The sequence below is a fragment of the Panthera tigris genome, chromosome A1 (assembly GCF_018350195.1).
Source record: "Panthera tigris isolate Pti1 chromosome A1, P.tigris_Pti1_mat1.1, whole genome shotgun sequence".
NCBI lineage: Eukaryota > Metazoa > Chordata > Mammalia > Carnivora > Felidae > Panthera > Panthera tigris.
Window position 1 is genome coordinate 183,857,070 of NC_056660.1, and position 72,089 is coordinate 183,929,158.

At 37.7% G+C, this 72,089-nt stretch overlaps 1 non-coding gene across 1 annotated transcript; it reads left to right on the forward strand.

Annotated features, from left to right (window-relative positions):
• Positions 1–23,771: 23,771 nt before the first annotated feature.
• Positions 23,772–23,873, forward strand: LOC122232317. Its single transcript, XR_006209650.1, has one exon. It is a non-coding gene; the product is annotated as a U6 spliceosomal RNA (small nuclear RNA).
• Positions 23,874–72,089: the final 48,216 nt, after the last annotated feature.

Here is a 72,089-nt window from a genome sequence, read left to right on the forward strand (position 1 = left end):
CTGAAAATTTTTTTACTTTCTCTACACAAAATAATCTTTTCTCCTCCTTTTATGTAACTATTTTATATTCATCCTTCAGATATCAGCTTATGCATTACATCCTTGGGGAAGCCCTCTCCAACCCCTTGCAATGGATGCCCATCTGTATAGTCCCATAGCTTGTTTCACATCAAAATACTGCACACATAATTTTCTGCCTCCCCTACTAGACCAAATGCTCCTTTAGGTCAGGGACCATTTTTATTGTGATTGTTGTTGAAAGACTAACGCCTAGCAAGATGCCTGGAAAACAATTCATCACTTAATATTTACTGAATGGATCTTAGTAATACTGCAGACTGAAACGTTATTGTCAAGTACTGCTAACCCTTCTCCTTGTCTCATACACAACAGATTTCAGGCCTTGTCACCTTAAGTTATACTATAAAATTCTTTGATAGGTTGAGAGTTCTGCTTTAAATTTACTAAAACCCACATAACCTTCCTACAGCACTAATCATAATTCACTCAATGTCTGATCAATTATGTGGATTCTTATTTATTCCCAAAACCCAAATTCTTACCAAATTCCCAAGGTGACATAAAAGACCTTATCAAGAAAATATGTAGCATGTTTTGAACATTCTTCCTAACACATATGTTGGGTTTTTTAGCCTATTTTCAAATATATTCCCTCCTCACTTACCCCTAGTTCACTCTGTTTCCTTCCTTCCCTCTCCCCACCCATGGCCTCTGCTTACTCTGTTGCCTCTATCTTGAATATCATCATCTCTTGCACTTCATTTCTCTTAGTGTCTTCAAAGGATCACTTCAGTTCTTAGCTTTTCCCTGTCTTCTGTTCTTTGCTTTAAGAACATTTTTCAACTCTCTCTGTTCAATGAATAGCAGTAGGTGGTGAAAAAAATTAAGTGATAGACTCTACTATGCAGAGCTTACATGCTGGGAGATGGGAGTGGCTGACATTTAAATACAGTTTTCATGTAAGGTACTAAAGGTACTATAGAAGGCACTGAGGCAGCTTCAAGAAAGGAACACTTTCTGACTGAGCATGGCATGGGAAACAACAGGATAAATCATTTAAAAAATTGTATCTCTTTCTCTAGATTCCCAAAATAAAATACCATGTCACATACATTCCAGAATTTTCTGTGGCTAACATCTTTTAAGCATAATCATTATTTCATTTAATTCTCATTAAAACTCTAGGAGTTACTATTATGGTCAGCACTTTATAGCTGAGAAAACAGACTTAGAGATGCTAGGTCAAGACCCATGCTCTTAACCATTATGTGGCAAATCTTCAATCTTTGATGGGTGATATAAAACACACTGGGAGGCAAGGGGATGGGTTACATGTGTCACATGAATCCTAGGACAGTACCAGGCACACAGTAAATTGCTAGCAAGGATTTTTTTTATTGTATATATACTGGACCAAGGACAATCTTTTTATCAAGTTCAGGGACAGAAATGAAATCCATAGCTGCTAACCCTCCACTCCAATATGGTGGACACATCAGAGCTAGAATTTCTTTTGAATTGGGGCTGGACATATGTTTATTTAATGGGAAAAAAGTCTCTCAGGAAGAAGCAAAAAGAAATACCACAATACCTGCTCCTAGGAAATAAGCCCAGGTATGAGAATTTGCCATCATTTTCCCCATTTTTTAATTAGAAAAGGGGTCTCTCTCTTAACAATTCCCAGTGTAGACACTGAGGGAGTCAGGCCAACCCACAGATTCCCATCCTCTGTGCACACGACCAGGTAAGGCTAGTGTCCAACTGTCCTTCTGATACTTCTCTCGCTGTTTGCATGAAAGAAAAGCTTGAAATAAAATTTACTCTTTGCTCTCGGCAAGAACTAATACTTATCAAATGCCCTGGTCAAACACAATAAAATCATACTGTGTAAGGAAATTGCTTTTGTAATTGATTTACTAGTTTTCATAGAGGAAAAAACATTTCAGTAGCATTTTCATTAAATTGCTTGTCTACAACAACCAAAAAATATCTAGTTTTCAGTTTTTAAAGACTCAGTATCGCTGTCATTTAGATTTTTTCAAAAAAGTAATAGAATGAGGAAAAATACTAAAACTAATGGTGCACTGTATAGTAAATAAAAGATCCAGACATGTCCTTCATTGCAGAAAAGTATAGAAGTACAGGTTATATATAGGGAAGACAGTGCTTTTGTTTTTGCTATCTTGGGTTGGGAGACAGAAAAATAAAGGGAGAAAGGAGTAGTTTGGCTTTGCTTATATTCAAAAATGCCTTATCCCACTCCCCTGAGCCTCAAAGGGGGGGTCCAGCAGGCAAAGAACAAATCCAACTGCTCAGATTCTGCTCCCTGGGATTCTATATGTCATTCCAGGCCTCATAATGAGCCCATAAGCGCCAACAAAAAGCTTTTATCTCTTAAAATACACTTGGTCAAAAGAGATCAAGGTAATAAACTGCACTGGTGAAATTACTTGACATAAAACCAAAACACTGAGCCTTTGGCTAAAAATCTGTATTTTGTTATTGCCATATTAAATTGTAAGCACCATAAGGACAAGGTCTGTGTATGTCTGCAGCTGTGTCCCAAGGGCCAAGCACAGAATGTAGCTCACAAGTAATATATGCCTTTGGAATAAATAAACGAATTTTAATTTCCCACTGAATCAAAAAGTATCTCTGAATGGATGTCAAAACAATATCTTTCACCATTAACTTTTCAGGGCAGAAATCTTCCCAAGCTCCCACTTGATCTCCCATATGTAGAGTGTATCAAAGGAAGAGGAACAGATTTGGGAGCAGGGCAGAAAAATGGGAGTAGTAGAAAGAGAAGCTATAATAAATTTAAAAATCTCACTTGGCTTAATCTAATCAAAAGCTTGAGCTCCAAATTCCAAATGGCAATCTTTGCTTCCCTATCAACATAAATATTGGTGATTAAGTTGTGGCTACTTTTTGTGGGCACTGTAAAAAACTAAGCAAAGTAAAAAAAAAAAAAAATTCCCTTAGACAAACTAGAGTATTCCAGGAAACTTACCTGACACAGACACAACTTGAGATCATTCATTTATCCAACAAATATTTAGAGACCTGCTAATTGCTAAAGCACTATGAAAGTTGCTATGGATTCAACAGTGAACCTGCTATGCACATCTGAGAATTTTTTTGAAGGTCCCAGATAAATTTAAGAATCTGATATATAAACCCTCCCCCAGAGGGATGGCTGGGGGGAAGCACATTCAAACCATGTACATGTTTTGCATATAATCTCAGGAAAGTTGGAGACATAGGGTAGATGTATGCAGCAATCCTACAGATTCCATTCCCCTCCGCCCACGCAGTAATCTAACATGCTGCTGTATTTTGTCTTCTTGATTTAAATTAAAGTCAGGTTATGTTCTAGACAGAATTGAGTTCTTGATTAGAACTCTACAAAGGAAGCTCCCAAAGGTAGGGCAACATGTCAAGTCATCTCAGCCCCCTCCCAACCTTAGAGAGCTTCCTGAATTAACTCATAGAAATTAGGTAAGTCATTTTCATTCAGTTTTTAGAAACCTTCCCTAACTAGATTAATCAACTCAGAGCACTTTCTATTTAAAAGGTTTTACTCATTTAAAATACTTTTGCATTTTCAATATGTAGACAGCAATTTAGACATGATGCAGAATCTTTAGAGAAAAAATCAAGCCAAGATACCCAATTCCACACAGAAAGAGAATGTCAAGTTGATATTTAAAATACTTGTTTTGTTTTAAATAATTGGACATTTTGTTTTGTTTTAAATAATTATCCTGCTCTCGCTTGCTTTATGTATTATATAATTCATGGATTACTGGAATTCATAATTGAATAATACGTAGATGTCACCTAGAGGTGCAAAACCTATTCACCTACTTGGAATTGCCTGTCTCAATAAGAATGACACTAACTTTAGCATTTTCTCTCTGATTAGAGACACTATAGATTTGCAGTCGCCTCCATGTAATATAAATCAATAAAGAATAATTTTCCAGGCAGTAAATCAATTGTCAGTTCACAGACCCTAATACCCCTGTGCAGGATTTATTGAAAAAATGAATGGCAGTCTTGTTAGGAGATGTACAGCATGCTTTATAGGGACATAATAGTGTAAACCCCAGACTATTACATTCACCACAGCGAGGAATCCAAAAGAAATAACCCTTTCTTCTCCATAGAACACATACTTAACTGGATTTTCTAATGACAAATGGAAAAACTTAAAAGACAACATAATAATAACATATCTCTGGAGTAGGAGGGTATGTCAGTCTTGGGGCACCATAACTCCTTTGCTGCGACTTTCTGCACTTTGAGTGTGGTGGACTAAAAGTTAATATTCTAACTCTTTGCCATCCAAGGGGCTATCCATTAGTCATGTAGGTTTTCTTTTTTAATTTTTGTGACATGGCTAGTCTAAATTGAGATGTGATGTTAAGTATAAATAAACACTGAACTTCTTTTTAAGTTTATTTATTTTGAGAGAGAGAGAGAGAGAGAGAGAGAGAGAGAGAGAGAACGAGCAGGGAAGAGACAGAGAGAGAGAGAGAGAGAGAGAGAGAGAGAGAGATTCCCCAGGAGGCTCCACACTGTCAGCACAGAGCCCAACATGGGGATCAATCCCAAGAATGGTAATATCAAGATGTGAGACAAAATCAAGACTTGGACAATTAACAAACTGAGCCACCCAGCCATCCCAATAAACACTGGATTTCAAAGACTGTACAAAATAAAAAACATAAAATATCTCAATAATCTTTATATTAATTATGTGTCAAAATGGTAATAACTTAGAATAATTTAGTTAGAATATATTAGAATATTTAGTTAGAATAATTAAGTAGAATATATTATTAAAATTAATTTCAATTGTTTATCTTTTCTATGTGGCTTCTAGAAAATTTAAAAGCACTAATGTAGTTCACATAACTGTTTCTCTTGTACAGCACTGTTCTACACAGTAAAGTAGCTCAGGTGACAGATTGAAAAATTTTATCATGGACAGCCAACAATGCACTCACAAATCCCTTGACGGAACTAGACAGTTAAAAGTTTGGGAATAACAAAATGAGTCTCCACCTTTTCTTTTTAGAATTTTTAATGTTTATTTATTTTTGAGAGAGAAAGAGAAATAGAGAAACAGAGGCAGAGCATGACTGGGGAGAGGCAGAGAGAGAGACATGGAGACACAGAATTTGAAGCAGGCTCCAGGCTCTGAGCTGTCAGCACAGAGCCCGACACAGCGCTCAAACTCACCAACCCCAAGATCATGACCTGAGCCGAAGTTGGACACTTAACCAACTGAGCCTCCCAGGCACCCAGAGACTCCATTTTTTAAAAGACAACAGTATGTGGTTCCTCTAAAGAAGTGGGAGAAGACAATAATTGGATGTTCATGGGTGGGAAGGTAGGTCCCCACAGGTCATACAATAAGTATTATTTACAGTGCTTGGCAAAGGAAACTAGAGAACCTGAAAGAAGAGAATTACGAGACCTGCTAATGATGACATTACCAGATTTCAGCTAATGAGGGGTACAGGAAAGGGTAAGCCAAGAAAAGTTTGATTAATGCCCTGCAAAGATATTTTAAGTTTGTGTCAAAAGTTATCTTTGGTTCAAGAGCTACAAGCAATCTCCTTCACTACTAGATGCCCAGAATCTGGCATGGGGCCTGACTCTAGAAAATACTTAATAAATACCTGCTAAATGAAAGAATGGATGAAATGATTATATACAAAAATAGACCTAATGTACCTACATTATGATGCAAATGCAAAAAAAAAAAGTATATAAATTTTTCTACTGCACTAAACTAGAAATATCCATGAAGCAGAGTGGAGAGACTGGAACTCTAGATAAAGAAGAAGGAACTGCTGAGAAAAGGTAACAAAGACACAGAGACTGTTAGACATAAAAGGGCAAGGAAAAATGAAAATACATAGTAGCATTAGTGAATCCTAAATCGGGGGGGGGGGGGGGGGGGGGATGTAAACAAGGAGTATAAAATATAAACAGTGACAAAGCCTAGACCAATTTCCACCATTCTGTGGTTGAATAAGGAAAGTCATAGTTTTTTGAATCTCAAATTTTGAATTTGTGTAACGAAGCTTTGGAATTAATTCTAAACTTCCAGTAGTCTGTAATATCAATGATATGAGGAAAATCAAAGGGTGCAATCAACCATTCCCAAATCCTCAGTAAGTCCTTCAAGAGATTTAACATCAAGGAGAAAATATGTATGTAAACTTGAGTGCTTCTCAAGCAGGAGTGATATTGCTCCCTCAAGGGATGGTTGGCAAAGTCTGGAGTGGTTCCGGGTTGTCGCTACTGGGGAGCGCTACTAGCATCTAGTGGGTGAAACCAGAAATGCTGCTAAACCTCCTACAATGCGCAAGGCCGCACGGCAAAACAAAGAATTACCTAGCGTAAAATGTCAATAGTGCAATGTTAAGAAATCCTGATCTGGAGTAATATATAAATAATATTTACAGAAACCAATGAGGTAGAACAAGAAAATACCAGAAATTTCAAAGCACTTCACTGATAGTACAAACGAGCAGATATAAATTATAGGCTTAAAAAAAAAAGAAATAGCACCTAAATTCATCATTCCATTCACCCCTGGTTCTCCTCTCTCAATATCACTCCAGAAGTTTTGCTAGAATTCTTCTTAAGAAATCACCATCTCTTAGAAAATGAGAAAAATAATTCAAATTTATATGGGAGATGTATGCACATTTTATGCAGAGGAAGTAAAAATTATGCTTTATTCTATTATGAATAAAAAGACTTGTCATAAATTTAGACTGGGTTCATTTCTTTATGCTTAATAAAGCCTGAACACAAGCACCTGAAGAGAAAGTAGACAGAAAATGTACCCATTAAAATATTTACCCTTCCAAGTAACCTAAAGTGGTAAGAAATATAGGCTTAATTATCTTCTTAGATTTTCAGCTAGCACATGAATTTGCAGTCCTACTATACTTGAAAAATAGAGAACACATTCAATAATGCCAAATTTAAATCTACTGCTTTTAAAATACCTTCCTTTGGGCTGCAAAGTATAATCAAGTATTCTATATCACCATGAGTTTCAGTACATTAATATGTTATAAAATATGCTTTAAAGATATATCCATGATTTATAATAATTGCAACTCTCAGAAACTAATAGCCAGAAGCATTTGACTTTTACCTTCAAATATCCTCACTCAAATCCAGTTAAAGTACTATCTGAATCAGCATAAGAGCTTCTATACCAAGATATTAAAAGTAATCATCTTTTCTTTTTAGAGAATTCTGCTATTATGTTAATATTTGATGTGTTACTCTTCCCAGGTAACATTTTTTTTTTATTTTGGTAGGAATCTACTAAGAATATACTTCAATAGAATTCCAGTGGTGACATTTTTTAAGGACTCAAAGCTATAAAGCATATAGCTTTATATGCTTTATAATATGTTATATATATATGAAGAGAAGGGGAGGGAAAAGTAGACTTTTTAGAGTATCTCACCATTTTGTTTCCTGAGGCTGCTATAAGCAAGTACCACAAACTGTGTGGCTTAAAACAATAGAAATGTATTCTTTCACATTTATGAAGGCTAGAAGTCTAAAATCAAGGAATCAGCAGGGTTGGTTCTTTCCAGAGGCCCTCAAGAACAATCTGTCCCTTACTAGCTTCTAGTGGCTGTTGGCAATCCTTGGCATCCCTTGGCTTGTACCAGCAGTTAACCCTAGTATCTGCCTCCATCTTTATATGACCTTCTCTGCCTCTACCTCCTTTCTCTCTGTGTGTCCTCTGCTCTTACAAGGGAAACAGTGTTACATTTAGAGCCCACCCTAATTTCAGGAAGATTTCATTCTTATATGCTTAAATTCATTATATCTGTATTTCTAGATCCTTAACTAATTATAGCTGCAAAGTCCCTATTTCCAAATAAGGTCACATTCTGAGGTCCTACACAGGCACAAATTTTGGAGGAGACACTAGCTAACCCACTACACTCACCATACTTTATTTGTGGTCAACTACTTTGTTTAAATAAACTTCTGACTCATTTGTGTCTCCCTCTCTCATTTTCCTTATGGCACCAAGCCTGAAATTATATATAACTAACTACCTCCAAGGACCCACTGTCTCATCTATAAAATGGCATTGGTATCAACAGATGTCAATGAAAGAATCCAAACTGACTTGGAATAAATAAGTGGTCCATGCACCAGTTTGGCATTTTTCAAAAACTACCTGGAACCGTTTGGTAAGTGATGTAACTTCTTAATGTCTGTGTTATCAGAAAGATAAAATGAGTTGGTCATGATCTGATATACTTGGGAGTTTGATCTTAAACTCTTCCACTGAATAACAGTACCTATCAAAAAGATGAATTACCCAACTTCCCTTAATCTCAGGTCTTTTATTTATAAAATCAGAATAAAGTACTGATTTTATTGATAAAATAAAAATCCTGTATACAAATGTGCCTACTACAGTAGATCCAGTGGTTAGCCAAATGACAAGTTTTGTTTGGCCAGCACAATGGACTTCATTTTTATTTGTATCTAAATGACTTTAAGCAGAGAAGGCATTTTCCAGTTTGCCACTGACAACACTCTCCACTGGCTTAAGCTTAGTTTATCTGTCTTGGGAAGTCTTTGAGTCTGTTACTACAATGTAGATACACAGCAAATAATAAATGAGAATGATATCAGAGGCTACCCGTCCCCATACTGACCATCCAATTTAGCAACAGGGAATTCACTACCTAGAAGGAGAACTAATTTCATTTTTTTTTTAAACAATTGCATTTCTGGTAAATTCTTCCTTCCGTTTCTGTAAGTTTTATTCACTGACCTTAGTTTTTACTCCGAAGACCATATTAAATAAATCTAATTGTGCATCTAGTCAACTGTCTTTCATTTACATGAACACATCTATTGTGACTCCTCAATACATGAGATAATTTCTATGAGAGCATTCAAAGGCATAATTGTAAATTACAATTAGTATACATCATTATACCATTCATCTTACTGCTGTCAAAAAACAGCCCAAGGAAATTTTCATGCCATGAGATGATTATATTCCAAGCTTATAAATAATCAGCTCTCCTTTAGTTTTTTGACTTTGTGAGATATGATGTGAAAACCCCAATTAGTCACTCCCAATGTTTACTGGAAAAAGGAGAGAACTATATTCTTTTGCAAATTTAACAAGGGTTCTCCTTTATCCACTTCTGTTGGGCCCAAAGATCACAGAATCAGATGAATGAACAATTTTGCTTCTTACAAAAATAATTTTTAAGCCAGTCTTAAACTCTCAGATTTATCAACAGAATGTAGTATGCTCTCTCACCACCCTCTTGCCTCCAGGCCACCTTTTCAGCTCTAGGAGCCCTACAGAAAAACTTGAAAATGCTAACTTGAAACTATTGACCAATGGTCATATGTCAAGAGTCTAGAGAATTTGACAGGAGCTCTGAGCCAGACCTGGTATTCCTGGTATTTAGAATGCATGAGAAAGAAATACCAATCACCTTGGACAGCAGCCTCTCATGCAAAGGCTATAATTGCCAAGTGACCAGATGTCAATATAGTCAGCTCCCTGTAATGACTATAGGAATTCTATGGGGTCTGGAATGCTGAGATACTTACTTATCTTGCTGATAGAAAAATAAACTACTGTCACCAAGCCTTTGATATTTGGGCCCTCTAGAAGTTAATTCTCTTTAAAGATAAGGCAATCCAAAGTACCACGGTTAATGCACATTAACTGCTAGTGATGGAAAAGACAAAGATGCCATTGCCAATAATTTCTAAAGTATATCATATTTATATTTCTTTGCTATTTCCCCATTCAAACCAATAATAAATTTACCCAAATAATCCTTTGACTAATGAAATTATGCTATTCAAAATCTTCTAAAGCAAAATCTGTAAGTTAGTTGGATTACATTAATATATCAGTTACAAATTTAGAAAACAGATTCTGAAGTCAGAGTTTTTAAATTATTTTTTTAATCTACAGAAAAACTCCATCTGCATTATACACAAATACAGCAGAGCAGAGGGGGAAAAATCATTAATAATCTTAGTCATTAGAGATAATAAGTGGTGAAATTTTGGATTTCTCAAAGTACCTTTCAGACAACCAAAGACTTATAAATATGAAAACGGAGACAATTATCCACCTCATATGGCATGATTACCATAGTTCAAGGCAGCATTTTCCACAGTCATTCTATCCAGCTGAACATTCCGCCATCAGGACAGCCTTAAGAATTTTTCCTATACTGCCAAATTGAAAATACTCTCAAAACTTCCTGACCCTTGTTACCATGTAATTTCTCATATATTTAGAATGGCTAGTGAAATTAGCCCACATGATAACTACATTTTATTATATGTAATAGCCAAATCCATATAACTCAGCCTTAAAATTCCTCATGTTTAAGATATCCAGTTCAATAAAAACGAGCTTGCTGCAACTTGATGTTTCATACTTGATATATTTATAGTTTTTTTTAGAATAAGAGATCCTTATTAAGCAAATATAGGCAAAGTAGCAAATATAATCAAATACATTTTAAGAGATTTTAAGAATTAAAAAAATAACTGAATAGTCATAGTATTATTGCTTAAAGATAAAAAAAGAAAAAATATACTTAATCAAAATGATTCCTCACTTCTATTGTGCTGATGAGCTGTGAGAATCCCAAAGTGTGAAATTAAAGAATAAAACAAATGGCTAAAAAACACTTAATAATTATTGTTAAGAAATTATATGCTTTTAGAAAGCTATATATCTTATAGTTTAAAACTTTCAATCCATAATTCAAGAAGAAGATGAAACAACCCTAAAACACTATTAAACAGTATTTAATAAATGTCAGCAATGGATAAGAAATAGAATAATCAAGAAATTAGGCCTCAGCAGCAAGGTAGCAGGAGGCTAGGACCGGAAAAGGTGAATTAAGGTATAAGTTGCAGCATTTTCTATATTGGGCATGGCCTCTGAATATGAAGGACAATCACACCTAAAGAAGGTAAAATATTACACCTATATAAAAACTTGCACACGTGGGGTGCCTGGGTGGCTCAGTCAGTTAAGCGCCCAACTCTTGATCTAAGTTCAGGTCATGATCTCACCATTCCTGGGTTCAAGCCCCACGTTGGGCTCCTCGCTGACAATGCAGAGCCTTCCTGGGATTCTGTCTCTCCCTCTCTCTGCCCCTCCCCTGCACACATGCTCACTCTCTCTCACTCTCTCTCAAAATAAAGTTAAAAAAATTACAAACATATATTTATAAGAGTTTGATTCAAAACCTGAAAGCAAACATCATGTCCTTCAGTAGATAAAAGGATAAATAAACTCTGGTATGTCCAGACAATGGAGTATCATTTAGTGCTATGAAGAAATGAGCTATGAAGCAATGAAAATGCATGCAGGGTCTGAAATGCATTTTACTACATGAAAGGAGCCAATCTGAAAAGCCTACATACTGTACGATTCCAACAATATGACATTTTGGAAAAGGTAAAACTATGGAGACAGCAAAACGATCGGTAGTTACCAGGGGTTGCAGAAGAGTGGGGTAAATAGGCAGGACACACAGAGAATTTCTAAGGCAGTGAATCTACTCTGTGTGATACTGCAAATGGTGGATACATGTCGTTACACATTTGCCTAAACCGACAGAACGTGCAACATCAATAGTGAACACTAATGTAAACTAAGGACTCTGGATGATAAGGATGTGGCAATACAGGTTCAGTAGTTGTAGGACATGTACGACTCTAGTGGGGAATATTAATAATGGGGAAGAAGTTTGCATGTTTGGGGCAGGAGGTATATGAGAAATACGGTACCTTCCTCTCAACTTTCCTGTGAACCTAAAACTGTTCTAAAAAGTAAAACCTACTTAATTTCAAAAAAAAAAAAAGCAAATAAAGACTTTTTCAGACATACAACAGCTGAAAGAATGTATCACCAACAAAACTGTACCAGAAGAAATGTTAAAGAAAACCCTTCAGGCAGAAACACTGGTAAATGATACCAGATGGAAATAGCAATCTATACAAATGAATGAAAAATAACAGAGAAACAATAGCCATATATATATGTATATATATATATATATATATATATATATATACACACATACACATATATGTATATATATATATATATACACACACACACACACACATATATAGCCATATAGATAGATAGATAGATAGATAGATAGATAGATAGATAGATAGATATATGCAATCTTATTTATCTATATGGAGAATAACTGACTGCCTAAATAAAAACAATAATTACCAATGTAGCACAGGATTCATAACATACTTAAAAGTAAAAGGTATGACCAAAAAATATCACAAAGGCTGGGAGTCAAAAATGAAAATATACTATTGTAAGGTTCCTACATTATACATGAAGTAGTATGATATCACTTGAAGGTAGACTGCGATTAAATATGTATGTCATAAATCCTAAAGCAACCATTAAAATAACAAAGCAAAGAATCTCAGCTAATATGTCAATAAAGGACATATTATACATACAGAATCATACAGATCTGTATGAATCATACAGTTTATCTATTACAAAAGAAAACAGAAAAAAGGAGGAAAAAAAGAAGAAATAGGTGAGACAAGAAGATGGCAGATTTAAATTTTATCATCAATAACAAAACATTTAAATGTTCTAAACACTCCAATTAAAAGGCAAATTTTGTCAGACTGCATACCAAAACAAACCCAAATTATGCACTTCTTACAGGAAATGCACTTCAAATATAAAGACACTAATAGTTAAAAGCAATGATGAAAGAAACCCTACTATACTAACAAATAATCAATAGAAAGCTGGAGTGATTCTATAATATTGGGCAAAATTGAGACCAGAGAAAAGAATACACCTAGGAGTAAGAAGTTTCCTTCAAAAACATAAAGAGGTAAATTCATTAGGAAAACTTTATGTGCCAAATAATTTTACGCTTCACAAAGCACTTCAAGAGAAACTTCCAGGGAAGACAGAAGAGTACGAAGACCCTAAAGCTCACCTCATCCTGCAAATACTAACAGATAACATGTACATCAGTTCAAATAACCCACAAAATGACCTGAAGACTGGGAGAACAGACTCTCCACAGCCAAATATACAAAAGAGGCCACATCAAAGAGGGTAGGAAGGGCATAGATGTGGTGAGGAACTAAATGGACCCTTGGGACTATCTCCTGGAGGGAGGGACACCACAAGTGTGAAAAGAGAAGACCAGAGCTCCACACCAAGCACCCCAGGCACAGGAAATCTGCATGAAAACAAGAAAGGCATAATTTCATGAGTTCCTGCAAGCAGCAAAGGCTTAAAACCTGGACCTTTAAAAATCAGCAGCTCAGCTCTGGCAAGCCAGAGGGCAAGCGGAAAGGGAATCCCCACATGCAAAGAGACAGAACAACAAACAGCCCTGTGGAGATACAGCACAGAAGCAGCAGTTTGAAAATGCCTGTGGTATACAGGAGGGAGATTTGTTTACTAATGTCATAGCATGTACTAGAGGGGAAAGGATTATTAGGAGACTTCCCACAAAGAAGCTGGCAGGTGCTATCTCCCTGCCCTGCCCCCCAGCCTAGACATGCAGATCTCTAGAGGAACTAGCACAGTGCCAATACTCACTACTTAACTTGTGACCAGTATACCCCGCCCCTACATTCTCCTATGGACCTGCCCCCTCTAATAGGCCATTGGCCGGAGCCCATCCAAAGCAGTTTCACAAGCATGATAAGGTGATAACAGCCCTGACAGGGACCAGCACCACTACAAAGTGACCCCTGCCCAGGGAAGAGGGAAAGATAACCACACATACCAGTCACAATGCAGCCTTCCAGTGTGCTGGAAGCAAACAACTGGTTGACTGCAGGCCCCACACACCAACAGAAGCTCCTCAGGGGACAACACAGGTAGAGTACACTTTAGTTCCATGTGACTGCATTCCTGGTAAACAGCTGGTCTGACCCAAGTCAAGCCCAAGGTGGCCCCAGACTGGTAATTTACAGCACAGGGACCAAACCATGCCCACAACAGGTATAGAGAGGCATCATAAATGATTGAAATGAAGGCAAAAATGACTTGGCCAAAATACTAGGGCATACACAACACACATAGGAGGCACCCCTGAAGCACGAGGTTCTAGTGAACAGGGGTCATTGCACTTCCGGGCACTACAGGATCTCTTCTTCATGAGGCCACTATTTGCAAGTGCAGGAACATAGTTTTTCCTAATATATAGAAAGAGTCACAAAGAGTTAAACAAAATGTGGAGACAGAGGTACATATCCCAAATGAAGGAAGGAACAGGACATAATTACAGCAAGAGAGCTAAACAAAACGAATAGGACATGCCTGATAAAGAATCTAAAGTAAAAGTTATAAAGATACAGATGGGACTAGAGAAAAAAAGGGGAGGAGCTCAGTGAGACTCTTCAAGAGATCAAAAACAAAAAAAAAGAACCAATCAGAGATGAAGATTTTAACAACTGAAATTAAAAACACACTAGACGGAATAAATATCAGACTAGAGGAAGCAGAAGAATGGATAAATAACCTGGAGGATAGAGTAATGGAAAGCAATCAAGCTAAGCAAGTGAGAGAAAAACAAATAAAAACAAATAAAAATAGATTAAGGGAAATCAGTGACACCATCAAACCTAATAATATTCACATTATGGGGATCCCAAAAGGAGAAGACAGAGAAAAAGGAGTAGACAATTTACATGAAGAAATAATACTTAAAACTTCCCAAATGTGGGCAAGGAAACAGAAATCCAGATCCAGGAGGCACAAAGAGCCCTCAATAAAATCAACCTAAGGAGGTCCAAACAAGACACATAGTAATTAAAATGACAAAAGAGAAGTGATAAAGAAAGAGTTTTAAAAGCAGCAAGAGAGAAGAAAACAGTTACATTCAAGGGACTCCATAAGGCTGTCAGAAGGTTTTTCAACACAAACTTTGCAGACAAGAAGAGAGTGGCATGATTGATATATTCAAAGTGCTTGGGAAAAAAAAATCCTGCAGTAAAGAATAGTCTATCCAGCAAGACTATCATTCAGAAAAGAGGAGAGATAGTTTCCCAGACAATCAACGTGACATATCACATCAATAAGAGAAAGGATAAATTATGATCATGTCAATAGAGCTGAAAAAGCAATAGATGCTTTTGCTCTCACCACTTCTATTTGGTACAGTACTGGAAGTTTTAGCCACAGCACACAGACAAAAAAAGAAATAAAAGGCATCCAAATAGGTAAAGAAGAAGTAAAACTGTCACTATTTACAGACGGCATGATACTATATATAGAAAACCATGAATACTCTACCAAAAATGACTAGAACTGATAAAATCCAGTAAGTTCACAAGATATAAAATCAATATACAAAATCCATTGCATTTCTATATACTAATAATGAAGTAGCAGAAAGAAAAATTAAGAAAACAATCCCATTTGCAATTACACCAAAAATAATAAAACATCTATAAACTAAACCAAAGAGGTGAAAGATCTGTATTCTGCAAACTATAAAACACTGATGAAAGACACTGAAGACAATGCAAACAAATGGACGTATATTCCATGCTCATGGATTGGAAAAACAAATACTGTTAAAATGTCCCTACTGCCCAATCTACAGATTTAAAGCAATCCCTATCAAAATACCAACAGCATTTTTCACAGAACTAGAATAAACAATACTAGCATTTGTATGAAACCATAAAAGACCCCAGATAGCCAAAACAATCTTGTAAAAGAAAAGCTGGAGGCATCACAATTCTCAACATCAAGTTATATTACAAAGCTGTAGTAATCAAAGCAGTATTGTACTGGCACAAAAATAGACACAGAGATCAATAGAACAAAACAAAGATCCCAGAAATAAAGCCACAATTATATGTTCAATTAGTCTTTGACAAAGAAGGCAAGAATATTTAATGGGTAAAAGTCTCTTCAACAGTGTTAGGAAAACTGGACAGCTGCATGCAAAAGAATGAAACTGGATGATTTTCTTATGCCATACACAAAAATGAACTCAAAATGGATTAAGGATCGCAATGTGAGACCTGAAATCATAAAAATCCTAGAAGAAAGCAGAGGCAGTAATCTCTCTGACATCAGCCATAGCAACATTTTTCTAGATAGGTTTCCTGAGGCAAAAGAAACAAAAGCAAAAATAAACTATTGGGACTAGATCAAAATAAAAAGTTTCTGCACAGCAAAGGAAACAACAGTACTAAGACAACCAAATGAATGGGAGAAGATATTCGCAAATTACATGTTCAATGAAGGGTTAAAACCAAAATATGTAAATAAATTATACAATTCAACACTCAAAAAACAAATAATCCAATTTAAAAATGAGGAGAGATGAACAGACATTTCTCCAAAGAAGACATCCAGATGGCTAACAGACACATGAAAAGATGCTTAACATCACTCATCAGGAAAATGAAAATCAAAACTACGAGATATTGTCTCACACGTGTCAGAATGGCTAATATCAAAAACAGAAGAAACAACAAGTGTTGGCAAGGACGTGGAAAAAAAAAGAATCCTTGTGCACTCTTGGTGTGAGTGAGAACTGGTGCAGCCAATGAAGAAGATAGTGTGGAGTTTCCCGAAAAAATTAAAAACAGAACTACCCCATGATCCAGTCATCACACTACTGAGTATTTACACAAAGAATATGAAAACACTAATTTGTAAGAACATATACACCTCTACATTAATTGCAGCATTGTTTACAATAGCCAAATTATAGAAGCAGCCCAAGTGTCCATTGCTGGATGAACGGATAAAGAAAATGTGATGTGTGTGTATACACATGCACAGACACACAGACACACACAAACACACACACACACACACAGGAATATTATTCAGCTATTAAAAAAGAATGAAATCTTGCCATTTGCAACAACATGGATGGAGCTAGAGAGTATAATGCTAAGTGAAATATGTTAGTCAGAGAAAAACAAATATGATATGATTTCACTCATGTATAGTACTTAAGAAACAAATGAACAAAGAAAAAAAGAGACAAACCATAAAACACACTTGTAACTATATTGAACAAACTGGTGGTTACCAGAGGGGAAGTGGGTGGAGGAATGGGTTAAATAGGTAAAGGAGATTACAAGTATGCTTATCATGATGAGCACTGAATAATGTATAGAATTGTTGAATCTCTATATTGTACTCTTGAAACTAATATAACACAGTATGTTAACTACAGTGGAATTACAATTTTTTAAACTATATGCAAAAGAAGAGTAATAAAACTCAACATAAGAAAACTAAAGCAAATAGTGCAATAACAAAAAATAAAAAATAGAAACAATTCAATGAAAGTAAAACTTGACTTTTTGGATCAATAGTATCAGGATCTGAACAGTATCAGAATTGAGAGAATATTACTACAGACTCTAATGACATCAAAAGAATATCAAGGGAAGTTACAAAAAAAATGTTTAAGTTGGATTACATCAAATTCAAAAATTTTCACTGCAAATAATACCATCAAAAAGTGAAAGAAGACAACCCAGAGAATAAGAAAAAACACTTGAAAATAATGTATCTGATAAAGAATTTACATTTAGCATATGTAAAGAACCCTTAGAACTCAACAATGAAAAAATAAAAACTTGATTTAAAACTGGGGCAATAATTTGAAGAGTCATTTCCCTAAAGAAGATATACAATTGGCCAATATGCACATAAAAAGATGTTCAACACTAGTCACTAAGGAAATACAACTAAAACTACAGTGAGATACCATGTCACACCCACTAACAACAGACAATAACACATATTGGTGAGCATGTAGAAAAATTACAACTATCACATATTTCTCATGGTAATGTAAAATGCTATGGTTACTCTGGAAAAAAAAAACAGTTTGACAGTTCTGCTAAAAGTTAAACGTAAGAGTTAACGTATGATCTGGTAACTCCACTCCTAGGTACTCAAAAGAAATGAAAACGTCTGTCCACATAAAAATATATAAATAAATGTTCATAGCAGCATTATTCATAATAGTCAAAAAGTGGAAATAATCCAAATGTCCATTAAATGACAAACTAACAGGAGATCGAGGAAGATGGCGGCATAGGAGAACGCTGGGCTCACCACATCCTGCCGATCACTTAGATTCCACCTACACCTGCCTAACTAACCCAGAAAACCACCAGAAGACTAGCAGAACTGATTCTCTGGAGCCAAGTGCAGACGAGAGGCCCATGTAAGAGGGTAGGAAGGGCGGAGAGGCGGTGTGCGCTACACGGTCTGGCGGGAGGGAGCCGGGGCGGAGGGGCGGCCTGCCGGCCAAGCAGAGCCCCCGAGTCTGGCTTGCAAAAGCAGAGGGGCCAGACGGAGTGTGCTCTGACAGCAAGCGGGACTTAACATCTGGGAGGTTATAAGTTAACAGCTCTGCTCAGAGAGCGGGAAGGCTGGAGGACAGCAGGAGGGAGAGTTGTTGAGCTCAGCTTGGTGGGGAACTAAGGCGCTCACCAGCGCCATCTCCCTGGCCCATCCCCCAGCCAAAATCCCGAAGGGAACCAGTTTCTGTCAGGGAACTTGTTTGCACCACGCAAACACCCAACACTGTGCTTCTGCAAATCCATCCCTCCGGCAGCAGGTCTGACTCCCTCCCAGTGCCGCAGGGCCCCTCCCAAAGTGGATCACGGGAGGATAAACGAGCTGAGCCTGCCCCTCCAGCGCCCCCCCTCTCCGTGCACCTTGCCAATCCACCCCAGCTAATACACCAGATCCCCAGCACCACAAGCCTGGCAGTGTGCAAGTAGCCCAGATGGGCCACGCCACCCCACAGTGAATCCCGCCCCTAGGAGAGGGGAAGAGAAGGTACACACCAGTCTGACTGTGGCCCCAGCAGTGGGCTGGGGGCAGACATCAGGTTGGACTGCGGCCCCGCCCACCAAAGCAGTTATTCAAGACAGCACAGGGGAAGTGTCCCGAAGTCCCACACCACTCCAGGGACTATCCAAAATGACAAAACAGAAGAATTCCCCTCAAAAGAATCTCCAGGAAATAACAACAGCTAATGAACTGATCAAAAAGGATTTAAACAATATAACAGAAAGTGAATTTAGAATAATAGTCATAAAATTAATCACTGGGCTTGAAAACAGTATACAGGACAGCAGAGAATCTATTGCTACAGAAATCAAGGGACTAAGGAACAGACAGGAGGAGCTAAAAAATGATATCAATGAGTTGCAAAATAAAATGGAGACAACCACAGCTTGGAATGAAGAGGCAGAGGAGAGAATAGGGGAACTAGAAGATAAAATTATGGAAAAAGATGAAGCTGAGAAAAAGAGAGATAAAAAAATCCAGGAGTATGAGGGGAAAATTAGAGAACTAAGTCATGCACTAAAGAGAAATAATATACGCATAATTGGTATCCCAGAGGAGGAAGAGACAGGGAAAGGTGCTGAAGGGGTACTTGAAGAAATAATAGCTGAGAACTTCCCTGATCTGGGAAAGGAAAAAGGCATTGAAATCCAAGAGGCACAGAGAACTCCCTTCAGACGTAACTTGAATCGATCTTCTGCATGACATATCACAGTGAAACTGGCAAAATACAAGGATAAAGAGAAAATTCTGAAAGCAGCTAGGGAGAAACATGCTCTAACGTATAAAGGGAGACCTATAAGACTCGTGACGGATCTCTCTACTGAAACTTGGCAAGCCAGAAAAGAATGGCAGGAAATCTTCAATGTAATGAACAGAAAAAATATGCAGCTGAGAATCCTTTATCCAGCAAGTCTGTCATTTAGAAAAGAAGGAGAGATAAAGGTCTTCCCAAATAAATGACAAACTAACATATATCCATACAATGGAATATTATTTGGTCACAAAAAGGAGTAAGCACTTACACATATTATAACATGAAAACAGTATTCTAAGTGAAATAAATCAGTCTCAAAATATCACATATTTATTATTCCACTTAGATGAAATGTCCAGAATAGGCAACTCTGTAGAGATAGAAAGTAGATACAGTAGACAGAAAATGGTTGCCTAGGGCTATCAGGGAGAGGAGAATAAGGAATAACAGCTAATAGGTATGAAGTTTCTTTTAGGGCAAAGAAACTATTCTAAGAATAGAGAGCGGTAATAGTTTTAAAACCCCATGGAAATACTAAAAATCACTGAATATTACCTTTCAAGTGAACTGTATGGTATATGAATTATATTTCAATGAAGTTGTTAAAACTAACAAAGGAATATAATGAACCACCTTATGGTCATAAATGTGACAAGTCAGACAAAATGAGCAAATTCCTTGACAAAACTAATAAAGCTCATTGAAGAACAAATAGATGACTTCAATAGTCCATTATCTATTAACAAAATTTAATCTACAGTTAAAAATCCACCCAGAAAGTAAACACTAGTCACAGATAGCTTCTTTTGTGAATTGGGCCAAGCAATTAAGAGAAAAACAATAAAAATTCTACATAAAACCTTCAAAAAGTTAAACAAGAAGGAATACTTTCAAGTTCACATTTGAGATCAGTATTCCCTTGATACCAAAACCTGGAAGACATTACAAGAAAAGGAAAATATAGAATAATGTTTCTCATGATCATAGATACAAAACCTCAACATAGTCTTTGCATATCAATTCCCACAATAAATAAAAAGAATAATTGACATGACCAAATGCAACACTGTTTTAATGTTCACAAATCAATCAACGTAATCTACCATATTAACATTATAAAAAAATAAGAAAACATGATCTTATCAATTGATGCAGAAAAATCATTTGTCAAAATTCAACTTCCATTCCTAATAAAAACTCTCAGAACTAAGAATACAGAGAACTTCCCCCACATATTCAAGACCAACTACAAATAACCTACAGCTAACATTACACTTAATGTTGAAAGACCAAATGTTCTCTTCCTTAGATAAGGAATAAAACAAGGATGTATATTCTCATTATTTCTCTTCAACATTGTACTAGAGGTTTTAGGCAGTGCAATCAGGGAAAGGAAAGAAATAAAAGCATCAAGGATAGGAAAAATAAAAACATGTAAAACACTCTTTATTCACAGTCAACATGATCATCTGTATAAAAAAATTCAAATGAAATCTACAAAAAGCCACTGGAACTAATAAATGAGTTTACTGAAGTGCAGGATAAAAGATCACTACACAAAAACCAATTGTGGGGCGCCTGGGTGGCTCAGTCAGTTAAGCGTCCAACTTCAGCTTAGGTCATGATCTCGTGGTTCATGGGTTTGAGCCCTGTGTCAGGCTCTGTGCTGAAAGCTTGGAGCCTGGAGCCTACTTTAGATTCTGGTTCTCTCTCTCTCTCTCTCCCCCCAAAAATAAATAAACATTAAAAATATTAAAAACCAATTGTATTTTTATATGCTCTCAACAAATGAGAATTTGAAATTTAAAAAATACCATTTACAATAACATAAAAAGTATGGAACATTTTATAATAAATCTGACCAAAGATGTAAAAAGAGCTATACATTAAACACTAAGTAATTCAACACAGTACTGGAAGTCCTAGCCCAAGAAATTAGGCAAGGAAAAGAAATAAAAGGAATCCAAATTGGAAAGAAAGAAGTAAAACTGTCTCTATTTACAGATATATTATATATACCATGTATATATATAACACCATAGAGACTCCACACCAAAACAGCTGTTAAGATTAATCAACAAATTATGTAAAGTTGCAGAATACACAACTGATATATAAAAATCAGATGTGTTTTTACTCGACAATAAAAAGTAGTGAAGAACTGTTAAATGTAACATGGATAAATCTTAAATATACTAAGGAAAGAAAATAGACCAGAAAGCACATATACTATATGAATTCATTTACATAAAATTCTACAAAAGGCAAATCTATACTCACAGAAAACAGATTCATGTTTGCCTTTGGTGGAGGAGATGGAGAGGGGTTAGAGGAATTACACAAATGAAGAAATTTTTTTAAATGTTTATTTATTTTTTAGAGAGAAAAGGAAGGTAAGAGAAAGTTGGGGAGGGGCAGAGAGAGGAAGACAGAGAATCTGAAGCAGGCTCCGTGCTGCTAGTGCAAGCCCAATGTGGGGCTCAAACTCACAAACCATTAGATCATGACCTGAACCAAAGTCAGATGCTTAACTGACAGAGCCACTCAGGTGCCCGTAGGAAATTTTTAAGAGTGATGCACATTTTCATTATCTCAATTTTGATGATGGCTTCACTGGCATATACATATATCCCAACGTATCCATTTTTATACCTTAAATATGTGGTTTGTTTTATGACAATTATGCTTTAATAAAGTTGTTTAAATTAACAAAAAGCAGAGAGAAAAACATTTGTATGGAAAGTTAATTTACCAGGAAGTATTATACTCAACAACTGGGAATAAGCCAGAGTTAGATTAAAATCTAATAATTTTTTAATTGATGAAAATGTTGAAAGGCTATAGTTTATTTATATTTACCTTTAAAGATTATTCTATTAGAAAAATCGGCTTCATCCAAATAGGGCTTCATAAGTCCAACTATATTAATAAAAAACTAATTTTTTTTTGCAAAATCAACATCTGTTTTTAAACTTTAATAATTGTAATCTTTTACTCTTGGCTTCTGAGTATCAACATATATTTCATAATAGTTTGGAAATACAATTCTAATTTCTATATTTCACTTTTATTAAGTATTTTGTATCGGGGGAAATCTGAAGTATAAGCACCTAACATTGTGTAATACAGATTTTGTTTTAAATAGCATAAGTAATTCAATTTACATGTTTAACACCATCATCCAATATAAACTGAGTACCAAAAAACCCTCACCTTCTCTCACCACATTTCTGAATTTTATGTAGACAGAAAAATGCTTATGCAGTGTGAAGATTCTTAAAGGTAAAATATGGCTCTCTCATAAATTTCCAGACACTTAATATTTACTTTTTATATGAAATATTATGGGCTTGAGGCTATAGGATATATTCAGCAGTATAAAATGTATTCTCTACCCTCAAGGAGCTTAAAATCTAATAGAGGAAATAAGAGTAACACATAATAGTAAAATCGATAGGTGATAGTATAAAAATTAGTAATGTAATTAGGTGGTCAATGAGTAATCTCTGTGAGTTTAGAGAAGGCAATAGTTTGGGATGGTTTCTAGATGATGATGCGAGTTTATCACACTGCACCATAACTGCCTATTTACTTGTCAGAGTCCCCATTATAATGTAATCTCCTTGAAAGCAGAGATTCTGTCTTGTTATGAGCTGAGCACTAAAGTTCATGCCTGCAAAAGCAAGCACTCAATACATGGTTGGTGAATAATCTATGAATAACAGAATAGAAGGGTTAGGCATGTAGGATCTGAATGCACAATTCAACTTTTGGAAGAGCTGGTAGTATTAAGCAAAGGCATATAGTTGGAAAAGTAAGAATGATTCTGCAAGAGTGACCAAGCCCACATACCCAGAGTGTTAAATGAATGCAGAATCATAAGATAAGATAGAAATGGAGTCATTAGTACAACCCCCATTAAGACCAGAGGTAACAGAACCAATTAGGGGACAGATGTAATGCACATGTAAGCCAAAGAAGTCCCTAGTCAAGTCCCTACTGTCAAGTGAACAGTAGAAAAAGGACTAGTTATAACCCAACATCCATGACAGAGGAAAAATTGTATCTGCCTTAGTAACACACACTAAAATCAGCATGATACAGAGATAAGCATGCCCACTCAACAAGGATGAGATGCAAATTCATGAAGCATTCCATATATTACTAAAAAAAAAGAAAAACAACTGTCAGCAAACGCTGAGTTGAGAGGAAGCACAAAAAGTGTGGAAAGTAAGGATGACCAAGCCTTCAACTCTGCATAACAGGAAATACAGTAGTATATTTCAACACTGGATGGGGGATTCATTTTGACAGGAAAATTAAAAGTTGTTTTAATATTAAACTTACATTTTTACACATCAAATAAGAAAACTCAAGGAGAAAGTGTGAGATTTTCAGACAGATGACTAGAGAGATGAGGATTAGATGTATTTCCTAAAAAAAAAAAAAAAAAAAAAACTTAATCAGAATTTTTAGCTGAATCCAGAAGAGTAAATCTGAGCTGTAGGAAATGTCCATAATGTTAAAGGACACTGGAAAAAAGAGGAAAACATAACTGGAAAAAGACATATACTCAGGATGTCATAGCACCAAAGAGGCTAAAGAGCGATCTTAAAGCAAGGGCTGATATTAGTAGAGATAACCAGAAGTTAAGGAGAAAGATTTGACCACCATGAAAGATATCAATTACCTTTGAGAATTTAAATCAGGCTAGACATCTGGTTCCTAATTTTAAAGGAGAACAAATGGTGAAAATTTTGATGTAGCATAGTATGTACATTGTACTGCCACAAGAAGTGTGGATATAAAAAAAAAAATTAGTGCTTAGCAATAAGGAAGAGTGTGTGTGAGGATGCAGGGGGAAGATGGTGGCGTAGGAGGACGCTAGGCTCACCGCGCGTCCTGCTGATCACTTAGATTCCACCTACACCTGCCTAAAGAACCCAGAAAACCGCCAGAGGATTAGCAGAACGGAGTCTCGGGAGCCAAGCGCAGACGAGAGGCCCACGGAAGAGGGTAGGAAGGGCGGTGAGGCGGCGCGCCCCATGGACTGGCGGGAGGGAACCGGGGCTGAGGGGCGGCTCGCCGGCCAAGCAGAGCCCCCGAGTCTGGCTGGCAAAAGCGGAGGGGCCGGACGGACTGTGTTCCGACAGCAAGCGCGACTTAGCGTCTGGGAGGTCAGAAGTTAACAGCTCTGCTCCGAAAGCGGGAAGGCTGGAGGACAAAGGGAGGGAGAGCTGCTGAGCCCCCGGACGGCAGAGCTCAGCTTGGCGGGGAACAAAGGCGCTCGCCAGCGCCATCTCCCTCGCCCATCCCCCAGCCAAAATCCCAAAGAGAACCAGTTCCTGCCAGGGAACTTGCTCGCTCCGCGCAAACACCCAACTCTGCTTCTGTGGAGCCAAACCTCCGGCAGCAGATCTGACTCCCTCCCGCTGCCACAGGGCCCCTCCTGAAGTGGATCACCTAAGGAGAAGCGAGCTAAGCCAGCCCCTCCTGCCCCTGTGCACCTTGCCTACCCACCCCAGTTAATACACCAGATCCCCAGCACCACAAGCCTGGCAGTGTGCAAGTAGCCCAGACGGGCCACGCCACCCCACAGTGAATCCTGACCCTAGGAGAGGGGAAGAGAAGGCACACACCAGTCTGACTGTGGCCCCAGCCGTGGGCTTGGGGCAGACATCAGGTCGGACTGCGGCCCCGCCCACCAACTCCAGTTATACACCACAGCACAGGGAAGTGCCCTGCAGGTCCTCACCACTCCAGGGACTATCCAAAATGACCAAACGGAAGAATTCCCCTCAGAAGAATCTCCAGGAAATAACAACAGCTAATGAACTGATCAAAAAGGATTTAAATAATGTAACAGAAAGTGAATTTAGAATAATAGTCATAAAATTAATCGCTGGGCTTGAAAACAGTATACAGGACAGCAGAGAATCTCTTGCCACAGAGATCAAGGGACTAAGGAACAGTCACGAGGAGCTGAAAAACGCTTTAAACGAAATGCAAAACAAAATGGAAACGACGACAGCTCGGATTGAAGAGGCAGAGGAAAGAATAGGTGAACTAGAAGATAAAGTTATGGACAAAGAGGAAGCTGAGAGAAAGAGAGATAAAAAAATCCAGGAGTATGAGGGGAAAATTAGAGAACTAAGTGATACACTAAAAAGAAATAATATACGCATAATTGGTATCCCAGAGGAGGAAGAGAGAGGGAAAGGTGCTGAAGGGGTACTTGAAGAAATTATAGCTGAGAACTTTCCTGAACTGGGGAAGGAAAAAGGCATTGAAATCCAAGAGGCACAGAGAACTCCCTTCAGACGTAACTTGAATCGATCTTCTGCATGACATATCATAGTGAAACTGGCAAAATACAAGAATAAAGAGAAAATTCTGAAAGCAGCAAGGGATAAACGTGCCCTCACATATAAAGGGAGACCTATAAGACTCGTGACTGATCTCTCCTTTGAAACTTGGCAGGCCAGAAAGGCTTGGCACGATATCTTCAGTGTGCTAAACAGAAAAAATATGCAGCCGAGAATCCTTTATCCAGCAAATCTGTCATTTAGAATGGAAGGAGAGATAAAGGTCTTCCCAAACAAACAAAAACTGAAGGAATTTGTCACCACTAAACCAGCCCTACAAGAGATCCTAAGGGGGATCCTGTGAGACAAAGTACCAGAGACATCACTACAAGCATAAAACATACAGACATCACAATGACTCTAAACCCGTATCTTTCTATAATAACACTGAATGTAAATGGATTAAATGCGCCAACCAAAAGACATAGGGTATCAGAATGGATAAAAAAAACAAGACCCATCTATTTGCTGTCTACAAGAGACTCATTTTAGACCTGAGGACACCTTTAGATTGAGAGTGAGGGGATGGAGAACTATTTATCATGCTACTGGAAGCCAAAAGAAAGCTGGAGTAGCCATACTTATATCAGACAAACTAGACTTTAAATTAAAGGCTGTAACAAGAGATGAAGAATGGCATTATATAATAATTACAGGGTCTATCCATCAGGAAGAGCTAACAATTATAAATGTCTATGCGCCGAATACCGGAGCCCCCAGATATATAAAACAACTACTCATAAACATAAGCAACCTTATTGATAAGAATGTGGTCATTGCAGGGGACTTTAACACCCCACTTACAGAAATGGATAGATCATCTAGACACACAGTCAATAAAGAAACAAGGGCCCTGAATGATACATTGGATCAGATGGACTTGACAGATATATTTAGAACTCTGAATCCCAAAGCAACAGAATAAACTTTCTTCTCGAGTGCACATGGAACATTCTCCAAGACAGATCATATACTGGGTCACAAAACAGCCCTTCATAAGTTTACAAGAATTGAAATTATACCATGCATACTTTCAGACCACAATGCTATGAAGCTTGAAATCAACCACAGGAAAAAGTCTGGAAAACCTCCAAAAGCATGGAGGTTAAAGAACACCCTACTAACGAATGAGTGGGTCAACCAGGCAATTAGAGAAGAAATTAAAATATATATGGAAACAAACGAAAATGAAAATACAACAATCCAAATGCTTTGGGATGCAGCGAAGGCAGTCCTGAGAGGAAAATACATTGCAATCCAGGCCTATCTCCAGAAACAAGAAAAATCCCAAATACAAAATCTAACAGCACACCTAAAGGAAATAGAAGCAGAACAGCAAAGGCAGCCTAAACCCAGCAGAAGAAGAGAAATCATAAAGATCAGAGCAGAAATAAACAATATAGAATCTAAAAAAACTGTAGAGCAGATCAACGAAACCAAGAGTTGGTTTTTTGAAAAAATAAACAAAATTGACAAACCTCTAGCCAGGCTTCTCAAAAAGAAAAGGGAGATGACCCAAATAGATAAAATCATGAATGAAAATGGAATTATTACAACCAATCCCTCAGAGATACAAACAATTATCAGGGAATACTATGAAAAATTATATGCCAACAAATTGGACAACCTGGAAGAAATGGACAAATTCCTAAACACTCACACTCTTCCAAAACTCAATCAGGAGGAAATAGAAAGCTTGAACAGACCCATAACCGCGAAGAAATTGAATCGGTTATCAAAAATCTCCCAACAAATAAGAGTCCAGGACCAGATGGCTTCCCAGGGGAGTTCTACCAGACGTTTAAAGCAGAGATAATACCTATCCTTCGCAAGCTATTCCAAGAAATAGAAAGGGAAGGAAAACTTCCAGACTCATTCTATGAAGCCAGTATTACTTTGATTCCTAAACCAGACAGAGACCCAGTAAAAAAAGAGAACTACAGGCCAATATCTCTGATGAATATGGATGCAAAAATTCTCAATAAGATACTAGCAAATCGAATTCAACAGCATATAAAAAGAATTATTCACCATGATCAAGTGGGATTCATTCCTGGGATGCAGGGCTGGTTCAACATTCGCAAATTGATCAACGTGATACATCACATTAACAAAAAAAAAGAGAAGAACCATATGATCCTGTCAATCGATGCAGAAAAGGCCTTTGACAAAATCCAGCACCCTTTCTTAATAAAAACCCTTGAGAAAGTCGGGATAGAAGGAACATACTTAAACATCATAAAAGCCATTTATGAAAAGCCCACAGCTAACATCATCCTCAACGGGGAAAAACTGAGAGCTTTTTCCCTGAGATCAGGAACACGACAGGGATGCCCACTGTCACCGCTCTTGTTTAACATAGTGCTGGAAGTTCTAGCATCAGCAATCAGACAACAAAAGGAAATCAAAGGCATCAAAATTGGCGAAGATGAAGTCAAGCTTTCGCTTTTTGCAGATGACATGATATTATACATGGAAAATCCGATAGACTCCACCAAAAGTCTGCTAGAACTGATACATGAATTCAGCAAAGTTGCAGGATACAAAATCAATGTACAGAAATCAGTTGCATTCTTATACACGAACAATGAAGCAACAGAAAGACAAATAAAGAAACTGATCCCATTCACAATTGCACCAAGAAGCATAAAATACCTAGGAATAAATCTAACCAAAGATGTAAAAGATCTGTATGCTGAAAGCTATAGAAACCTTATGCAGGTAATTGAAGAAAATTTAAAGAAATGGAAAGACATTCCCTGCTCATGGATTGGAAGAATAAATATTGTCAAAATGTCAATAATACCCAAAGCTATCTACACATTCAATGCAATCCCAATCAAAATTGCACCAGCATTCTTCTCGAAACTAGAACAAGCAATCCTAAAATTCATATGGAACCACAAAAGGCCCCGAATAGCCAAAGTAATTTTGAAGAAGACCAAAGCGGGAGGCATCACAATCCCAGACTTTAGCCTCTACTACAAAGCTATCATCATCAAGACAGCATGGTATTGGCATAAAAACAGACACATAGACCAATGGAATAGAATAGAAACCCCAGAACTAGACCCACAAACGTATGGCCAACTAATCTTTGACAAAGCAGGAAAGAACATCCAATGGAAAAAAGACAGTCTCGTTAACAAATGGTGCTGGGAGAACTAGACAGCAACATGCAGAAGGTTGAAACTAGACCACTTTCTCACACCATTCACAAAAATAAACTCAAAATGGATAAAGGACCTGAATGTGAGACAGGAAACCATCAAAACCTTAGAGGAGAAAGCAGGAAAAGACCTCTCTGACCTCAGCCGTAGCAATCTCTTACTCGACACATCCCCAAAGGCAAGGGAATTAAAAGCAAAAGTGAACTATTGGGACCTCATGAAGATAAAAAAGCTTCTGCACAGCAAAGGAAACAACCAACAAAACTAAAAGACAACCAACGGGATGGGAAAAGATATTTGCAAATGACATATCGGACAAAGGGCTAGTATCCAAATCTATAAAGAGCTCACCAAACTCCACACCCGAAAAACAAATAACCCAGTGAAGAAATGGGCAGAAAACATGAATAGACACTTCTCTAAAGAAGACATCCGGATGGCCAACAGGCACATGAAAAGATGTTCAACGTCGCTCCTCATCAGGGAAATACAAATCAAAACCACACTCAGATATCACCTCACGCCAGTCAGAGTGGCCAAAATGAACAAATCAGGAGACTATAGATGCTGGAGAGGATGTGGAGAAACGGGAACCCTCTGGCACTGTTGGTGGGAATGCAAATTGGTGCAGCCGCTCTGGAAAGCAGTGTGGAGGTTCCTCAGAAAATTAAAAATAGACCTACCCTATGACCCAGCAATAGCACTGCTAGGAATTTACCCAAGGGATACAGGAGTGCTGATGCATAGGGGCACTTGTACCCCAATGTTTATAGCAGCACTCTCAACAATAGCCAAATTATGGAAAGAGCCTAAATGTCCATCAACTGATGAATGGATAAAGAAATTGTGGTTTATATACACAATGGAGTACTACGTGGCAATGAGAAAAAATGAAATATGGCCTTTTGTAGCAACGTGGATGGAACTGGAGAGTGTGATGCTAGGTGAAATAAGCCATACAGAGAAAGGCAGATACCATATGGTTTCACTCTTATGTGGATCCTGAGAAACGTAACAGAAACCCATGGGGGAGGGGAAGGAGAAAAAAAAAAAAAAGAGGTTAGAGTGGGAGAGAGCCAAAGCATAAGAGACTCTTAAAAACTGAGAACAGGGGCGCCTGGGTGGCGCAGTCGGTTAAGCGTCCGGCTTCAGCCAGGTCACGATCTCGCGGTCCGTGAGTTCGAGCCCCGCGTCAGGCTCTGTGCTGAAAGCTCAGAGCCTGGAGCCTGTTTCAGATTCTGTGTCTCCCTCTCTCTGACCCTCCCCCATTCATGCTCTGTCTCTCTCTGTCTCAAAAATAAATGTTAAAAAAAAAAAAAAAAAAACAACTGAGAACAAACTGAGGGTTGATGGGGGGTGGGAGGGAGGGCAGGGTGGGTGATGGGTATTGAGGAGGGCACCTTTTGGGATGAGCACTGGGTGTTGTATGGAAACCAATTTTCCATATTTATGGAAACCAATTTATGGACAGTAAATTTCATATATTAAAAAATAAAAAATAAAAAAAAATTTTTTAAAAATTAAAAAAAGGAAGAGTGTGTGTGTGTGTGTGTGTGTGTGTTTGTGTGTGTGTAAAACCAGGAAGGAGAGGGAATGGGCAGGAGAGTGGGAACTGGTGCACATTTAAACACAACAAAATATACCAATAATCCAAATCCAAGAATAATCAATCTTGCAGACTGCCTAATTAGATGTTGACTTTTAAAAGCAAAACCTCAACATCTCTTTAGACCTACTCTTTCTAAAATAGTAGCCACCAACTATTTGTGGCTGTTTAAATTAACTGAATTAAGTTAAAAATTCAGTTCCTCATTCACACCAGTCACATTTCAAATGCTCCACAGCCACATGTGACTAGTGGCTATCATACAAGACAATGCATATACAGAATATTTTCATAATCCCTGAAATTTTTATTGGACAGTTATGCTTCATACCATGGCCTTTTGAAAGTATGTAAATTAACTCCAAATTTTTCTGAAATGTGTTGTATTTTAATAGAATAATGTGTTCATCCTCTTTGGTCCTTCTCCAAAGTAAGCACAAGCACCTACATGCATGCGCACGTACAGCATTTTACTGAGAAAGACATAAATCAAAAACAGAATTCAACTTGCACAGAACCATAAGCATTGATTACAAATCCCTAGAAATACTACATGACTGGTGAATGTCTTCTTTTTTAGTTTTTTTTCCTGACACATAAATTCATCAAGCATTTTCAATATACATACATTTCACAGATGGGTTTCACAGATGGGCAGACTGAGGCCCACCGAGAGGAACAGTTATCAGGAATAGCTATGAGGAATGTCAGTCAGTTGCTCCAGCATGTTTCTCTCTCTGAGGACTCTCTTTTCAACAGCCAAAGCCCAGTCAGCTCTATCTCCATGTACTTCCAGAGAAAGCATTTCCCGTGATCTCTCTGACAGGTGTCAGAAACCTCACCCACAGGCTTTGTCAAATACTAGCTGAGAAATCAACCACGGGATAGATACCTCCTACTAGATGTGTACCATGTAGGTACGTAGATATTTCATCTGAGACAATTATCCACTGCAATATGACAGCATACAAGCACACATGAATACCTAGTTTTTTACTGCTTTTCTGTCAAACAGCCAAATGAAAACTGTTCAAAAAAAGCATCTTCTTCAGTTCCCCTCTCTACTCACCATAAAGGTCGTTACTCATATTTATCTGCATGCGTTTAATAAGTTACATTCATAAATGCATCCAGAGTGGGCTCCAGCAAGTCATAAAAACAGACTGGAATAATAGAAGGTCATACATTTTGAAGGGATAGGAAGGATGACAAACATGGCAGAAGAACTAACAATAATTCCAACTTTCTCTACCTTCCACAGTGAACACTGGATTTTTCTGGCATACAACTCCCAGTGAAGATCTGTATGACATTTCAGGAACTTGCAAGGATAATGATTACCAACAGTGCTCATCAAATGTTAGTATATTCCTCGATTATTTTTTTACATTTTCTCCTTTTTGTCCATTGTGTTGGTACCATTGCCACCAGCTAGGTATATACGTGCAGTTACTAACAAAAGAGAACAGGCTCCACAATACACTACTAGAATTACCATCTGATTGATCAACAGTGTTCTCACTAACCCCTGTCTAATGACTCACATGATTATCCTCCTAAAATTCTCAAATATTTCCCAAGATTTCCCTTCCTTCATTCAATAAACTCATGAAATTCAACATCCTCCAGGAAGTCTTTGTTTCAGTCAGTGGGTTTAGCAAATTGATATTTCTCACCCCTCTCCCTTACTTCCTGTTATTTCCATTCAGATAACAGCTCAAATATCATCTCCACAATGAGGTCTTGCTTGGCTAACTCCTGTCACTAACTGTCTCTAAGTCACTGTCACATCACCATACTTAACTTTTATCATAGCATTTACCATTAGGGGACGTTATCTCTATACAGGTTTCTAATATGTCTGTTTATTTTATATCTTCCCAAAATAGAATTTGAGCTTCATGAGAGCAAGACTGTCTGTTTTACTTACTGGACTGTGACTGGTACATTACAGATATTCAAGCATCCATTGGATGAAATCCAATCAAGCCTCTGGCCTAAATTTCAGTAACTCTGGACAGTAGGGAACTGAGGGAATAGAGGAACACATTAAATAACACCAAGAGGAAACAGGCAAATCAAGAATGTGGGAGATAATACATAATAACTGACTTGAACTCTTCAGTAAGTCAGTGTTGTGGAGAAAACAAAGTGGAGGCATTTTGTTTATGGGATTGTTATTTTCTTAGGAATGATAATGACACTGTGATAACTTAGGCGTATATCCTTATTCTTAAGAGATGCCGGCTGCATTATTAATGGGTGATATTTTTTAATATATGCAACTTAAACTTTCACATAGAATGGCAAAACTCTGTGTGTGTGTGTGTGTGTGTGTGTGTGTGTGTGTGTGTGGAGAGAGAGAGACAGAGAGAGAGAGATAAAGAGAAAGAGGAAGTATAGATAGTAAATTTTAAAGGATATTATATAGGTATTTATTGTACTTGTCTTTTGGCTTATTTGTATGTTTTATTATGAAAATTTTCAAAGTTGGGAAAAAAACCTTTGGATAAATGACTAACTAGATGAAAGGTAGTGAATCCCTCCTGATTCTAGCCTACCGAATACCAAATGCTCAGGACCTACTATTCCTCTAATTTTTCATGGTAAGAATGTTCACTAATACTTATTTAATAATCTAAGTCATCCCTCTGTTAACTGTTATACCTGTATTGTATGTCATTTATACCATATGGTTCAATGATAAACCTTTATAGAGTCAGAGCCCAGATGTTGGGGATCATGCCAGTCAATTCATTTACAATGCCCATACTAGGGGGCTAAACAGAGAGAGATGATTAACAAATTATTTGGAGGAACAAATATTTGCAGATCAGCTGCACATTTAGGTAAGTCATGGATCTTGAGCATCTAGACAGAGATTTTCAAACCAGTCCCAGAAGAGCTGGCCATGAAAGAGAAAGTAGCTAACTTATAAAATGAAGTTCAGTTCATGTGAGGCAGACTTGGCAGAATTTGCACCTCAAACATCATGGTCACTAAAAAGGACATCTGGCAGGGCCCAAAATGACATACACAAACTAATGAATTTCTTATTCCCTTTGACTTTCCCGTATTGCTCACTTGAATATAAGCTGCAAGAAAACAAAAGTTTGACTATTTTTTCACACTGCTATAATATCAGTACTTAAAAAGAATGCCTAGAACTTTTTAGATACCCAATAATTATTGTTTGAATGAATTAATGAGTCAAATTCTGACAGAACAATGGTTCTCCAACTTTAGCAGGTATCAGAATCATTTGGAGCACTTGGTAAAACACAAGATTCCTAGACCCGACTCTTAGAATTTCTGATTCAGTATTTCTGGAATGTGGCCCAAGAACAGACATAATGCTAATGCCAGTGGCCTGGAGACCACGTTTTGAGAAGCACTGCTGTAAGAATTATCTCTCTTAACTTTCTCTTTGCTTCAGACAGTGCTACCTAAGAAGCAAAGACAGTACTATGCAATCCTTTTGTATAGATACCTAATATACCTCATTGTTTATTTGACAAATATTCTTCTTATGGTACTACAGAAACATTTAAGCTTGAATTTAGGTTACTCAAAATTCAGACACTTTCCCATCAATCAAGCCAAATATTTGCCATAGGTATTTTACTCCTTGCCAGGGGAAGCTAGAATTCCATATTATCAGCTCAGTATACTACTCCTCCAGCTCATTTCTGTGCATTTGGAAGAAGGCTGGGAAAATATACACTATCTCTTTGCAGCACGATTGCTCCGTGAAGCATGTCTGCCCCCAGAGAAATCAGGTGCCTCACGCACTGCAGAAATTTATGTTAAAGAAAGTCTGTTTATGAGAGGCGAATGTGTAACCCAAATTTATCTCCCAGTGACAACTTCAGAATCTGAAAATTTCCAACATCACCCCCTTGTGAGTTGCTTGAAATTGCTGTTTTTCAAGTCAAGAACACCTGTTTAGTGTTTTTCTCCTCACCCTCTCTGGTAAATGGAACCACCAGGAAAACAGCATCTGAAGGTTTTAATGAATAAGAAACACAAAGTATTGACAGATTTCAGCACATTATACAACCCTTACCCTGTCCCCCTAATGAGGTAAGATCAAAAAGGAAAAAAACAGTTGTGATATTGGGCTCTGGAGTTTGTTTTTAAACTGCTGCAAATGAGCTCAGATAGAGTACCATTCTACTGGGTACAGTCATAAGCAATTTGCACATTGCTGTGAAATAACATATACAGACATGACTGTGGTAAGTGAACAACTAAAGATTTGATGTTCAGCATCAGGCACACTTCCAAATAACTTTCCATCTCAACTATACGACACTCTAGCAATCAAAATTCCACTTGTGCCTTTACCACTGGGTCAGATCTAACTACAAAGCAAAAAACAAAACAAAAAAACAACTAAAAAGTCTGAGCCACTTATTGAATCTTATTCTAATTAGGTAGTTATTGCGTACCTACTCTGTAATAGAATACAGATTTTGAGAACAGAGAAAGAAAATATTAATTACAGCTAGATGGGATGACAAATGATCTGATAAACTGCTACGGAGGGGCGTCTGGATGGCTCAGTCAATTAGGTGTCTAACTTCAGCTCAGGGTCATCTCATGGTTCGTGAGTTCAAGCCCCACATCAGGTTCTGTGCTGACAGCTCAGAGCCTGGAACCTGCTTCAGATTCTGTGTCTCCCTCTCTCTGCCTCTCCCCTGCTCACACTCTGTGTTTCTCTCTCTGTAAAATAAATAAACATTTAAAAACACTGTTACGAACTACTTATTTTGTGCTAGTCACTCACTTAGGTGCAAACATTTGATTTGATGGTCACAGTCCCTATTTGTAGGTCTTGGTCTACTCAAAAATACACACAAACAAGTCAAAAAATAAGTGGTTATGTAATTCCAAGTTAAGAAAAGGTAAGAAGGTCTTTCATTCAGCCAACATGTGCTATTCAGTCAGGTCCTATGGCTTGAAAGATGGGTAGAATTTTGAGAACCAGATGAGGAAAAACTGAGCAAAGGAGGGAGAATGGTAATCTATGCAGGATGAATAACATAAGAAAATTACAGGTGAGCCATCAAATAGAAGTGAGATCTCAGAAGGCTTTGAACTCTATACAAGAGAGTATGAGATTTATTCTCTAGTCCAGAGGTCTACAAATTGGAGTTTACAAAATAATTAAACCACTGAAGGTAGGAAGAATAAGTTAAAAATGTGTTTAAACTTATCCAATTTTTAAAACACAAAGATCAGTGTGGCTTTCTTACTTGACTCATATGTTGGATCGACACAAATCTTGAAAAGAACTTGACAGAGAGGGTCAATCTTGCCCTCACTTGCAGTGCTTATATATACAGCCGCCCTGAGATGCAATGGATGTGGATAATTTTAATTAGTAGAGTTCTTATAATTCTTTATACTAAGATGAGAACTTATCAGGAACATCTTATATATCACTCATTTGTTGGTTATCTCAAGGGAGATATTTAAACAAAGTTGCTTATTGGTTATCTCAAGAGAGATAGTTAAATGAATTACAGAGTTCTTAAATTAAAGATGAATTATACATTTTTCTTTTAGAGAAATTAATACCAAATTTGCAGACCTTTTCTATGATCACAATAGACTTAAAATGTGATACATACTTTGTCTGTTCCTTCAAGGTAAATGTAAAGATTTTAATAGCTAAGAAAGGAACTTCTTTGAGGATAGAAAAAAAACTATGGAGAGAACATTTAGAATATCAATGTTTGGGAATATTCCCATTTTTAAATTTTTTGTTACCAAATGACATAAGTATGTTATGTATTTAAACAAATGTATAGCAACATATTTAAATTTGGAAATGGGATTTTCGTCTGTGTAGGAATCTTCTAAATGAATTTCAGATGGTTTACAGCAATTCGTTAATAATTGAAAATGCCAGATTCATTAATTTACAAGATTAATTAAATTGCAAGGAAAACTGATTAACATTAAAGAAGGTAAAAATGTATGTGTCAAATTTCAGTAAAAAACACTTTGACACCACTAGAAGAGCAGACTGAAAAATGAATCATGACAGTGCAGTAAACAATATAATCTCTTATATGTATATTATGAGGTAACTTTTTTAGTTGTAACATCTATAATAAGTATCAATATAATCTAGATGTAGTCTGAGATATTCAATATATTAAATCAAAGTGTTAAACCAATATTTTCATAAACTAATAGTGAATATTTCATTACATTTCTATCATTGATAATACTAACAATTTTACCGAGGAGTAGAAATTTTGTACTATAAACAAAATTTTACGATATTTCAAAATCTTGTTTATTTCACCTTTTGTATAGAATTTTAAATTTGTTTTACTTTCTTGTAAGTTTGTAAAATATTCATTTTATGAACATATGAATAGCATATGAACAAAAATAAAAATATATTAATGTATACACAAATTAGTACTGATGATTTGCATAATCAAAACAACATGCCTTACTGAAAAGGCTGCCAATGAAGCTTTTTGAAGAGAGAGGTAATACTCTATACTGGACTCTATGGACATTAGTATGCTAGCAGAGATTAGGGATGAGAAACTAAAAAGTCAAAAACTATTGCAATGATCTCAAGAAGTGAGGCCTGAAATAAGAGTCACGTGGCGATCCATAAAGGAATAATGAGTTATTATAGGCATTGTGATAGGCAGAATAGTGCCCCCCCACAAAAAAGTATCTATATCCTAATTCCCAGTACTATATAACTTGGTGAATATATTATGTTAAATGGCCAGAGAGAATTAACATGGCAGAGGAATTAAAGTTGCTAACCAGATGACCTTAAAAATAAACAGCTTAATATGGATTATCTTGATGGGCCCAATATAATCATAAGGGCTCTTAAACGTGGAAGAGGGAGGAAGAATCTGTGGCAATGTAAGCAATGAGAAAAAGACACAATCATGTACTGCTGGCTCTGAGATAGAAGGGGCCATGAATCAAGAAATGCAGGAAGCCTCTAGGAGATGGAGAAGCAAGAAAATGGATTTTTCCTTTATGAGCCTCAAGAAGAAATGTAGCACTGCCAACATCTTGCTTTTATCCCAGTGAGACAAATTTCAGGCTACTGACCTCTAGAACTATAAAATAATAAATATGTGTTGCTTTAAGCCACCAAGTCCATAGCAATTTGTTACAGCAACAACAGGAAACTAATAGAGGTATTATGGAAGAAACATGATGCACAGTAATTAGAGGAAAAACTAAAAAGCTGAAGATGAGGCGATGTTTAAAGTTCAGGAGACTCCAAGAGTGAAGTTAACAATTACGGAATCAAAGATGAAAGGAGAAAAAAACAGATGTAGGGAGTAACCTAAAAATAATACTGTAAAGCCATCAAGTGTTCTAGTTTTATCTTGAGACATATGAATCAGTTATAATAAAGAAACCATCCCCCAATTAAGTGAAATTTTCAATAAACAATGTCATATTAAACTTTTACAATTAGATATTTAACTATTACAATTGGGAAAGATGTAAAATAAAGTATCTGCTTGACGAGTGATCAAATGCTACCCTACACAGAAGCCTATGCTAAATATATAATCTCAGTATCAAGAAAAAAAAACACAATACTAATATCTTCTCATTGTTCTTGTCTTTCGCCTCTTTTCTTCTCCTACTTTTAATGTGTTGTATTCCTATAAATAACAAGGTGCTTCTGCACCTAAATTTAATGCAGTCACATCACAATACTGCTTTGGAATAGAAACAAGAAATTAACAAGAAGGTTAAAATGAGTTAGTCTAGTAAATGTACAAACAGATGTCTCTTTTCTGCTTTTTTTTTAATGTCTGTTTATTTTTGAGAGAGCACGAGTGGGAGGAGGAGCAGAAAGAGAGGGAGACAGAGGATCCTGAGCGGGCTCTGAGCTGACAGCAGTGAGCTGATGTGTGGCTTGAACTCAGGAACTATGAGATCATGACCTGAGCCGAAGTGAGATGTTCAACCAACTGAGCGACCCAGACACCCATTTTTTCCTGCTTTTCATGTCACATCCTTTGAGCTACTCACTGAAACTACTTGACTGATTGGACAATTAGTTAAGAATGGATGCTACTGGAACCCAAAAAGCAAGCACAATTTTGGATTAGATAACAGGGCAACACACAGGGTTTTTAGGTGCTGACATAACACTTGCTGTTGACTGGATACAGACCTAAGGGGAGAACTGAAGGGAAGAATCACTCTAATGAGGAGCTCTCCATTTTAATTTTTGGCTGGAAAATTTGGGTAGTGTTCAATTCAAAAATTCTCCATATGCTAGTGGTTTGGCAAGATGCTACAAGAACATTTCAAAGTATACACCTCTGACCCTGCAATCCTATTTCTAGTACTTTACACTGAAGAACAGGGGGTGGGGTGGATATGTGTATTATCAGAATAATTCTACAAATGTTCATTCAATTTGGTCTTTCCATATTTCCACCACCTTCCCCAAGTTTTAAGCAATGGCCAGGCTGTTGTTTGCTTCTTTACCTCAGGGCAAAAAGCAAAAGAAGCCCAAGTCTGGAGTTCTTTCTATAAATGGTAGATTCATAGAAGATATGATGCTAGGTATAGGAAGGAAGAGAGAAAAGGAAATTAAAGGGCAAAGAAATAAGAGAAGTTTTCTCAGACCAAAATAAGAAGTGAGCATTGCAAGTCTTTATTCGCTATATATGCATCTCAGTTCTTAACTACCCAAGGAACTCAGAATGGATCTCCAACTCAGTTCTGCCACTGACATGATGGGTAACCTTAGTTAAATTCTGTTCCAGGTGCTGGAAATACAACAGTGAAGAAGACAGATAAGCCCCATCCCTGTGGAAGACAAAACAAAATAAGTAACTTCTGCCCTGACAATGATGTTATCGAAAACCAGGAGAAAAATTAGTCCAAAGAAAATTAAAAAAAAAAAAAAAAAGACTTCAATAGGGGTACCTGGGTGGCTCAGTCAGTCAAGCGTCCTACCTCGGCTTGGATCACAATCTTGTGGTCCATGAGTTTGAGCCCCGTGTTAGGCTCTGTGCTGACAGCTCAGAGCCTGGAACCTGCTTTAGATTCTGTGTCCCCCCCCCCCACTTCTCTCTGCCACTCCCCTGCTCACATTCTGTGTGTGTCTCTAAAAAGTAAGTAAACATTAAAAAAAACTTTTTAAAAACCTCAACAATGACACAGATAAATGCAACTAGCAGACACGTACATTGAATCAGCTAATATAACTATGCTCAAGTATTTATAGGAAACTACAAACATAATGAGAGAAATAGATGACATAAAACCCAAATGGAACTTCTAAACATAAAAATAAAATATCTGAAATCAAAAATTTCCTGGGAGGGGCGCCTGGGTGGCTCAGTTGGCTGTGCATCCGACTTCGGCCCAGGTCATGATCTCAGTTTGTGGATTCAAGCCCTGCGTCGGGCTTTGGGCTGACAGCTCAGAGCCTGGAGCCTGCTTTGAATTCTGTGTCTCCCTCACTCTCTACCCCTTCCCTACTCATGCTCTGTCTCTCAAAAATAAAATAAACATTGAAAAAAAAATTTTTTTTAATTCCTGGGAAATGTTAATAACAGACTGCATTCTGCAAAAGAATAGATCAGGGAATCTGAAAACAGCAATAAAATGTGTCAAAATAAAGCACAAAGAGAAAAAAGAGCACACATACCCAAAAAACCAAAAAACCAAAACAAACAGAAAAAAAAACCCTGAGCCACAATATACTGTAGGAAAATAGTAAGCAGAAGAACCATCACAGGGACAGAAAAAGCATCTGAAGAAATAACAGTATTTTTCCAAATTTGATGAAAACTTTCAACCCACAGATCCAAAAAGATCAACAAAACTCAAGTAGCATAAATACAAAGAATACCACATCAACACAGATAATAATCAAATTGCTTTCAAGGAGAAATAAAACAGTGATAAAGAGAAAATTTTAAAAGCAGCCAGAGAAAAAAATATATAAAAGACTTCTCAGCCGAAACTATGCAAGCAGAAAGACAATGGAATGGCATCTTTAGAGAAAAATAAAGAATATCATCATTTGGAAAATCCCTAATAATAGATGCAGGCAATATCTAAATTGCTAACATCACAAAAGGCCAACAACTTGTGCTATTTGCCTCCTGATGGAAGTACACAAACCACCTACTAATTTTTGCCAGTAAATAAGAACTTGAATCAGATCAAACCTCTAGATGCAAAATAAGTTTATAAGAAATACAAGGGACAGAGAATCATATTAAATGAAGCTTAATGGTTGCAATCAGCACAATCCAGAATGAGGGAAATACTACAAAACAATACATTTCCTCAGCCAAATAAACTTCAAGAAAATTAAAAGACTTAAAAGACATATCAACCAAATTAAATGTGTGGATTTTATTTGTGTTCTGATTTTAACAGATTCACTATAATCAAAAAAGTTGCACAAACTGAATGATATTATGGAATCAGAGATTCATACTAAAGTATCCCTGGTATACGCAAATTTGTCTGGGGAGGGGGTAAAGAGGATATACAGGTATAAATGAAACCACAGTGGCCATTAGTTGATGTTTACTGGGTGGAATGGTACACAGAAGTTCATTATTCTCTACTTTTATTTATAAATGTATGGAATAAAAAAATTAAGAAAATGAAAGAAAAGAAATGCAATGTTTTCACATATCTAAGCTTACAGAGTAACATCAGTATTCTATCTATGTACAGACATGTTACTGGTAGTATTACAGAATTGAAATGGCTATAGGGGTAAGGATATAAAAACTGTATGCAGCATGATCCCAATTTAATATTTAAATATATAGTACTATTTATATATGCCTCTAGATGAGAGGGAGAAAAGAGATAGGGGAACAGAATGTCAAAATGTTAGTTGTAATTATTTCTAAGCTGCAGAATTATGAATGATTTATTTCATTAAAATTTTGTTTTCCAAATTTTCTATGTAATTTATTACTATAATTAGAAAAAGTATAGACAAAACAATGTATCCAAAATCAAACTCGTTTAAGATTTTGATTAAAAATACTGTCTGCCCTTTAACTTTGGAGTTCATGAAAAAAGGGATAATATAGAAATAGTGAGTCACAATATCTATGGGTCTGCTATGGTGTCTTCTCCAGGCAGCTTTAGTTCTTTCTTTCTCAGTCTTCTGAAAACAAATTGCACATCTTTTTTTTTTTAAACATTTATTTATTTTTGAGACAGAGAGAGACAGAGCATGAATGGGGGAGGGTCAGAGAGAGAGAGAGGGAGACACAGAATCGGAAACAGGCTCCAGGCTCCAAGCTGTCAGCACAGAGCCCGATGCGGGGCTTGAACCCACGAACCGCGAGATCATAACCTGAGCCGAAGTCGGACGTTTAACCGACTGAGCCACCCAAGCACCCCTCTTTTTTTTTTTTTTTTAATATTTATTTATTCTTGAGAGAGAAAGAGATCTGATGAATGCGAGCAGGGGAGGGACAGAGAAAGAGGGAGGGACGCATAGAATCCCAAGCAGTCTCCAGGCTCCAAGCCATCAGCACAGAGCCCAACACGGGCCCGAACCCACGAACCGTGAGATCATGACCTGAGCCGAAGTCAGATGTTTATCTGACTGAGCCACCCAGGCACCCCGCACATCTCTTTTTTTAATACTTCTCATTATAATTTTTAAGTGCCCTTCTTTCTTCTCTTAGTGACCACAGACCACATCTTATTCATCTTGGTATCTCAGCACAGACACACAGAAGATATTGACAAAGTACATGCTAGATGAATGAATTACTAATGTGCTCTTTTTGAAAATAATAGCATGAAATTAACAGAAACTAGAGAAAACAGGAAAAGAAACAGGAATTCTCCTTATATCATAAGACCCTTTGATGAGATCTACTAATCAATTGTGTTTTCCTTTAAGTAAATATGTATTAAGCTTCAATCTTGTGCTAGGTAGTTGGAAAAAGACAAAAAAAAAGCCCAATTATCTTCCCTCATGGAGATTAAAATCACATAAAATAGAGAATCATAAATAACTGTATTAACAAGATCATAGGAGAAAAGAGGCATGAATAATACCAAGAGTCCATGATAGAGGAGGAGAAAATATAAATATAAACATCCTTTAGAGAATAACAGGGAAAGTTCTGTGGAAAAGATAACACTGATACTGTCTAAAAAGATGGTTGGGGGAAAAAAAACATGTGGATAAAGAATAACATGAGTAAAAGAAGGAGACAGATGTATACTTTATCAGTAAAAATGAAGAAGGCAGAACTTGAATGGAACAGAGATGCTTCTGATTACTATAATTAGTAATTAAAATCCAACAACTGGCCATATAGTCACTAATTCTTCCAATAAATATTTATTAAAAGATCCTGGCATCAGGCACCTTCCTAGACATCAGTTCACCACCTTTATGGTCTGACCTCTACTCACCTTTCCACCTCAAATGTTTCCTTTCCCAACCACACATGCCATGTCTTAGCCTTCCACCCTTCTTCCTTCCTCACTATTGTCCTCTCGCCACCTACTTTTCATCTTTATCCAACTCATCCAAAAAACTCCCCTTGGAAGTCACTTTTCCAGGTAAATTAACACCTCCTGCCACCTGACATGCTCTGGGTGGGTACCCCTCCCAACCACCACCATCATCATGACCATCACCACCAGCACCACAGCACCACCACTCTTACTATGTATCACAATTAGACACTAATCAAGAGCAGCATTCCCTTCTGACATCAGTGATTAATGCTTGTTGTAACCATAATAGATCAACTAAAAGTTAATGATAAGTTGACAGTCAAGAGAACAATGCTATTAATGGCAAATGGGTTCGTTAAGGAAATTTGGTAGATGGAACCTCAACTATAAGACACTTATAGCTCAACTTGCTGTGATGGCAGCAAAAAAAAAAAATTGCAGAGGCAGAACAACATATTGTGTGAGGTTTCTTTATTTCCTCTTTTCTTTCTTCTATTTGTAAAAATGGGTAGGGGAGGGAAAGTATCTGTAAGCATCCCAACATGACTGAAAGTTTTTTCAGAACACCCACCCATAACAAATCTCAACAGACTTGGAAACAATTTTCTCCAGGCCAATCAGGTCATCAGCAAAGTATCCTAATGGCATTTTGTTCTTTCCTTCACAAAAGGAGCCAGAATATCTGCCTCATTTTCTCCAAACTACTTACATCTCAGCTGGTGTCAGATTATTTCTTGCTCTCATGCTTGGCTGCCTCCATGTTGTTGACTTAATAAATCAAACTTACCCAAATGTCCCCAAATGTGGCCTTGAAAAAAAATCTGATTTTTTTAAACATAAGCACACACTCGCCATTTGTGTAGACTCCTTGCACTTCTAGAGCTAAGTAGACATTCCCATTCCCTCACAATGTCTCTTATTAGTTCTCTCTGGTTTTATTAAAACCTTTTCTCTTTCATTAAAATAAAAAGCCTCTGAAAAACTACAGTTACAGATTTTCTGCAACCCACAATTTATGGCTGCTACTTGCAACCTTCAAAAGCTTTTAAAAATAGTATCGGCTCTATTATTCTATATTATGGTAATTGTAGTAAAGATTTAAGAGGCACTTTAAGACTTTTTAGCTCTACAGTATATTTCTGTTCCAATTTCTTGCTTAGGCATTTGGGAAAGAAACCTTATTTAAAAGCTTTACCCTCTGCCCTCTGATATACAGCTTCCCTCTTAACTACAGTAACTAGACCTCACCACACAATTAGGGAAGCTGGGTCTCCAATTAGAGCTCAGCAAAATGTGGGGCAAAGCACATCTTTCCAGAAGCCCATTCCATTTATATGCACCTGACAATAATCAAAATTTTTCTCCTATGCTACAGACCTTTGACCCCTTTGTTATGCTTCACATCCCCTTGTTAACTCCCTACCCCTCCTTTGCTCCCACAGGAAATCAGCGAAGATAATCACAAGATTAAATAACTCCAATGCCATTGCTAAAATGTTCAAAGCCATTAATATAACAAATGCCCAAGTGGCCACAGGGATTTATGTAGTATTGAAATTAAACTGACCTCACACTATCTTCGACATAGATCTGTTCTTTCTAGTTAACCTGTGTTTTTTCCTCTTGTTACCTAATCTAGGATGGTTACAATTCAAAACAACCAAGGAAACAGCTAACGGAATTTCCAGAACTGTGAGCATGCACAAAAATCCCAATCTAAAGGTTGCCCTGGCATTGTTCTTTGTATTCAGTGCACCAAAGGGTATGAGCATTTTAAACATAATTCCCTCTATACACCACATTGCTAATGCATTTTACTTGGGCACACACCATATGGAAAAACCACACATTCCCTGCTCCTTCCCTCCCTCCTTTAGGATTTCAGTAGCATCTGGACAGCACAAATCTCTAACAGTCCCCAACTCTGCAAAGGACAGAGCCAAGTCCCAGACTTTCCTTGTTCTGACAAGAACCCTCCTACTGCAGAGTCACAATCTTTTATTGTGTCAACAGTTATCAGCTGGGGAGCTTTTCATATGAACTTCCTCACCGAGCACATTTTCCCCTAACTGCCAGCTTTCTTCCCAAGCAAAGGATAGCTCTATTCTATACCCACAGTAAATAAACTTAAGTGTTTCCACTTTGTTTTGCCTTGTTCCAAGATTCCATGTAAATTTCAGAATAGTGAAACATACAGTGATTTCTACACACTGGTATTTTATGATTTTAATTTGCTCAAAAGCTCTGAATTTCATTATATTTTCCCATTTGGTGCATGGGATTTTTACAGTTAACAGATGTTCACTTAATAGAGCCTCCTAGTGAGCAAATCAGTTTTTTCCCTCTGGTATTCATGTAACTTTCTAGTCTTGCAGTAGCTGTTTCTGGTGCCTGCCAAGTTATCTGGCAGTGGAAGCTCAAATCAAAAAGTGCAACAGCTCTTTGGAAATGTGTGTTCTCGTTTCTTCAGTCCCACTCATTCCAATTTAACTCCTTTCTCATTAACACCATGTGAGAAAGCCCGCAGGGGAAAACACCAGTATCCTACACCAGATAGGTTTCAAAGATGTTCTGCACCCACGTAAATATTTTTTAGCCTACGGCCACTGCAAATGCCAAAATTTTAACACATCCAAAATACTAGAGAAAGAGTTTTCAAAAAAAGAAAAAAAATCCAAAACTATCCTAGGCCAATCTCCCAACTTATGACTTTTTTCAGAGTTTTTTACTTAAATGTATCTCAGGACATTTAAATAAATCACAAAACCAAAGGAAGATCCCTATCCCAGGAATCTGAGCATGTCTGCTTATACAAGAGTCCCCGCTAATCCATGGAAGATATGTTCCAAGACCCATGTTGAATGCCTGAAACCACAAATAGTACAGGACCCTATATATACCATTCCTTCCTATATAAACATACCTATGATAAAGTTTAATTTATAAATTAAGGAACAAGAGATTAACAACAATAACAACACAGAACAATTATACTGTAATAAAAGTTACGTGAATATAGTCTCTCTCTCAAAATATCTTATTTTACTATACTTACCTTTTTGTGATGATGTGAGATGACAAGATGCCCACATGCTGAAATGTAGTGAGCTATACTACTGACCCCCTGACAATACATCAGAAAGGATCATCTGCTTCCACACCAGATCACAGTTGACCATGAATAACTGAAACCACATAAAGAGAAACCATAGATGAGGAGTGATGACTGTAGTTTCTTACTTAACTAGGAAAGGTTCTGTGGGTATCTGCAAAGGCTGTTATCATGGGTCTCTTCGGTTACAAACACAACCTAAAAGTCTGAATATCCAATGACCCATCAAGACGCCCATTTGATTCAGGACACAAACAAGGATCTCTCTCTCTTGAAACTGCATTTGGAAGCCCAAATTAACCAATAAGTAGCAGCAGTACATGACAAGTTTCTTTACAAAGAAATCAAAGAACTCAACTTGCTGGAAATTCTCATGGTTATTTCTTGTCACCACTCCTAAGATTAGGGCTTGTGACAAATGAAGGATAAAAAAAGGGTATGAGAGGAATTGGGGAATGTCATCAAATATTTTTCTTTGTCTCCTGATTGATATTTTGTTCGTTTGTTTAGAGACAGAAAGAGAGAGAGAAAGAAAGAAAAAGAGAGAGAGAGAGAGAGAGAGAGAGAGAGAGGGGTCAGGGGAGAGGGGCAGAGAGAGGGAGATAAAGAATACTAAGTAGGTTCCACACTCAGCACAGAGCCCAACTCAGGCTTGATCCCATGACCCTGGGATCATGACCTGAGTCAAAATCAAGGGTCAGACGTGCAACTGACGGAGCCACCCAAGCACTCCTGATTGATGATTTTTAAACATCTGCAATGGACTTGCTCCTCCTTGGCTCCTGTCAAGAGCTGTCTGGCTTTCTAACATGGAATTCTCCAATGCCCTTATCTAGAATGTTTGTACCCAGACCAACTTTCAAGTCCAGCTGTGCTTCTAGGTTAGTCATCCTTCAGGACTCAGGTAAATGTCTCATTCATAAAGTTCTCCCTGATCTATACCATTTATCCTCATCTGATTATTTTTTGTTGTTGTTGCTGAGAAATCCTTTATTTTCCAAATGTCTTATTGAACAGGTAGGTAAGCTGATGCCTTAGGACTTAAGGTAGTCAACTAATCTCTCATAGATGGCTAAACTCAGGCAGAAATTAAAGCCAGTGTCCAGACTCCCACCTGAAGCACTTTCTACAATCTCAGTTTTAACCTCCTTTATCTTAATTCTGTTGTTTACCTTCCTTACTCTCACGGTATCCCTAAGCATTTTGAGGCCTACTGAGCATCTCTTATATGCTAGGTGCTTTAAATGCTTTCTTAATCCTAGGAATGCTAAAAAGTGGATTTATCAGTCACAGTCTGGTTAGGAAAACAGAAACCATAAAAATGTTTCAAACCAAGTCTATCTGAAATGGGTAATCATTACAAAGGTGATTAGAAAGTTGCAAAGCCTAACAGGGATGTTAAGGTTACCAAGAATTTAGCCAAAATGGGAAGCTGTTACCTCACAGATGGAGGGACAAGGAAGAAGGCATGCCACCGGAGCCTATGGCTCAACACTAGTGATGGAAGTTAGCGCCATCATTGACTTGCCAGGTGGGGGCTGAAGCCCTGGAAGAGAAGCAACAGCTACTAGATGGGCTCCAGAAAGCAGAAAGAGGTGGAAACACTCTAACTTCTCCCTTCCTCCACACCTCTGCTCTCCCACCCATGCTTCTCACTGGCTAATCCCAGAACAAGCCAGCTAAGAGGGAGCTTGCAGGGGTCAGTCCACACTGTGATGCAGGACAGGGCAGTGGAAGGCTAAAATGACTCTGAGAGTTTACAGGCAAATGTCAGGAACAGTAAGTCCCTCAACCCCACTTAGTTCAGAAGACTCAGGCTGGCAGTTGAGGATACTTATCCAAAGTTAGATATCTAATAAGTGATGGATTCTACATTCCAACTCCAAAACTATGACACTGATTCCAATGGCCATAATCTCTTAATGTCATGCCTTCACCCTCACACATGAATGTGCAGTAGGTGTTTGACGTACAACCAGTGAGTTAGATGTAATGTTAAATAAGCAGCCTAGTTCTGTTCACATGTGAAGGTCTCCCTACAGAAGTCGCTGGAGCCTCTTGATTCTGTTTAGGTTTAGGAAAAGTTCTACTTATTTCCCATTTGTTGAAAAGAGAGATGCTGTTATGGATTCCCCAAATCATGAGCTTTCATGAAAGATGGTTTCAGAGCCAGTCATAAGTGGCTCAAGTCTTAAATGATAGTGGATACAGATGTATTAATGAGATTTTGCAATTAGAATGAGCTGTACACAAGCCTTTGCTTTGTCACTCACAGGCTGTGTGACCTTGGGCAGGTAACTTTCTCTCTCTGAGCATCAGTTTTGCAATGAGTGAAAGGAAAATAATAAAATCTACCATACACGGTTGTTAAGAGGACCATATTAGATCAATTACATAAAAGAGATATTATGGTGTTTACCCAGTTCAAGCACTCAATAAAGATTAGGAAGGATAACAATAATACAGGTTATGAAAAACATTCCCCATGGACGAATACAGCTTTACACATATAGACTAAAGAGCAAAGCCTCTCTTGAGTACTCCTGCAAAAACTCATGGTTCTACAGTGATTAAAGAATAAGTTGGCAGTAACAAACCAGCAACACTGGTCATCAGCAAATCGTGGGGTCTGTGCTACTACTGTGAGAGCATTTAAATGGTATTTTGGGGTCTTAATTGGCAAAAAGTCAGTAACCCAAGAATTATAAAGAATTAATTTATCTGCATCCAGCTAATCAATATTCACTAAGCATGCTTCAGCTCCTAGCATCTCAGAGGAACTAAATAAATTGTCAGTCAGCAGCAGCACAATTTTATTGTGGTGGCAGCGGTATTTTTTTTTCCTTTTGCTAAATTATTCACCTTCTCAAAAAGCAATTTGATAAATATTTATTTCTTCATAATACATTCTAACAACTGCTGATTTGTGACCCTTGCTGTGGACTGAATTTAAATTGGGGAGGAGGTAAGGACTCTATGAATATGCCAAGACAGAGCCACAGACAAGGAACTGTTTCCTTCACGCTCTCAGAGAGCACACTGGCCTCCCATGGCATGAGGGCACTAATTGAATTTAAGAGAGTAATAAGTGAGAAGCACACACAAACACAAACAAGCACATTCTGCGTGCTTGCCAGGATATTCTGTGGTACAGCTCAAGCACGCAGCCCTGCAGCCAAGCCAAGACGGAGACTGGGGATTATAATGAAAAGTGGTCTAGGTGACAAGGAGACAGGAGAAACACGGGGAAGGCAGAATTCCGAGTGTTTTCTGACCAGAAGACCATATCTAAACAACAAGAGAACATATATAAGGTTATTTTCTCCTTGCTGCTTCTTCTGAACCATCTCCACTGCCCCCTCCACTACTATTGATTATTGCCCAGTTTGAGAAAAAGTTAATGCTTCTTGCAGGTAGCTGGGAAGAAACGTGGTCCACTCAAGGGACCCTTCTAGTTCTTCCCTATCATCTTGGTACTCTTGATGGCAAATGACTGAGGGTTTTTACAGTCTTTTATCCAAACATTTAAGAGGATTTAAATTAAGAAGAACTGAAACTCAGTGTGCCAGGAGCAGCAGGACTGAGCGTGATTTTCCTTCACATGGGAAAAGTACAGAAGTGAACACATGTTCCTTGGCACTTGTCCCTGCTATATAATCATGAGACAGAAATTCCCTCTCAGTGAAGGCCCACCACACACCTTGACTTTTGTCCTGCCTACAGCATGAGGCAGACTGCTCAGATTTAGTTTGGTTGGGACCACAAACTTCTTTATCACTCACTCACATTTCCATTTTCAAATTTTCTGACATAGAAAATTCTGGGAAAAGACCCACACCAAATTCTTTACTGTAGCTGTTCTGAGCATTAAGACTGTTTTTCCCCCAAATGCCATGTTTTACACATAGTACTTATAGAATACCACAGCAGAATTTATTCCTAAGTGAGGCAAGTTCCCAAGTTGTTGTATTCAGGGTCACTACAGTTTTAGTGCCAACCTCTGAGCATTTGGTGGCTCATCCTTTAGATTAGGGGTGTAAACTCAAACACCTACAGAGATCAGGAAAAATAGTGAGTGAAGCCAGCCAGTTCAGGGAGTACAAAGCAAGAGTGGAGACTGTAGAAAACTTACGAGCTTAAGCACATCGGGGCATCCATAGGGGCAACCGCTACTGAGCTCCAGAAAACTATCTTCATGGGGAAATGAAGTCTCAGCATTGCCAGTTCTTCTAATTCTGCCAAATAATTGCCACGTTCTTCTAATTCTTGGCAAGAAATCCAATAAAAATACAACACGGTGTGTGCCAAGATGTACAGCTGTAGTTTGTGACAGGGAACCATTATTATCCCCTTCCAAAATCCACAACACTTTGTATTAGGCTGCGTTAGGTTACAGTAAGAAATTAACCAAATGCCTAGTGGCTCAACACAACAGATTATTTCATGCTCCTATAACCATCCATGGCAGTTCCAAGTCAGTTGGGATGGATAGGGACTGAGGATGTGGGGAGGGACAAGGGAGGTCACACTCAATACAGTCATTCAGAAAACCAAGGCGAGTGGCTCTGACATCTTCAGTATGTAACTTTCAAGGTCACCCTGAGAGTTACTCCATCCTAGTCAAATATTAGTTCCTCTCTCCTCTTGCTTGTACATGAAGGCAAGGGACCAGAGGTGAAAGAAAAGAGCAAAAGATGAAACCTGACTTTCTTCTAACATAACATGTTCCATTAAGGACCTGGGGGTTTTATTCTAGAAGAATTTACAGAAAAGCTAGCATCTTTTATCAGTGTTCTGGGTTTTTTTTTAAGTGACAGATCCAATATTTTATGATATTTGAAAGTTTGTCAAGGCATACATATACCATTCGCCACTTTCGGGAAAAAAAAGAAAAAGAAAAAGCGATTGCCAACAGTGATTGGCAATAATGGGTATTATCTCATGAACATTATAGAACACTAGAGCTGCAAGCATACTTACAGCCCCTTCAATCTAAAGACAAGTGTTTGTCAATGGTCACACAACTCATTTAAGGCACATATACAATTAGAAAAATCCCAAATCATCATTTCTTCTACTACTTCATATATTGCCCAATCTACAATCTAAATTACTTTTCTATAGTTTAAAGGATTACTATTATAAGATGGTCCATTTTTTTATAGATTTCAAAATCCAAAATAAAATAAAAGAGTAAGGGGAATGTGATGAACATGTGTCATTTTTTGCCTTCCCAATACCCTTTCTCTCTTCTGGCAACACACTCTCATTTTCCTTTAAGGAACTAGCTGTCTCCCCTTCGGAATGTTTGTTTGACCCCATCCATTTCCCCAGCTTCAGAAATAGGCAGATGTCCCAGACCTAGCCAATCAAAGCATTCCTACTGTGGCTAGGATGTCTGATTCAGGGATAAACACATGTTCCAAGAAAGCAAACAGACTCAGTTTGGGGACTTCTGTTAGATTTCTTGGGAAGAAAAACAAGATTTCTGCTGGATTTAAAGATTAACAAGAGGATGTAAGCCAGGAGCTAATGGAGCCTATAGAGCAGAAAAGCCCGCCTAGTCATGAAGCCAACAGAGAGGAAAACAGAATTACCTGATGGAAACAAAGTCCAACATCATCTGAAGCTCTGGCTTAGTTGTATAATACGGCAATCTGCCCCCCACACCTAACTTTTTTACTGTTTTGCTTAAGTCAACTTGGGCTCAGTGATAAAAAAAAGTCCTACTAACAGAAAAAAAAAGTATTACAGAGAAACAGACACCACACCCAACACTGAAAAGTCAAAACTGACAACTTATTTACTGTTTGCAAGTGATGCTCTTTTTCAGGAGGCAGACAAAAGTTACAAAAGATAAATAACAGTCACAGTGGTAAGTACTCAGTAAATGTGAGCTCTCTCAGATACTGCCCAAAAAGCTTGGCATCTATTAAATCATTTAAACTTCACAAGCCTTTGAGGTAGGTACTATCATCACCTCCATTTCACAGACAAAGAATTTCAGTTTTATAGAGGTAACTTGCCCCAGGTCATAAAATCAGGAAGTGGCTGAGCCAGGAATCAAATCTTCATTCTATAAAATTCAAAATTATAAGTACTCATTCTTGCTGTCGAAATATCTTGAAAAACATTTCCTTACCCAGGACATTGGTCCAAGAAAGTGGCAAGACTGATCCTATAAGATGTTGCAGGGAATACAACTGGTTGTTAAACTCCTCTAAAAGATAAGTCTTCCTCACTGAGGCTTTTACCTAGTCCAAAGATTTTACCTCATCTGCTAGCCTGTACACACCTCTGGGCAAATGCAGCCTTGTTTCAGGACTGATAATCAGCTACCCTCTTAGCCCATGGCTTCTGTACACTGCACCAACTCACAACCAGAAATAGCAACCCTGAGCAAAGCCCAAGTTCTTTCATGAATTGCTCAAAATCAAGAGTCCTGGAAGGCAACGGAGAGAGAACTCCAATCATAGTCTCCAAAATGTCCATAACAGAATAAGGGACAATTCAATCTTCTCCTGGGTCCTTCTCCTCACCACGGAGCTGCACCATCACGGCAGTATAATATCTGCATCAAGTTTTAACCCATCAACTGTATTAAAGAACAAAATTCAACTGAGTAAATTTTACAGATATTATTGGCTTTATTCAGCAGTTCATGAATCAGGCAGCGTCAAATCTAGCAGACAGAAAGGAGCTCCGAAAAGTTCTACAAGGTGAGAGTTTTTTATAGACAAAGTGACACAGAACAAGGAAGTTATACTGGGCATTTGCTGGTTAAAGTAGGGCTACTTTCCTTCTATGGAGCAAAGGGAAGTCTTAGAACTGGGTCAGGTAATTTGTGCTGAGCAGGCACGTGTTCACAGGTTAACCTAAGCTTCCCTTTCCTGGGAGAGCAGAGCATAGATGTTTAGTTGCATTGTGGCGCTTAGCCTGAGCAACTCTGTCTTGGGCCTAATCTGATTATTTTAACAACTTCAAAGACTAAGAATAAAGGCAGTAAGAAGGGATGGATAGACCCATCCTGTTTGTTTTGCTATCTGTCTGGCTTTGGGAAGGATGGTTAAATTTCTAAGCATCATTCTGCTCATCTATAAAGTGGAAATAGATGTCTAATTCAGCAGGTGGTTGGCACAGTGACTGTCACATAGCAAGCACCAAACAAATGGCAGGTCGTTCTTTCCCACTTCTGCCCATACACGAGGATCTCTGTTTAGCAAGATTTTCATAACAAGGCATATATTTTGGAAGCAGCCAGCAATGAAGGTTCTAAGACCCCTGTTCTGATTAGTGAGTGTGCAAAGCTCAGCACAGCTGTGCCTAGGGTATTCTTATATGCCAAAAGCATCCCTCCTTTTCATCATTTATATTTGAGAAGGCCTAGATCAGATCCTCCACACCTAGTTTGCTCCCACAGGACAGAGTGAACCTTAGAAGTGAAAAGTGGTAACTCTACCAGAGATTATAGCAATGATTAGTAAGAGAACAGAAAAAGCACTTCATCAGCTGACAGTAGAGGGCAACCAGAAGAGAAAATGGAATAACCAAAAATACTTACAAAACATCCAGATAAAGTAATAAAGAAGTTCGATTATCTGATTAAATGCTATTAGTTTGTACTTAATTAGAAAAAAAAATACCTTCCCCAAGTTCAGTGTGGCAAACAGCACTTATTACTTTTACTCCAACAAAAAAGTTGAAAGCAAATATGATTGTTTCTCCAGAAAAAAAGTATAAGTATTCACTATTTTTCTTTTTAGCATCCACTATGTGCTTTCTGTGATGCTACCTAAAACATAAACTTCTTCCCTATGAGGCTTATGCTTAGATGGTAAAAGAAGACAAACAAAGAGGGAAGATGAAGAATATAAGAAAATATTTTTACTTCTCAGACACTTGATAAATTCAAAGACTACTGGCACTACAGGACAAAAAAATCCTTTCAGATCTCCACACCTCTCTTCTCTGTATCCAACCAAACACCAGATCGCATCTTCTCCCCATTCTCCATCTCTCTCCAACTCATTCTTCCCATCACCACTGCCTCTCCCCTGGGTGGGGCCCAAACATCTCTAGCCTTGACTATTTCCACAAAGCTTTTGCAGCTTCCTTTCTTGCCCCCCTCCCCATACTTATCCTGGATTAGTATTTTTTAATACAAATTGATTCAGTTCTTAAACCACTTTGATGATGCCCCATAGACTTCAGGATAAAAATCTAATGACTTTAAGTAATATCAGAGTCCTTTGTTCTCTGCCTGCCTCTTCAGTCCTAATCTCCTACAAACCCTCCCTGTATTCAAGGCCAAACTGAACACTTAGGTCTCCTGTCTGGTCTTTAGTACATTCTCTTCTCTCTGCCCAGAATGACCTCACACTCATTCATTTTCCTATGCCTGGATTATTCCTGTTCATCCTTTTGCATTCAGTTTTAGATGTCAAATCGTCATGAAGCTTTGACCTCTCACACAAACAGAAAGGCAGAGGTATATACCACAAGCCTAGTAGATAAACCTAACTCTTCCTCAGAGTATTATATCCACCCTAATCATAGTATCATATTGGAATTTGTCTGCTTCTCTGTCTCCCCATTAGACTCAGAGATCACGGAGACCAGGAGTTCTCCCAATGCAGATTTCCAGGGCCTAACAGGTTCTAACAGACATCAGGCACTCAGACAATACTTACTAAATGAATGAGTGGGTTGGAGTTGATGAGAAAGATGTTAGTGGAAGGAGATGGAATTCTAAATCAGGTCCAGAGGAATTTAAACTGGTATAATGGATTGGAGGGGACTTTCCAATAATTTTTATCTTAAATAGAGCTTATTAAAATGCAAATATCCTTAATGGTTAACATCAGAAGGTATTAATTGTTTATCACCAAGCATGTTCCAATTTAAAACTAGGCTCTATATAAATAAGATAGAATAGTGGAGGGGATAAACTTTTGGAGAACAGAAGAAAACAAAATTCATTCTCTCTAAACCAGATCCCTCCATTTTGGTCTGTTCACTCTGCAAATCAGCAAAATTTTGAATACTTCATTGGGAAAAAGTGCCCTAGATAATAAAAAAGAAATGTCCAAAATTTTAAGTGCTATATTATGATTGAAATAAAATGTATGCCTCAAAGAAGAAAAAACATTCAGTAGCTCTTCACTATAGCCCGAGCTCCAACTGTCTTAACCTGACACTTTACATTTCCCAGTTTTGCTTTCCTTTCTTATCTCCTTCATGTTATTATTCCGTTCTGTACCCTTTGGAATCCTGTGGGATGTTATATATTCCCAGTAAACCATAGTTTTATTTTTATATCTCTGCCTTTTCACATCTTGTAACTTTTTCCAGAATACCCTTTCCCTTTGCTGAGCTGGTGAAGTCACTCATTAAGGCCCAATTCAAATTCGTACCTCCTCTCTGAAGCCATTTCCATCCCCTCCAAAGGCGAATTAATTCTCCCATCTCCACTCTCCCATAGCTATCTCTATTCAAATACTTTCTGAGGAGCTCTAGTCGCATGGAATATCAATAGGTCATTTAGGGACCAAGGGTTTTTTCATTTTCATTAAGTTGTGAAATATTTAGCTAAAGAGGTAGCATTTCTATAATATTTCTGAGGTCTTATATGCACTGTGAAACTTAAAAAGATATTATAGTTTAATATATTTTCCAAATCTGTATAGTCATGAAAGTCTTGAAGCCAGGAATACCATTCTTCACAAAATAATTTGTATGGCTAGTGCTCTGCAGAATATTTTAGGTAACATGGCTTATTTTGTGATTATCTACAGGTCAGTCTCCGTAAAGAGTCTGTGTGCTCCTAAAGAGTAGAATGCATTTCTTATTGGTCTTTGCAACTTCAGCAAATAGTACATAGTAGATTAATAAAGACCCCTTGAATTAAATTCTAGAGAGAGGATAAGAGTACTAAAAAAAAAGGTAACAGGAGTGGCCACTCCCTTTTATCACTGATGATAGAGGGAAATGCACACCCACAAACATCCCCCTTCCTGTGCAAGCCAATTTAAAACTGACTTTGTTTCAAGTCACAGAAACACAACTCAGGCTAACCTTTGCAAAAGAGAAACATGTTGGTAATATAGCTGAATACTGGAGTACACTGCAAAACTAATGGAAAGGCTGCAAAAATGTAGGACCTGTGGGAAAAAAATGAAGAACTCCATGCTGCTGAGACACACCTGTTCCTTCTGTACCCATCTTTTATCATCGCCACATCATTTCTCTTTGCATTTATGTGTCATTTCTTCTACAGTTAGAATGGCAGGAAACACGGAAACCATAGAAAAAACAAGTGCCCTTATCAGAAGATGTGAGCCTCTTTCTCCCAGGGTCTGTGTAGCAATATCACTGAAGGACTCTGCTTGTCTTTGCATGGTTCATGAGCCCATACTTAGGACTAATTTCTGCTGCCAGGGAACCAAGGCCTGACCATGATTGCAGCCACTCCTTTTTTCAGGACCCTTGATGAACCACCCAAAAAGTAGAGAGGAAAAGTTTGGTGAGCATACCAGAAAAGAGCACCACCATACACTCTAGTTGACTAAACATGGCTCAACTAAGACCAGCCAGATACTTTACCCTTGCTAACACACAGGAAAATAACGTTTTGTTGCTGTTGTTGTGTAGGGAACAGCATCTCACTTTCTGTTTTGGCTTCTAGCATCTCTCGCCCACTGTGAATAAAGCTTTTCAAAAAGCAAAACAAAGGACATGGAGTATACATAGTTAGCTTATTGAAGCAGAAAGATGCTGAATTTGTCCTTAAAATGTAAATATATGAACCCTTTTAACATCCCTAGAAACCAGGTAACAAGAGAAACACCTCTCTGATAGGTTAACCATGTAAATTTAGGTCTTTATTTCACTTGTTTTTTCTGGTGGAAAACCACAATTTGACCTTGAGACACCCATAAAGGAAGTAAAAAGAAGCTGAGTTATACACAAGACTGTTACAATTGACATAAATCTAACATTATTTAATATTTATATTTCCACTTTACCAGAAAAAAATTTGAAAGAACCACTTAGAGTCTACTTTCCTATACTGCTTACTTAGAGTTTTACAGTCGCCAATAGAGCAGAGTTTAATTTTTTGAGAGATAGAAAAATGAAGAATTAAAATTGTAATTAGAAAAATTGCCTCAATCAGAATTGCACTTCAGGATGCTTGAATGGATGGGCTAAATAAGTTCAGGCATCCATTAGTTTCCAAATTGAATTAAAATATACTGAGTGCTAATTCAAAAATCTGAAGGCAGCCAGCTGGAATAGAATGGGAATCATCTGGGTCTAAAAGGGTAGTGCAGATGACACAAAGCAAGGAAAGATGATGGCATTTTTGCTGACCTGAAAGAATGAAACAGAAATCTTAAAACCACCAGTAATTTATTACAGCCCATTATACTAATATCGCTGTTTACTCCCAGCCTGCATCATAGGGGGGCCCTTTTGATTCCGCACAGTACAATAGCCCAATTCTAATCCTCCTCTCTGCTCTTTCCTGCAGGAAGCCCTTTTTCCCTGCCATTTGCTCTGTGCAGCATAGATGACCTGTGGTAATTGCTGAAGACATTTTCACCCATATTTTTTAGCAAATGTAATTTCCTTTTGATGCTGCCATGTCCTCTCCCCACCCTGCTGTGACAACGAACTCCAATAATCATGCAACTAACATTCAGATAGAGATCAAGTAATGCAGCCAGCTGTATCACAACTTTTGACTTTCAACTTTGTACTTACTTGGGTGCACATATTACCATTTGAGGAAATGAAAAACATTTTTTTTCTCTAATGAAAATAGCTTTTGGCCTGGGGTGAGGCTGGTGGAATTGTCCTGAGCTTTAAAAAAAAAAAAAAAATTCATATAATTTGGCTCTAACAAAAGTCTTTAAAAAAAAGTGAATGCTTTTTCATAACACAGATTTTCAAAGCACCCCATAATTAAAACACTCATTAATTATGGTCTTGAAAAAATACTCCTTGTTTTTAAGACTATCAAATACTCTGAATCTTTGAAGAAATTTATATTTTGAAGGAAGAGAAGGAGGTAGAGGAATGAGCCGGGAGAAAGGGTTGCATAACTAAGATTACATAAAAAATTATTCCAAAACTCAGCGGCATAAAACAACCACATATTATGTTCATGTATTGTGCAGGTCAGAAACAGGACACAACATTGCCAATTTGGCTCTGCCCCCTGTTGGCTGAAGTCTCTGCTGGCAGACTTGAGAGATGAGGTCTAGAAGTGTTTGAAGACTCAGATGTCTGGATGTCAGTGGTAGCTATCAACTGGAGAAGTCAGCTACAGTTCATGTCAACTAGAATACATATGCATGGCCTCTTTGTCTCAGAACACCTCACACCATGGCACTTTGGGACCACTAGGACATCCCTAAAAAACCAAAACATGCCTAAATATCACTTGCCCAGACACCCAGTAAACTGATGTACTAACATCTCATTGGAGGCCAGCTAAGACACAGAGTATAGCATTTGAGTCACTTCCCCTATGATGTCATCTTAAAAAAGAAGAAAAAAGGCTGCTTAAGAAGGAAAAACAGAGTAGGGGTGCCTGGGTGGCTCAGTTAAGTGTCCAACTTCAGCTCAGGTCATGATCACATGGCTCATGGATTTGAGCCCTGTGTGTGCTCTGTGCTGTCAGCCTAGAGCCTGGAGCCTGCTCTTGATTCTGTGTCTCCTTTTCATTCTCCTCCTCCCCCGCTCACACTCTGTCTCTCTCTTTCTCTCAAAAATAAATTAGCATCAAAAAAAATTTTAAGAGGGGAGGAGCCAAGATGGCAGACAGCATAGAAGTTTTTTGTGTGTCTCACATCCATGAAATACAGCCAGACCAACACTAAACCATCCTGCACACCTAGAAAACTGATCTGAGGATTAACACAACAATCTGCACAACCTGAACCACAAAATTCAGCACGTACGTGGCACAGAGAGGTGAAATGGGGGAGGGGGAAGCCGTGGAGGGCAGGGAGCCGCTTTTGTGTGTGTGGAGAGAGGACAGGATGGGAAGGGAGAATACGGGAAAAGCACCCCTCCCCAAAAGCAACTGGAGAGAAAATAGAAAATTGGAAACAGTTGCAGGGACTGAACTAAAAAGGGAGAAAATAGAAAGGAGAAAGGAGAGGTTTTAAATTCCATTAAGACTGTAACAGGGGAGCACAGAGTGTGAAACTCTGCAGCTCGATACCTGGCGGTGCTCTGGTAGAAAGGGCGAATCCCCAGGAGCAGAGTGGGTCCTGGAGGTTCTTGGGCCACACAGGGAGAAGTGGTTCCACGGCTGGAAGGGTATTTGGTAGAGGCTATGAGGCCACCTGGGCCCAGCAGACCCCGGAGAACGGCCACATTCACTGGTGCTGGAACAAGGTCGTTGGGGGTGAAGCCTGGTGCTAGATGTGTGTTGTGATTTTTCATAATCCCTGAAATGCTGCTTCTACACTGTCTCGCAAAATTTTTCTGGGCCGGGTTGGCACCTAGCCGCAGTCTCTGGGCATGGGCAGCAGCACAGTCCCACAAACGTTCATGGGTGTGGCCAGCACCCAGCCATTGCTCGGTGAGACCCTCCGCAGAGGGGCAGAGAGGATCAAGACCACAGTACCTCAGAAGTGGGGGACCAGGGGAGGCAGCCGCATCTGAGACAAAACTCAGGAGGGAGGTGCTGCCTGGGGCTTGGTCACAGAGAGCAGGGAAGCAAGGAGTGGATGGAAGCCAAAGATGAAGGACAGGTGAGCAATTGCTGATCAGGGAGAAGAGAGTTCCAATACCAGAGACTGAGTAGCTGGGTGACACCATTTTCACCACTCCCATGCATGTGCATACGCACCTACAAGCACCACAACAATCCACCCCAGTAGGCTAGCAGCGCCATCTAGTGGAGAAAGAATCCGTTACACTAAGCCCCACCCAACTGGGCCAACCTCGCTTTTCAAGAACACAAATCTTACCACCTGCCTAGTTTATGGATTATAAAGAGCTTCATAATTAGACTTCTAGGAGAAAATGAAATAATTTCAGTCGTATTTCAGTCTGCTAGCCAGTCCATCTATTCAATTTTCTTTCCTTCTTTTTTTCTCCCTTTTGTTTTTCTTTTTCTTGAATATAGAAAGAGAAAAAATTTATTTTTATTTTCAATTTTTATTAAAAATATTTTTCTTTGAATTTTTTTTCGACTATATTCTTTACTTTTGGGTATATTTATTCAAATTCTATTTTACTCCCATCATCTCATTTTAGTCTACTTCAGTGTTTTCATTTTTTCAAATTCTCAAACAATTTCCTTTTTTTTCTCCCCCCCCTTTTTTTTCTCTCTAATCTGTCAAACCATTTTCAACACCCAGACCAAAACACACCTAGGATCTAGCATCATCGATTCAATTTGTGTGTGTTTGTGTGTGTGTGTGTTTTCAATTTTTAATTTTCATTTTTTTTAATTTCAATTTTTCTACCTCATTAATTCCTTTTCTCCCTTCAAAATGATGAAACGAAGGAATTCACCCCAAAAGAAAGAGCACGAAGAAATGACAGCCAGGGATTTAACCAACACAGATACAAGCAAGATGTCTGAAACAGAATTTAGAATCATGATAATAAGAATACTAAATGGAGTTGAAAATAGATTAGAATCCCTTTCTGCAGAGATAAAAGAAGTAAAAAATAGCCAGAATGAAATTAAAAATGCTATAACTGAGCTGCAATCATGGATGGATGCAGCGGTGGCAAGGATGGACGAGGCAGAACAGAGAATCAGCGACACAGAGGGCAAACTTATAGAGGATAACGAAGCAGAAAAAAAGAGGGAGATTAAGGCAAAAGAGCATGATTTAAGAATAAGAGCAAACAGTGACTCATTAAAAACAAACAACATCAGAATCATAGGGGTCCCAGAAGAAGAAGAGAGAGAAATAGGGATAGAAGAGTTATGTGAGGAAATCATAGTGGAAAACTTTCCTAACCTTGGGAAAGACACAGACATCAAAATCCAGGAAACACAGAGGACCTCCCCCCACCATCAGATTCAATAAAAACTGACCATGAACAAGGCATATCATAGTCAAATTCACAAAATACTCACGCAAAGAGAGAATCATGAAAACAACAAGGGAAAAAAGTCCCTAACCTACAAGGGAAGACAGATCAGGTTTGCAGCAGACCTATCCACAGAAACTTGGCAGGCCAGTAAGGAGTGGCAGGATATATTCAATGTGCTGAATCAGAAAAAATATGCAGCCAACAATTCTTTATCCAGCAAGGCTGTCGCTCAAAATAGAAGGAGAGATAAAAAGTTTCCCAGACAAATAAAAATTAAAGGAGTGTGTGACCACTAAACCAGCCCTGCAAGAAATTTTAAGGGGGACTTTCTGAGGGGAGAAAAGATGAAAAATAAATAAATAAATAAATATATATATATATATATATATATATATATATATGAACAAATACCAGAAGCAACAAAAGATTAGAAAGGACCAGAGAACACCACCAGAAACTCCAACTCTACAAACATCATAATGGCAATAAATTCATATTTTTCAGTACTCACTCTAAACGTCATTGGACTCAATGCTCCAATCAAAAGACATAGGGTAACAGAATGGATAAGAAAACAAGATCCATCTACATGCTGTTTACAAGAGATCCACATTAGACCTAAAGACACCTTCAGATTGAAAATAAGGGGATGGAGAACCATCTATCATGCTAATGGTCAACAAAAGAAAGCCAGAGTAGCCATACTTACATCAGACAATCTAGACTTTAAAATAAAGACTGTATCAAGAGATGCAGAAGGGAATTATATCATAATCAAGGGTCTATCCACGATGAAGACCTAACAATTGTAAACATTTATGCACCAAATGTGGGAAAACCCAAATATATAAGTCAATTTATCACAAACATAAAGAAACTCATCGATAGTAATACCATAATAGTAGGAGACTTCAACACCCCACTCACAAACAATGGACAGATCATCTAACCAAAAAATCAACAAGGAAACAAGAGCTTTGAATGACACACTGGACCAGATGGACTTAACAGATATATTCGGAACATTTTATCCTAAAGCAGCAGAATCTACATTCTTCTCCAGTGCACATAGAGGTTCTCCAGAATAGCCCATATACTGGGACACAAATCAGCCCTAAGTAAGTACAAAAAGATTGAGATCATTCTGTGCACATTTTCAGACCACAAAGCTATGAAACTCGAAATCAACCACAAGAAAAAATTTGGAAAGGTTACAAATACTTGGAGACGGAAAAACACCCTACTAAATAGTGAATGGGCTAACCAAGCAGTTAAAGAGTAAATTAAAAAGTATATGGAAATCAATGAAAATGATGACACTAGAACCCAAAACCTCTGGGACGCAACAAAGGCGGTCATAAGAGGAAAGTATACAGCAATCCAGACCTTCCTAAAGAAGTAAGAAAGATCTCAGATACACAACCTAACCTTATGCCTTAAAGAGTGGAAAAAGAACACCAAATAAAACCCAAAACCAGCAGAAGACAGGAAATAAAGATTAGAGCAGAAATTAATGCTATCGAAACCAAGAAAACAATAGAACAGATCAATGAAACCAGAAGCTGGTTCTTTGAAAGAATTAACAAAATTAATAAACCACTAGACAGTTTGATCAAAAAGAAAAAGGAAAGGACCCAAATAAATAAAATCAAGAATGAAAGAGAAGAGATCACAAGCAACACAATAGAAATAAAAACAATAATAAGAGAATATTATGAGAAATTACATGCCAATAAAATGGGTAATCTGGAGGAAATGGACAAATTCCTAGAAACATATACACTACTAAAACTGAAACAGGAAGAAATAGAAAATTTGAAGAGACTCATAACGAGTAAGGAAATCAAATTAGTAACCAAAAATCTGCCAAAAAACAAGAGTCCAGGGCCAGATGGCTTTCCAGGGGAATTCTACCAAACATTTAAGGAAGAGTTAACACCTATTCTCTTGAAACTGTTCCAAAAAATAGAAATGGAAGGAAAACTTCCAAACTCTTTCTATGAAGCCAGCATTACCTTGATTCCAAACCAGACAGAGACCCCACTAAAAAGGAGAACTATAGGCCAATTTCCCTGATGAACATGAGTGCAAAAATCCTCAACAAGATACTAGCCAACCAGATCCAACAATACATTAAAAAAATTATTCACCATGAGCAAGTGGGATTTATACCCAGGATGCAGGGCTTGTTCAGTATCCACAAAACAATTAATGTGATTCATCACATCAATAAAAGAAAGGACAAGAACCATATGATCCTCTCAATAGACGCAGAGAAAGCATTTGACAAAATACAGCATCCTTTCTTGATAAAAACCCTCAAGAAAGTAGGGACAGAAGGAGCATACCTCGAGATCATAAAAGCCACATATGAATGACCCAACGCTAATATCATCCTCAATGGGGAAAAACTGAGAGCTTTCCCCCTAAGGTCAGGAACAAGACAGGCATGTCCACTCTCACCACTGTTATTCAACATAGTATTGGAAGTCTTAGCGTCAGCAATTAGACACAAAGAAACACAAAGAAATAAAAAGCATCCAAATCAGCCAGGAGGAAGTTAAACCTTCACTCTTTGCAGATGACGTGATACTCTATACGGAAAACCCAAAAGATTCACCAAAAAACTGCTAGAATTGATTCATGAATTCAGCAAAATTTCAGGATATAAAATCTACGCACAGAAAGCGGTTGCATTCCTACACACCAACAATGAAGCAACAGAAAGAGAAATCAAGGAATCGATCCCATTTACAGTTGCACAAAAAACCATAAAATACCTAGGAATAAATCTAACCAAAGAGGTGAAAAATCTATACCCTGAAAACTATAGAAAGTTTATGAAAGAAATTGAAGAAGACACCAAAAATGGAAAAAGATTCCATGCTCCTGGATAGGAAGAACAAATATTCTTAAAATGTCAATACTATCCAAAGCAATCTACATATTCAATGCAATCTCTATCAAAATAACACCAGCATTCTTCACAGAGCTAGAACAAATAATCCTAAAATTTGTACAGAACCTGAAAAGACCCCGAATAGCCAAAGCAATCTTGAAAAAGAAAACCAAAGCAGGAGGCATCTCAATCCCAGACTTCAAACAATACTACAAAGCTGTAATCATCAAGACAGTATGGTACTGGCACAAGAACAGACACTCAGATCAATGGAACAGAATACAGAACCCAGAAATGGACCCACAAACATATGGCCAACTAATTTTTGACAAAGCAGGAAAGAATATCCAATGGAATAAAGACAGTCTCTTCAGCAAGCAGTGCTGGGAAAACTGGACAGTGACATGCAGAAGAATGAACCTGGACCACTTTCTTAAACCGTACACAAAAATAAACTCAAAATGGATGAAAGATCTCAATGTAAGACAGGAAGCCATCAAAATCCTCAAGGAGAAAGCAGGTAAAAACCTCTTTGATCTTGCCCGCAGCAACTTCTTACTACACACGTCTCTGGAGGCAAGGGAAACAAAAGCAAAAATGAACTACTGGGACCTCATCAAAATAAAAAGTGAAGGAAAAAAAGCACAGCAAAGGAAACAATCAGCAAAACTAAAAGGCAACCGATGGAATGGGAGAAGATATTTGCAAATGACATATCAGATAAAAGGTTAGTATCCAAAATCTATAAAGAACTTATCAAACTCAACACCCAAAAAACAAATAATCCATGAAGAAATGGGCAAAAGACATGAGTAGACACTTCTCTGAAGAAGACATCCAGATGGCCAACCGACACATGAAAAAATGCTCAACATCGCTCATCAATCAGGGATATACAAATAAAAACCACAATGAGATACCACCTCACACCTGTCAGAATGGCTAACATGAACAACTCAGGCAACAACGGATGTTGGCGAGGATGCGGAGAAAGAGAATCTCTTTTGCATTGTTGGTGGCAATGTAAGCTGGTGCAGCCACTCTGGAAAACAGTATGGAGATTCCTCAAAAAACTAAAAATAGAACTACCCTATGACCCAGCAATTGCACTAGTAGACATTTATCCAAGGGATACAGGTGTGCTGTTTCGAAGGGACACATGCACCCCCATGTTTATAGCAGCACTCTCAACAATAACCAAAGTATGCAAAGAGCCCAAATGTCCATCGATGGATGAGTGGATAAAGAAAATGTGGTATATATATACAATGTAGTATTACTCGGCAATCAAAAAGAATAAGATCTTGCCATTTACAACTACCTGGATGGAACTGGAGGGTATTATGCTAAGTGAAATTAGTTAGAGAAAGACAAAAATCATATGACTCCACTCATCTGAGGACTTTAAGAGACAAAACAGATGAGCATAAGGAAGGGAAACAAAAATAATATAAAAACAGGGAGGGGGACAAAACAGAAGAGACTCATAAATATGGAGAACAAACTGAGGGTTACTGGAGGGATTGTGGGAGGGGAGATGGGCTAAATGGGTAAGGGGCATTAAGGAATCTACTCCTGAAATCATTGTTGCCTTATATGTTAATTAATCTGGATATAAATTTTAAAAAATAAAATTAAAAATAAAAAGAAGAAAAAAAGATATAAACTTTTATTATGCAAAAACATTTAAAGAAGAAAAAATAGATTTGATAAGTTCCTGAACTCTGAGCTATTTACCCAAAGATGGTTTTATACCTGAAGAGATTAATTTTAAACATGAAGTTTAAATATTTTGTTGTCAGCAGAAATTGGACTCCAAGAATAAGGTAAGAACAGTTGTAAGTATCATAAAGAGAGCCACTTTATTTTTATCTGTGAGATGTAGCACATATATGTTTGGCCCTACTAAACTAGGAATATCTTTAAGTTTTCAATATATTAAGAAGTAAGCTAGCCTTAAGACGATAAGCTATAAGAAGTCATGAACTGAGTCCTCTCATCCATTTAATCCATTTTTATTGAATATCTACCATGAGCAAGGCATTCTCGTAGGCACTAAAAATACAGAAATGAATGGTATAGTCCCTGCCCTCAAGGCACTCAGAATCTACAGCATAGAAAGAAAGTGACCAATTATTTTTAATAGAGGAACCCAATAGGTTCAGTCGCAAAAAACAGGATCCTGAACATGGTTTCAAAACCTCATGAGGGACTACAAGAATCATCAAAGTTAAATACAAACTCAGAAAATATGCCAAACCCACACATCATGTATCTGCTTAGATCAGGTAGTGCAAACTAACAACAAAGTCAGAGTAATGGATCCATTAACTTTGTGGCCCACTTAGCTCTGCATGTGACAAACTGTACCCCAAAGCTATGAGCTACATTCCTATTTCCAATCAATCATCATGAAAATGTACAATTAGGAGGACTGATTCTCAAGTATGTGTGGTTGAAAGGCATTCTCACTATAAGAAAATGCCTTAATACTCAAAAGCTTCTGATGGTGGCTCTATTCTATAAGGTCACCAAGAGGCTAGGGAGATGAAAGAAAGGTCAACTGTAAACCACTTAAGAAAGCTGGACACACCATATTTCAGCAAATCAAAGATATCCACAATTATAAGATGCTCCACTATTTTATTTACCATTAGGAATGACAAATGATATCAAATAAACTAAGACACTATGCTAAGACATTCTCAATTACTGGTCATATCTCAGATTCAGAGGTATAAAAATTATTTTTAAAATTTCATCTTATAATGAATAAAATAGGGTATCATATGAGAAGCCCTAATAGATCTCCAGAAAGAAGTGACAATGAGGCAAGTTCTTCTTATAACTTTGGTATAGGAATTCTTAAATAAGGTTCTGGTCCTCCATAAGTTTAGGATCCATATTCTATGCCGTGGTCTACAGAGCTCTCTACACTCTGGTTTGTGGCTACCACTCTGGTTTCTTCTGGGCCATCCTGCTCTCTACTCAATATTATCCAGTCTCCCTGGCCTTCCAGGCTAATTCCTGGCTTGGTCCTGTACTTTGTTTCCTTCACTTGAAACTCTATTTTCTATTTCTCCCACTGATGTAAGCACTTCATTAAGGCATGGAAATGATATTTTCTCAATGTTATAAGAATACCTGGCATATAATAGACATGACAGTAACAAATTTTAATAAATTATAAAGTCATCCAAAAGTAAAAAAGAGCTAAGGTGTTTAACCCAATCTTTAGGCTCTGATTAGCATAAACAGGTAAAGAATGTTAAATATGAAATTGGGTGAATGCTATTTGAATTACCCTCCAACAGATTCCCTAAAAAGATTTATTCTCAAATTTTTTCAAGTTTAGGGACAATTAAAAATTTAAAGGGCAAAATCAAAAGTTGCAACTTTTGAAGAACCAAATTAAAAGGGTTAATCCTTATGAACACAGCATTCCTCTCCTCCCCACCTCAAAAGACTCAATACCATTGGCTTTGGGAATAAAGAGGTCACCACAGATGAAGACAGTGATAGCTTACAGTGTAATGGAGTGACAAGGATCATTTAAAAAAGCAGGAAAAATGGGGCACCTGGGTGGCTTGGTCGGTTAAGCGTCCGACTTCGGCTCAGGTCATGATCTCAAGGTCTGTGAGTTCGAGCCCCACGTTGGGCTCTGTGCTGACAGCTCAGAGCCTGGAGCCTGTTTCAGATTCTGTGTCTCCCTCTCTCTCTGCCCCTCCCCTGTTCATGCTCTGTCTCTCTCTGTCTCAAAAATAAATAAACGTTAAAAAAATTTAAAAAATAAATAAATAAAATAAAAAATAAAAAAGCAGGAAAAGGATATGAATAAGGAAACAAGAAGCCTCTGAAAGATGCCAGAACCATCCACCATCATGAGAGCAATCATTTTCTAAGTGTTTACAGGTACAAGGTACTACAGGTGTTGTAGAATGACTTGTATGGGCTAACTCCATTCATTTCCCACCACTCTTAACTTTTCTTGGCTAACCCACATGCTTTGTGCAAATTAAGAGTTTTTAAATGGGACAGGGACACAGACACACACACGCACGCACACACACACACACAGAGCACATTTATTTGCTGTGTAAGAACAAAGGAGAAAAAAGACGGTAATATCACCAATCTCCAAGCCCCCTTCACCTATTTGTCCATCTTTGGTTTCAAAAACCGTGCATGTCATGCTTTGGGATAGATATAGCTTACAGTGTGCCTGATGTTATGATTTTTCTAGAAACATATTTGCATCCCTGGAGGAGCTAAAGGACTTGAATAACAGATTTAGTATCCAAATAATATTAAGATACTACTGGGTCTTGGGACTTTTTCTTGATGCAGTAGATGTAACACATATTTCAAAAGCTCTACTCTGTATCTAGAGTTCAAAGAATTTGAAGGGCCTCTCACAATCTACGTCCACTTGAGCAGAACCAGCTTGTACCTGTGCCTTTCCTCCAGTAACTACACACCAGAAAGAAGGGTAGGGAAAATTCTTCCTGGGGTTATTGAATTCTTATTTCATCCTAAGACCCAGGAGAAAAGAGAGGCTGGCATTATTGTCTCAGCTACTTTATCTTTAGAGAATCAGGAAAAAAAAAAAAACAACTAAATGAGAACATCACTCTGGCAGTATTCTATTGCCTGGCACAAAATTATTTTTAATTCACTGGCATATCTGAAAGTCACCATCAAAAGCCCTGGACCTAAAGTATGACTAATTCATTTTCTTGTATGAGGAGAAAAAAATAAATTCTAAAAGAAATTTATCGTAACACTGGGCATGGTAGAGAGGCAAAGTATGGTTTCAGTTTGGTTTCAGGCTGAAACACAATTTGGGGAGTTGAGAGGTGTACCTAATCATTGCCCAGCTTATCTCTACCTCAAAGCTCTGTTTCTTCCTGAAGGAGAAGATGAACTAGTGCTTTGCAAATGGGTCTCTCATAAACTCTGAATTGTGATTATTCAGACCCAATGAAAAATTCCAAAATTAACAACCACAATAATTGGCACTCTTCCCATTTTGTACATCAGGACATGTTCCCAGGGCAATACAGGTAGTAAAGAGCAAAGTTCAAACTCAACAATTGGTTTGGTCTTAACCCTGAGCTATCAAAGGGAGATACACCAGACAGAATGAGGGACAAGGACAGAGAACAAAGTGGCTGACATCAGCAGTTTATGACATCAGAGAACATGTATAACATCTCAGAGCTCCACTGGGAAATGGAAGGGACTTAGAAAGAGGGGTTTCAATGATCTGACCAGATTTTTAAATATTTCAACCAATTATAAATGTTCAATTCAAACTAGACTCTAGAGAGTATGCTTAAAAGCCTCCAGTTATGTCTTAGAGAGCAGTAAGCATGAATTTTAACTACCAGCGCCCCCCCAAAATTATTTTAATTTGTTGGAAGGTGGTATTATTACCATTGAAAATCAATTATAGGGGCGCCTGGGTGGCTCAGTCGGTTAAGCGGCCGACTTCAGCTCAGGTCACGATCTCGCGGTCCGTGAGTTCGAGCCCCGCGTCAGGCTCTGGGCTGATGGCTCAGAGCCTGGAGCCTGCTTCCGATTCTGTGTCTCCCTCTCTCTCTGCCCCTCCCCCGTTCATGCTCTGTCTCTCTCTGTCTCAAAAATAAATAAAACGTTAAAAAAATTAAAAAAAAAAAAGAAAATCAATTATACTATATATTACATATATATAGTATAAATCAATTATACTATATATTACATATATATAGTATAAATCAATTATACTATATATATGTAATATATAGTATATAATATATAGTAATGTATACACACACACACACACATGAATCAGGAGGATTAGACATCAAAAAATAAAGATTAAGTTTTGGGGAAGGAAAAAGAGTGTTATTATTATGAGCATCTTTTATTTTCCTTATTACATATTTCTATAATGTTAGAATCTTTGAGACTGAGCAAATATTATTTTTATATTTTGAGGGAAACAAAGAGGCTTTAATTTTTTTGATCATTGCAAAAAAATGAAAGATGGGAAAAAATGTTAACACTATAAGATTCATTTTTTAAAAAAGGAAAAGATTTTAAAAGTTTAAAAACAGAAGTGAAGACATTTGAGCCAAGAAAAAAGAACTGGTGTTCTAATTACCAGTACTCTCGTCTTTCATTTTCAGAAAAATAGATAAGGCGCAACGCAAAGGACATAAGAGAAAAGAAAGAAGTCACTTTCTTATTACTTGGAGGAAGAGGATTCAAAAAGAACAAAGATGCTCATTGACAGGTCTAACTGTACACATGTTATTAGAAGAGGAAAAAAAGGAGAATTCAGAATCACAGGCATTTGTTTTATCTGTCACACTTCCTTCTTCACGGAGGCACAGTGAATTTGCAAGCCACCTATTAAAGAGTGGCCAAGTAAAATAGAGAGAGGAAAAGGGAACCAGGTATTCCCCCTAGGAACTCAGTCAATTAAATGCAGCCTGGAAGGGATCTAATCTAATATCAAAGAGGCTGTCAGGGGATCAGTTCCCCAGAGTTTAGGGTTAATGATGTAGAGCATGGCAGCCTGGCCAGGAGCAGAGGAAAAGAAACCTCACCAAGATCAGGTGTAACTAGAAAAGACCAAAATAAAATACAATAAGCATTTTCCAGAGTAATGGAGAACCTTGGGAAAAACCTTCTGCAGACATGTCACAATATCCTCTGCTTGTAGCAGTCTTCAAGGTGTTGGGTTCTCCAAGATTTAGCATGTTTTAACTGTATGTCAAAGTTTTTGTATGTAAAATCATAATCGGCATTGACAAGTGACCTCCCTTGATATCATTCAGAAGTCCTGGGGTTTTAATCTAGTGGACCCAAAGTAAGTTCCTCTTCCACCCATGGTATACCAGAAGCATCATATTAATCCTGAAGTTTTTGTACAAAAGAGCTGTAAGATGAAGGTCACTGGTAAAACTGTACCTAGAAATCTGGGTGTGAGTTCATTACCTACAGAACAATTGTCCACTCTGATAAAAATCAGTGAGTAACACAAAGGGAGACAAGGTGAACTACTAAATGCTAGGCCTTTACTAGCTGTGGTCAACAGATCCATCCTGCTGAAGGGCTATGAATTTGTGAGAAGATTCCCCCATTATTTCACAGGTGAAGTGAGAGAGGAAGTAAGAAAGAAATATTACCCATTAAAATACACAAGCAGACAGACTACACCCCATGTTTAGTATTTAATCTTCAAAAGCTATTAAAATTCATAAGCAATTTGCCTTTTTGGTTTCATAAATTTCATTGCCAGCAATATGGCAGACCAGGGATCTTGAAAGTTCAATCCACCTGAAGGACAATTCCTTTCCCTTTCTCTCCTCCTCCTTTCTAATCACAATCCAGGAGTTATCATGAAAACTGGTATTTCTTTTAGCTGTGTACATGGGGGGAAAAAAATCCAAGATGCCCTTTAAGCCTTTGACAGATGCTATGTTTTTCATCTTATCTAATTCTTTTATTGAGATATTTTATTAAACTCTTTTGTGATTTAACTTTTTCATAATCAGTAAATGTTAAGTCAGATAATAGAAAGGCAATATGAGAGACAGAGAAAGGACTTTGTTAACCTTTCTGGAATTACTCTCTCTGATGGAGAGCAAACAACAAACAACTCAGTGATAGAGCTGTAA